At 29.7% G+C, this 72,089-nt stretch overlaps 3 protein-coding genes across 9 annotated transcripts in view; all 3 read left to right on the forward strand.

The window, feature by feature from the left end:
* LOC129312867 (uncharacterized) overlaps positions 1-3,292 on the forward strand; it is a 7,180-nt gene extending 3,888 nt beyond the window's left edge. For 6 of the 7 annotated variants that reach the window (XM_054955637.1, XM_054955633.1, XM_054955634.1 and 3 more), the window contains 5 exons: positions 1-39; positions 155-247; positions 1,301-1,348; positions 1,436-1,878; positions 2,507-3,292. The exon at positions 1-39 is cut by the window's left edge and continues 120 nt beyond it. In XM_054955637.1, the coding sequence (XP_054811612.1) occupies positions 1-39; positions 155-247; positions 1,301-1,348; positions 1,436-1,878; positions 2,507-3,118 (1,235 nt within the window). In that variant the 3' untranslated portion in view covers positions 3,119-3,292. The remainder of the gene's footprint in view (positions 40-154; positions 248-1,300; positions 1,349-1,435; positions 1,879-2,506) is intronic. The other variant, XM_054955638.1, reaches the window with a different exon arrangement.
* Positions 3,293-21,646: 18,354 nt separating this feature from the next.
* On the forward strand, positions 21,647-25,118 carry LOC129313882 (uncharacterized). The gene is made up of 6 exons (XM_054957280.1): positions 21,647-21,931; positions 22,042-22,105; positions 22,234-22,410; positions 23,004-23,096; positions 23,715-24,091; positions 24,531-25,118. Exons 1-6 carry the CDS (start codon positions 21,647-21,649, stop codon positions 25,116-25,118), a joined length of 1,584 nt encoding a protein of 527 aa, XP_054813255.1.
* Positions 25,119-33,135: 8,017 nt separating this feature from the next.
* On the forward strand, positions 33,136-39,363 carry LOC129314628 (uncharacterized). The gene is made up of 8 exons (XM_054958110.1): positions 33,136-33,149; positions 33,996-34,055; positions 34,890-35,675; positions 36,220-36,369; positions 37,253-37,354; positions 37,530-37,577; positions 37,711-38,126; positions 38,612-39,363. The coding sequence occupies exons 2-8, from the start codon at positions 34,019-34,021 to the stop codon at positions 39,221-39,223; spliced, it is 2,151 nt and encodes a 716-aa protein (XP_054814085.1). The 5' UTR covers positions 33,136-33,149; positions 33,996-34,018; the 3' UTR covers positions 39,224-39,363.
* The last annotated feature ends 32,726 nt before the right edge of the window (positions 39,364-72,089 follow it).

Genomic DNA, 72,089 nt, shown 5'->3' on the forward strand with positions numbered 1-72,089 from the left:
AAAGCGAACTCGTGTTCTGGAAACGATTGATCTACAAATGTTAGTACACCGATCACTTCTGCTTAATATATATTTCAAAATCAAGATTGTCCTTTTTTTATATGTATATGTTCTAACTTTTAACAACGATTCATGGATGTGGATATACCTTCAGTAGCTGATATCAATCATGCCACCAGTGAATACATCCAGCAAGAAGATAATAGAGAAAACCGTCGAGCAGAGCCTGCAAAGCCAGGTATTAATGGTAATCACAAAAATGGTGTTAAACAGAACATAAATTAAAGTAATATTAACCTCATACATATGACTATACTCTGCATTTAATTGTTATTTATATTTATAAATCTAAATCATGATATATATTGTTTCCTACAAGAGTAAGAAAAAGGACAACAGAAATAGGGGTAACAGTAACATAAAAGACTGCCTTTAAAGCACTACATTCAATTAGGCCTGTTTGTTTAGGTTTTAAAAAAGCAATTTTCAAATTATTTCAAAAGAAATCATGGCTGTATATCACAACTCATGCAATCTTTAAAAGCGTGATAATTGTTTGTATTTCTTCAAGAAAGTTATTATTTCAAATATCTAATCTAAGTATTTTATCTAAAAAATAAATTAAAAACAATAACTTTTTTATAGTGATTGTTTTGAAAACAAATAAATCCCTCATATTATCTTTGGTAGTGTTTGGATTGTGAATTTAAATTTGAATTTTAGATTTAAAATTTTACATTTAAATTTTATGTATTTAAATTGAAGAGAGATAAACTAAGATTCAAAGCAGAAACAAAGAAATCAGAGCAACGAGCTTATTTTTATTGTTCAATCAATGAGAGATGACAGCAAAAATGATAGACACTAATTATAAAAATGTGAAAAAAAATAAAAAGGTTAAAGTAGCTAAAATTTAAAAAAAAAAACTTAAGATCGGGAGATAATTTGAAATTACAAACAAATTATAACAAAACATGGATTTGGATTTTAAATCCATGGAGTTTTATATTATCCAAGTGTGTAATTTAGTTCATATTCAAATCCAAATCAAAATCCTCATATGTGCATGCTTGCGAATGATATTAAAATCACCTTTTTTGACTTGAACAAGCGGCCCTTAATCTAATATACTTAAACATCAGACTAGCTATTTTATGTCAAAATTCACGATTCCTCACATCAAAAGATACGAAAATTGAAAATGGAGGGGAGATGCAAGATTTTAAACATTGTATATTTGTTCCTTAACTTCTGAATGCCTATAGATGTGGTATGTAGTTAACACTTTCTTCTTGCACAGATGATGCTTTACTAAAAAGGCTCATCTCATGCACCTATGATTTTGAAGGTACGTGGATGCTAACTTACACATTACTTCCAAAAATTCTATACGTTTTCAAATCAAGCTCTCTTAATTATCATAAGCTCAATGTAGGAATCAAGAAAATGCGAGAGCTAAAGTTGCTGCATTCACAAGCAGATCTCATTCTTCGACTAGTTTGCAGTAATGTAAAGAAAATCAAGCCCGCTGATATGAAAATTATCGTATATTCTTCATATGAAGTAAATATTTTAGAAGAGGCTCTACGTCTTGCTGCGGCTGAAGGAAATGTTGAGTTCATTCTACAAATATCAAAAGCAAATCCTCAGCTTCTCCACAGCGCTGGAGCAAACATTTTCCGCACTGCTCTTTTGCATCGACAAGATAGGGTTTTCAACCTTGTCCACGAGCTTCGCTTCAAGGATGCCTTATTTGCAAGTAGAGATAGTGATGGAAATACCATGCTACATGCAGCAGCCAAGCTAGCTCCTCCTTCCGTTCTTAGCCGCATCTACGGACCAGCATTGCGAATGCAAAGAGAATTGCAATGGTTCAAGGTTAGACCATAACAGACATGCTTTAATTTATTTTTTGGATCATCATCATCTTTCATAAAAAATCATATAACTGTGTTTTCCATAAAATAAATAAATTATAGTTATTTAATAAGTATCTATTAGGCTCAACAAGTGTAAATGGATTTAAGTTGATATGAGAGGGCTCATATATAATAGAATTGAAAAATTTATAAACTCAAGTCATGAAGTTTTGAATTAAGATGAGGCATCCTTTTGTTGCTCTTGTTTATTTGTTCATTTCTCCATTTTTGGGCATTCGCTCTCCATTGTCAACAAATCCTATCAAAGCTAGGTTTTGCCTAGAACCTGTCCATATTACACATATGTTTGAGGCTCTAGCCATACCATAGACTCGTGTGCATGACATCTTCCGGTTGCTCTTGCCCATTTATTCTCTACCCAATGGAGCCATAAGTTCAAAGCTTACTAGTGTGATAGTCGCAGAAATCATAATTTCAATTTGATCGGTTTTAATGATGGCTTTCTAATTAGGTAAGTGCCTTGATGACAGACTAGGGTTCAAAGAGGCTAGTATAGTATTTTGGGAAAAATGTGAAATGCAATGATGCTTTTGAAGGCAAATTAACTGTTTAAAATATAAATGCAGGAAGTGGAGAGGTCAGCCCCCCCTGTAATGAGGATAGCTAAAAACTGTAACGGCCTGACTGCTGAGGAATTATTCAAATTAGAACACGAGGAATTGAAGAAGAAAGGAGAGGCTTGGATAAAGAACATAGCAGGTGCTTGTTCTGTTGTTAGTACCCTTATTGTCACCATCATGTTTGCCGCAACTATTACTCTTCCTGGAGGAAATGACCAACAAGTTGGTTACCCTTTGTTTTTTAAAAAACCATTTTTTAAGGTTTTCCTTTCCTCCGCTGTACTATCATTCATCAGCTCTTCCATTTCTCTTCTGATGTTCCTAGCAATCTTTGCCTCTCGCTTCTCCGAAGAAGAATTCCTCAAATCCATATTCACAAAGTTGAGTTTATGTCTTTCGTCACTTTATATCTCTGTTGTATCCATGATAGTAGCCTTTCTCTCTACCATTCGTCTCGTGTTGAAGAATACAAATGACTCGCTGATTCTCCCTCCCATTATTATACTTGCAAGTCTTCCCATTCTCCTCTTTGTTATGTCACAGTTCCCATTTCTTCTCAGAGCTACTTTTTCTTCTCAGCGGAGTTTATTTTATCGGAAAGTGAAGCCATGGTCATGATATATTTGTAATGGATGTTCCATTGTGTCTTTTATTATTTGTTTAATATATATTTCAGTTCTAGCTGCAGACACAGAGTGATGTGGTATGGATCGGAATAAATTACGCATTGTTATTACATGTGTAAAATCAAATCAGTGTCTTCTCACATTAATGGTAGGAGTGTGGAGCTTATCTTCTCCTATAAATTTTTAATATTTAATATTTAATTACCCAAAAAAATTAGGTATTTACTTATATGAAAAAAAAACTTACAATCATATCATCATTGTTAATAACAACACACATAATATTTTTATAATTGTTTGTCATTGTTTTCGGCATTAATAAACAATAATTACGAAATAGTTGGTCAAAATGGTTTGTTAATTTTTTTTAACTTTCATATGTGTAATAAATAATATTAATCTATTGAGATTTATTTCTAATTTAGGAGACTTAATTATTATTAATTTTTTTAGAAGGTATTTTTCTATAATTTTTTGGATCAATTAAATAAAAGGTCAAATAATTAACAAATATTTAATGAAGAAGCCTCATTGCCCTGTTTTTAATACATGAGTGGTAGCATTGTGCCGCCCTTACTTGTGGGTGCCTAGAACGCCTACGAAAAAGTCGGGACATAAATTAACATTTTAATCCTTTAGTAAATAAAGAAAACGCCAGATAAAAATGTAGAACACCTCCAGATCAATACAAAATGCAGGAGGAAATTGATAATCATATCATAAAATATAGTCATAGATACATAAAAGTGATTACTAAAATTCAAAAAATAATTACAAAAAAAAATCTGCAATATTATTTCCAGGATTTGCAATACTGCTAGCAAGAGAGAAGCAGAGAAGCATATATGGGAATATCAGGGCATCCATGAGATTTTGAGACTTTCTTTTTTCATCTCTTGCAGCGAGAGATAATAATAACCAGTGACGAATGCACAAGGGCAAGGGGGGTGCTCCCCCCCCCCCCAAAATTGCAATGCTTCTTTGTATTTTTTTTATTTTTCTTTATAAAAATGTGAAAATTAGTTTTTGTTCCCAATATTCTTGGTTGTTTTAAATTTTGCCCCCATATTGGTAAGTCTAGATTCATAATAACCTTTATCTTTCTACCATTCGTCTCATTCTAAAGCATACAAACTACTCATATATGAGACGGCCTTGTGATTGATGTCTCACTCTGTTCATGTTATCTGAATAATAATTACGACATTTTGGCAGTTATTACATTGTCATGGCATTTAATAGGGAATGAAGCTAGGCTGTGAAGTTTACTTTTTTCTCTTAATTGAATGAGATTAATTGAGTAATTATGATATCCATTTTTCATTGTTTCTTGTCAGTTGCATTGAGTAATTACGTATGGACATGCTTTGCTAAAGTTCTTTTAACACAGCTCTAAAATATAATATCCTGAGCTTTCTTCAAATTCTTTAAAGTCAAATTGAATTAAAGAATGGATTATTTTTCAGGAGTATGCAGATAATGACTTTAAATTGATGCACTTGGAACAAATCACATCTTCATTTTTTATTCACTGAAGTTTTAATTTGCACAAGGAAAGTTTTAATTGTTTGTTCTATTTTAGTTATTGCCAGCAAACAAATAATCATTGCTTAAAGTAGTCACTAATAATATTTACTTCTTTTTTTTTTTTGCACTAGCTAGAGCTATTACTTTTTTATTTATTTTAAACTAGGATATTTTAGTCATTTCATCAAAATTTATTAATGTCAGAAAAGTTCTTAAAGATTGAGAAGAATTATGGCATTTTACAGGACTTCATTATCATTTGTATAATAAAAAAAATCTTAAAACAATAAATTTATGAAAATCAAGTTCTAAAAAAAAAAAACAGAGAGATGAGAACATTGAAAGCATATCCCCTTAGAATCCTTCCGCTCAACGTCCCTCCGCAGTGCCTTTTTTCCCCCCTTCATCCCATCTCCATAGATAAGGAAAGTTAGACTAATCTGAACCTCATATGGGATGTTATTATCAATGGCAGCCTCATTAGTACTAACTCAAGAATGCTTTTGTCAAATTTATTTTAAAAGGACTATATAATTGCATATCTCAATACTTGAACTCAAGATCACATGATAAGTTGATTTAACTTCCTTAACAGTTTAACCAAGTGTCACTCATTAAAATAAACAAGTAATTTTAAATTGTTAAAATTTTAACCTCAACAGTGTACAATTGCAATAAAATAAACAAATAAATAAATTTATTTATGAAAAATTTTAGAATAGTACATAATTGTTAACTGTGTAGGTCAAGCTGTAACGGTTTATATTTATTTATTTTTATATGATAATTATTTTATAAAACAATTAAAATTGTTGGTAAAAAATAATTAAATCCGGATCATTCATTTATTATGTAGGAGTGTAGATGAGAGGAGGAGGAGAAAAGGAAAGTGTGAATTATGAGAAGATCCCGAACGAGAACACCGTAGATAACTGATAAGACTGCTGAATTAACTTGGCAAGTTGGGATGTGATCTTCACTTACTTACGATTTAACAAATTTTGCCAAACTAGGGTTGAAAATTGCAATGGCGGACATGTGCAATGGATAAATACACACACCCAAACATATATGCAGACAAAAATAGCTTGAAATTCAATCCCAAAGCCAAAGCCAAATTGTGGTGTTCGCGGCATCCCTTCACTTCTCTTCTCCGAATCAAAAATTCCGCCACAAAAATTCTAATTCTTCATCGTCGTCATCATTTTGCCTATTTCTTTCTTTTTTATTTAGAATTCTTTCTTCTATTTCAAGTCACCATGTGTATTTGTGGTTGAGGCATTGTATTTGTGCGGGTCCAAATTTAGCGTTCTGGGTTTTCTTTTCTATCCGATGAATTATGTCAATGATGCTGGGCTTTCGAACCCTTATTATTAGCAGATGGAAAGCTGTGACGACCCCAAATCAAAAGTATTACTTTTATTGCAACCCGCTCTGCGATTTCCTTTTCAATTCTGCCTTTTTCTTTGATTGCCCTAATCAGAAAGTGTACTTTAATTTTGATTTTAGTTACTCCTTTTCGCCTCCATTTTGGTGCACTAATTCATTAGTAAAATCAGATATTGTAATGTTTTGTTGAAAGGGAATTGATCTAGTGGAGTAGAATAATTTGCATTTAGCAAATACAAGTCGAGGAAAAAGGATCCTCTAATTTCCTCAATAGATAAATCCCTTCCCACTCTATTAATTCTCTCAATATTCACACGTGTCCCCAATTCTGAGCAGTCTACTGCAGTTGCACTTACAAGAGGTTAATTTTTTGTTGTTCGAAATCTTAAAATACATGTGGTTTATTATCTCCACAGCTTTGAAATTCTCTTCAGTGAGAGAACAAAAGGTGTGTGTTTTTTTTTTTGTTCTCTCTTATCAACAAAAAAAAAAAACAAACAACAAGAAAAGGAGTGTCACCCAAGTGGTGGCCAAGTGACGCCAATTTTACCCCCCTTGTGGGAGATTCCGAGTTTTAGTACCCCCCGCTCTTAAACTATTTAGGAAAAACTGGTCAAAAGGACCAAGAGCAAAAATATTTGGGGAGAGGGATCAAATTAAAATTTTGAAAAAGCAAAAGGTCCTTCAACGAAATTATGTTTGAATGAGAAATTATGAAAGTGTCCTTCAACGAAATTATGTTCGATTAACATCTATTTGACATAAAAAAAAGTACAGTGTGTCCCACATACATTAACAAATCAATTACATTGTGACACATCATTCTTATTTTTTAACAAGGTTAATGAGCATTATAGGCTCTAAATTATTGCATAAATAACATTCTAAATTCTGAACTTTTGAAATGTATAAAATTTTACTCAACTTTTAAATTCTAAGCATATGAAACCCTCCATTAAATTGAAAAACATGACAATTATTTTTCAGGATCAAGATAAGTATCAAAACAGTGCGCAGTTGAGCTCCACAATTACAATTAAAATTGCAATTGGGGGTTTTCAATTGTCATTAATTCCTTTAAAAGATTTGTAATTATTATTTTTTTCTTAATTTTAATTTAATACACACTCCGTCTCAATTTGCAAAAATATTTTTGGTAGAATTACACATATTAAAGAAGTTCATTAAATATGATTTACAATCTTAATTCTTATATAAAATTTTAAAAATAATCTTTATTAATAAGAGAGTGAGAGAAAAAAATTATTTGAGGAGTGAAATAATAAAAGATAATATTGAGATAATTATTATTTATGAGATCTTAATTTTTTTTAAAATGTTTTATATTTTAGAATATTAAATCATCCAAAAAAATGTTTTATAAAATGAGTCAGCACTACGTCATTAGCAATTCTCCGTATCTTGCCTGTAGCCTAGGCTAAAGTTTTTAATTGTAATTTGAAGCACGAGACTACAATTCATCACGCCCTTTGTCAGAAATTAGCGGATCGTCTTTTCAGGAGTTTTTTTTTTTTTTTTAATATAAGGTTATGTACAAAACGATTAAAGTCTGATCATATCATAAGCTATGATGCTTATACAGTTGGGGGTAGATTGATAAAGATAAAAATATCCAAATCTTCATCAGATATATTGTGAACTACAAGAACAATGCATTCGTTGGTTTTTTTTAGACATAATCAAAAGTAACCACTCTACTTTCATGATAAGATCTCTAATGTTTTTGACAATTATGGAAAGAGGATGGGAGTCTGTTATTAATGAGTGATAAAATCTCCATAAAATCAAATTAAACGTTAATTTTAAAAAATTTCTCATTCTAACAAAATTTGAATCCGAAAATTTTGAAGAGCTCAATTGCTGTGGTAGGGTCTTTCGAGAGCTTTATTGGTAATCTGCGAAGTGAAATATTTCCCTCCAAAACTTGACATAACTCATGACAACGCTGAAGATCTCATTTGTATTCCGCTATCTCCTGCCAGCACAAGCTACAATATATTGGGCTTTCTTATTATTGGGCCTGTTTGTTTTATCGGTTTTTTGATTGATTTATCAGTTTTTAACCGCTTTGCAATCTCCGGTTTAGTAGTCCACACCTGATTGGACCACATGTTGATTCCCGATCTAACCAGTTTGATTGGCCCACATGCGGTTTTGTAAACCTTGATCTTGATGTGTGTTTGACCCAAAAAGCGAGTCTTTCTCTTCAAGCCGTCCTTCTTGCATGTATTGCACATTCAAGACGGGGGCCAAACTATGGAGCATGATCATTAAATGCCTCCATTTTACACGTACGCAGCAAAAAATTTTGTAGGTATTATTATCGTACCCCAACTTATATACTTTGAAAAAAAAAAATTATTTAGGGAGAATTTCATACTAAGACCATGGATGCGATTGAATTCAAAAAAAGGATCAAATAAATTTAAAAATACACTGCAAGCTGATGGGATTTAACTGAAAATAATTTTGTTAGGAAAATGACTAGAATGCCCTTAATAGAAATGAAGAAATAAAATATGAATCAGGGTGTAATGTGACTTGTTAAATATGTAACATGACTTGTTAAATTTCTTACATTATTTGTCAAATCTATAATATTATTTGTGAATTTATCAAGTCCCAAGTAACTCTTAACACTATTACAGAAACGATTATTTTAAATTTTTAACATTAGTTATTAAGGAAAAGTGAAAAAAAAGAAAAAAGAAAAGTAGACTTTCAATGTCAATGTCAATTCTTTTGAAAATTACTTTTCATGTCGGTTATATACATAACCCACATGAAAAGTCCACAAAAACAGTTGAATTTTTTTTTAAAAAAAATTAACTTTTTGTTTTCAACCACAGTTATTTTATAATAACTGTTGTTAACAGATTTTTAATTACAGTTTTCCAACAATCGTTGTTAAAAATTTATTTTTTAAAAAAATTGTTTATCTTTCCAACAACTATTTAAAAAATTTTAAATTTATTTTTTAAAAAAATTGTTTATCTTTCCAACAACCATTTAAAAAATTTTGTTTTTAAAAAAACAAAACTAGTATACTACAAACAAGTTTAACACAATTATCAAGCAATTTTAAAATTTAAGTAAATTTAAACAAAATCAAATACATAACAATTTCTTTAAACAAGTATAAATTCCATTATACTATCCAGCAATATTCAAAGCATAAAAATCATCATAACAAATTTAATTTCTCTAAACAAGTACAAATTTCATTTCTTTATCCAACAACGTTTATCATAATAAATTTAATTCCTCTATCCAGAAACATTTTAAAAAAAGAAAAGAATTATATTAATTATAAAAAATAAAAATAGAAAAAAATGATACACACAACCAACCAATAGGAAAAAGCAACCCAAAAACAAATGGAAAATTTTCATAAATCAAAGAACAAATAGAAAAAAATAAAGATACTTAATTGGAATATATGAACACCAAAATGTAACCCAAAAATCCACCTTGAAGTAACACCCAACAATGGAAGAAGAGGAAGAAGCTAGCACCCACTAAAAAGGAAGATTTACTATGGATTAAAATAGAGAAATAATAAAGCAAATGGAGATCCTAAATTAAAGAATAAACTTGAAACACAAAGAAAAATGAAGAAAACGCACCTTAAAAGCTTTAAAACCTCAAAAATGCAAATATGAACAGTGATGGGAACAAAAAACGGTGGCGGACTCAACGGAATATGCTTTGACGGCGTTGGACCTCACCTTCGATGGCGGGAACTTCACGATGGTGACGCACGGCAGCGGGGTATGACAATGTTGGAGCTTGAAATTGGGAGAGAAGATAAGAAGGAAACTAACGCTTTGGCTATTTGAAATCTGCATCAAAAGCTTGCAGATCAAAAAATTTAACAAGGGAAATGACGTTCGTTATTTAAATAGCCATTATCGTTTTCAAGATTCAATGTCAGTTATAAAATAACTAATGTTAAATCTGTGAAATTTTTCTTAAATGCTGTCCATTTTCCACATCGGTTTAATAATGACCGACGTGGAAAACACTCTTTCAATATCGGTTTATAAGGTATAAACCGATGTTGAAACTCTTTTTGACATTGGTTCTTATCAAACCTACATTGATTATGTTTTAATTATTTACAAATAGTGTCACTGCCTCCCTTTTCAACAATGGATTTTTATATAATCAACATTAAAAGGCGTAGTTAAAAGTGTTTTTTCTAATAGTGTAAAATTCTTTTTTTTTTACTGAAAAAAAAATTCTTAAATATGTTCTCTTTAACATGTACTTGTTAAAAACTTTACATTACTTGTTAATTTCTTATGTTACTTTAATAAGTCCATTATATTACTTGTTAATTATCTAGCTTGTATTAAATCTATTACAACTTATTAAATTATTAACTTAACTTATAAAATTCATTGCCCATTTAACAAGTAATATAAGGGATTTAATAAGTCATATCACGCATTTAACAAGTCATTGTTAAATGCAGTAATTCATAAGAGATTTAACCTGACATGTTAAATTATTAACTTAATTTGTCAAATTCATTATTACGCATTTAGCAAATAATGTAAGGTATCTAACAAGTCATGTTGAACATTAATTCACATTCTTTTTCTTCATTTCTATTAAGGGCATTTTAGTTATTTTTCTTGTAGAATTATTTTTATTTCAATCCCAACACCTGTATTTTCAGATTTATTTGGTCCTAATTTTTTAATTAAGTCATGTCTATGGTCCTGATATGAAATTCACCCTTTATTTTATATGGAATACTTTTATAAGATAAAGAAAAAATTATAATTTTTACCATCATTAAATATTGATAAAAAATACATTATTAAAGTACATATATCTAATATAGAAGTAAAAGTTGAAAGCTTATTAATTTTTTATAAAATAAATTAAGATTTTTTTATTTCAAAGAATATAACTTTTTAAGGAATTTTTTTCATACCAGAAGCCTTTTTAGAATTTCAAAGTAATATTCCCTTCTTTGCATTATATTTGTCTTTTAAGGTTACTACTGTACGCTGAGTAAAAAATACAATAAAATATGTAAAATATGACATAATTCCTTCCGATCTTATACAATTACAAGGAGGTGTTACAAAATGGAGACCACTTGAAGGTTAGGAAGTGAGGATAGATGTTATGTGGAGGGATAATTAGAAATTCAAAAGGAGACTGCTTGATGAGATTCCAAGAGAGTCTATAAAACATAATTGCCCCAAAGACTTGACTTGAAGTAGGGAACCAGCTGGAATCGATGCTCCGGGATAAACACATCCAGTGATTCCATAAATGCTGCTGACAAATCGAGGGCAAGATTCTCATCCCGAGGCTTAAATTACATTATTCAACGACTAGGATTTGAAGTTCTCTTAATACAAAGAAAAAAAATAATCCACCACATTATTTGAAATAAATTAATTAACTATAATAATTATATTTGAATGAAAAAAATTGAACTAGAATATCTTTATATTTGATCAAAAAAATCTGCATTAATATTTTGTCTCGTGAATGAAAATAAAAAATTGGATTAAAGTATTCAATTGAAAATGTGTTCATTCAACTCTTTCTCATGCGCTCCCCTCACTTCACTAGAGTTGTCCAAAGTCCTTTTGAGTCACTCATTTATTATACCTTGTATCTTTTTAAGAGTTTTGTTTTAAAAAATAGAGAATTTTTCATTAAAAAAATTTAGACCCAGACAATTCAAAATATATCTATCTAATCAATTTATAAAAATTATAAAAAAATTTAATATTAAATTGAATCATTCATATTAAATTTGTATCATTCAGATTGTTAATCAAGTAAATTTATTAAAATTTTTATTTTAATAAATATAAAATAAAACTAGTAAATCTCGATATTGCAAATTTTTCCTTGTGCTCATTGAGCACAAGAGAACCGAAACCAAATCCCTTTTACAGTGAGACCATGTTTTTATTTATGTCTGCCTAAGTTCTGATGAGCACCGTACGCTTATCACCCTGTGGAGTAATCTGTACCCTTCATTTCTCTTTGAATGATCTTTGTTGTTAATTTAAAATTATTTTTTTAAATATTTTAATATTATATTTATAAGACTAAAATATATAAAAATTATAAAAAATTATAATATTAAATATGAACTATTTTGCATGTTATTAGAGGATAAATGTTACAGTACTCATCACCTTTGATAAGATCTAGATAATCCAAATTTAAGCTTTTTACTTTTATTTTATATTTATTAAAATAAAAAATATGTAAAAAATTATAGAAATATTTAATAAATTTTTTTATCACTGGCCAATACAGATTTAATCTAGATGACCCAATTTAATATTATTTTTTTAATAATTTTTATAAAATAACTATCAAGATGTACTTTAGACAACACAGATATAATTTAAAAATTTTAATGTAATATTAAAAATTTAATAATTTTAGTTAATTAATAATCTAAATATACTTTGTACAATTCATATTTAATACTATAATTTTTTATAATTTTTATTTTGATAAATCTAATATAAAGGCGATGAGCACGGTGCTCTTCAGCATCGAATGCGGTCCCGTCTACCTACGTTATATGAACATGCCTCAGTTATTTTGGTGAACCATGAAGCAAGTTATAGGAATAAGCCGAAGATTAGGCTTATTTGTAAGTCCTTTTTTTTTTTTCTTGGCTTTTCCGTCAAAAGCGATTCTTCCCCTTCCTTCTGATGTATTTTTCTTTCATCTCTTCCATCTCCTGAATAATGCAAGTCGATTTCCTGTAACTTATTTGTGTAGTATAACCGCTCTCTTATCTGTAGTTACGTTGGCCGTCTATTGACCCCAAGACGGTGGCCAATCTGTGAAGTACTCCCTTCGATTCTATTTGTGAGAAAAATTATTATTTTTTATTTATTTTTTATACAAGTAAAATTGTATATTTCAATAAGTACTTACTACACATTTTTTAAATCATCCTTTACAATTTACATTAACGAAAAATAATTAATACATGCTTATATTGATTAATACAGGCTATTGTAGTCTAATTTCTTAATTTTCAGACATAATTATTATAGTTAATCAATTTTTTTAAATTGTGTGATATAGTTTTTTTCTCTTATATATAGAAATTGAGGGAGTATAGTGTGAAGAGGACATTGAGTGCTTTTAATTGTTATTCCCTTCTTCCTATTTGTAGGAGAAAAAAAATATCATATAGCTTAAAAAAATCAATTAACTATATTAATTGTATTTAAAAATAAAAAAATAAGACTACAATACACTTATTAAGTGTATTAATTAAGCCTTCATCAATTATTTTTTATGACTATAAATAATAAAATTATTAGGGGTAATTTAAAATTTTGGTAATGAATGTCTATTTAAAAATGTAATTTTACTCATATAAAAAAATTAAAAATGATAGTTGTTTTTTCAGAAATAAAAACGAAGGGAGCACGTGTCTGGTCAAAAACTAAGCGGCAAAAGAGAGAGCCGCGTGCATGAAGACTGTTTTTTTTTTTTTTTGTTGACCGTACCTATTGACCCAAAAAGAGAGCAAGCCTTTCATTTTTTTCCCCCCTTATTTTAAGAACATGACCGATTGGTTAGACAGCCTATACCATTTATTGGAGTCACAGACAACTCAGTCTGAATAAAAAAAACAGTTTTTTTTAATACAAGGCTACAGTAAAAAACCATGCAAAAGAATTAAATCAGGTCATGTCAAAAGACAAAATGCTTTTACAATTATTAGAAGCGTCATCAAGTAACGTAGTGTCAAAATGGTTGTTAGAGGCCTGGATCGATACAATGATTTGCTTTTCTGTAGACGTAATCTAGGGTGATCTCCCAGTTTCTTATGATGAGATTTTTGATGCTTTTGATGATAGTTAAGAGTGGATGACCCTCAACTAGATTGCCATTAATGAGGGATATGGCCTCCATTGAATTGGTACAAACATTAAGTTTAGGAATTTTAGCATTCCAGCAGATCATTAGGCCTTCTAGAATTCCGATAAGCTCAGCAGTTGTGATGTGTTAGTAACCAAGGTTTTTAGTGAAGCCTTTGATCTAATTACCCTTGTCATCTTGATAAGCCCTCCACAAGCTGTGAAAAAAAAAAAAACAGTTTTTATAGTCAAGTCGGGTTAGACTGAGAGTGAGCTATTATTGAGATAAAAACCAATGTTGATATGAAAATCAAAATGGCTTTCAATAAATCAAACAAGTCTGAACATAATTTTTTTTTTACCAACAAATCTGAACATAATACTAAAAAGGCTAAATTTTTTTCAAAAAATTATAAAAGTTAAAAAAAATTATCTTACTAAAAATTAACTTCAATTTTTAACCTTACACATCTATATAATATGATTTGGGACTGTTTTTCAACAAAAAAGTTAACAATTATATGTGTAAATATAGATACTTTTAATCCTATTTACATGCTTGATTTAATTAAGATCCACACCTATATTTGACAAGTTATAAAATTATAATTTATAATATTTTTTACTTATAATCATATCTTGTTATGTAAATATCCATTATAAATGCAAAAATTAATTATGAACCTAAAATTATAATTTTTTTAAATATCAAAACATTCATATACATGCTAAAGTTAATTTTAAATCAAAAATCAATATTTTTATAAAATAGAGCGACATAATTTTGATTGAGTGGCGGGTCATAATCAAAGTATTAATATTGGACAGAAATGTTGAGGGGTAGAATTGCAATTTAAATAATGAGCAGAAAAGGCTCGATCGAAGCTAAGTCATCCCAATAAACAACACTTGTCCTCATCTTACTAATTCATTTTGAGACTTCTCCACTTCTTTTTTTTTTTTCATTTTCCTCCATTTTCCTCATCTCAATCATTCATTAATATAATAATTTTTTTTCAATAAAAGGTCACAGGATTAATTCGTGCAGACAGTAATCTAAATCTCATCAACATATAAAATATTTGTACAATCAAAGGGTGGATTATAAAAAATTTGAATATTTAAAGTGTCGATGGATGTTATTAATACAATAATTTTAAAAAATTTATTTAATAAAATAATATGTGTGATTGAGATTGGAGAAGTGAAGGAAAAATGGAAAATGAAGAGACCTTGATCCGGTAGGGGCCCGATGTGCAGGTGGCATGGATTTTTTATCTCTCTCTCTCTCTCTCTCTCTCTCTCTCTCTTTAATGGCTGTACAATTAGTTTCAGAGCTATCTGGACTCCTCTGATCTCTCGACCTTTCACTCCCGTGGACCTGGACTCCGTCACTCCCTTCAAGAATCTTTCTTTCAATAATAACCAGGTTGATTTTCCCACCTGCTAAATATCATAGATTAATCCAATACTAACTCAAATGTATTTTTTTACATTGTAATATCAGTTTTATGAGAAATTAGGACTTGGGAGGTTCGAAATTAAATAAAAATTCCAATATAAACGGCTGATTCTTGTTGACAATCTTCTTCCTTTTTGATAGTACATCCAAGAGCTTCGTAGATCAGTGGAAAATATCACATTATTAGTGAATAAAAAGAGACGTGGGAAAGAAAGGATCAAGAGGCACAAGGTTGAAGAAGGAGAAGAAGATCAGGAAGAAGAAGCTTTAGGGGACTTCCAGAGCTGCAACTTGAAGCCACTCAGTGAACCAGATCATGAACCTATTCTTCCCTACAATAGATGCATGATTAGGAATTAATGCCTGGCTTCAGAAGAAATCTGAAGACACAGAGGTTGATGTCCGAATCATTGAGGACGAGGTGACGATCAAGCTTGTTTAGAGAAAGAACATCAACTGCTTGCTGTATGGTTCCAAGGCGCCAAGGTGAAGACCATTTCAGGTGGTTTGACATAATGACTATAGCTTGGGTATGGGTGGCGTGGACGTGGACTACACTCTTAGTTTGATTCACAGCCTCAAACATCGTGATGGTCCAACAGTGAGAGTATAGTTCTGCGTCGGCTGTTGTAGTGGGCCCGCTCAGTGATCACCCTCTTACTACCACCGCGCCACTTCTTCTTCGTGTCGTTGTTGGAATCATTAAGAGCTTGAATTGTTAAGCCATCTCCCATGAGGAATGGTGTTAGCTAAGGCTACTGTAAGAGGATTAAATCATAGAGAAAGAGAGAAGGCAGAAGCACTGGTGTCGTCACTCATCATCATTCTCTCTCACTCTCACACACAAATAAGGTGACGGACGTTTCTTTCAAATTAGCGGCAAGCTGGGTTGTTCTTAAGTTTAATTATTTAAGATTTAAAACGTGTTAAATACGTGTGAGTTCAAGGTTTAAATTATCTCTAAATTTATAGCTTGGGGTTCAAATTATCATTTAACCCTTTAAAATATAGCCAAAACAAATCAGATTTTGCCAACAACCTTTGGTTCTTTTGGCACCCACCCGTTCTTGTAATACTCACATCACAAAGGTTCGAGCTGTGCTTGCAAACATTTCGAAAATTTTCAAATAAAAAGAGGAAAAATGTATTATTTGACCCCTATTGCTGTAATTTAGTCCCTAAAATATCAACTTAATATAACTCAGAACTTATAATTTTGACTCAATTATAACTCAGTCATTAAATTTTGATTTGATACAACCCAGTTCTTATAATTTTAAGTATTAAAAAATTAATCCTTGCATTTTAAAAGTATAAAGATTAAAATTATTTTAAAATTTAGGAACTAATATTTTAAATTACTAAAAATTTCAATGTCTGTAAAGATTATAAAGACCAAAATTTTTAAATAATTACTAAAATTAAAATAATTTCAATCTGTGCAAAATAATTTTATTTTTAAAATATAAAAATATTTTAAATTATTAAAATTATAGAAACTGAGTTGTACCGAGTCAAAATTTAATGATTGAATTATAACGGTACCAAGTCAAAATTTAATGATTGAGTTATAATTAAATTAAAATTATAAAAATTGAGTTACAATAATTTAAATTTTAAGAATTAATTGTTACAACTGACTCAAAATTATAGGGATAAAATTAAATGGTACTTGGATCTACCATTTGTATTCTTCAAAAGTAGAAAGAATTGCAGATCGAGAGCTGCACGCTGCTCCTTCCCCTTCTGCTTCACCATCAAGTTGTTCCTTTGTCTCCAGAGCACGTACGTACGTACTACGTAGCTAGCAAGTGATCACCAAGGTGCGCCTCTAACTCCTCCAACTCTTCACTCTTCAGCTTCTCTACTACTTCCCTCCTTGTCCCCTTTCTTCTTTTGCCACTTTTTTTTCATTTTGTCAGCCTCTTCTTTTACTTTTACATGTTTGCTTCGCTCAATGGCGGAGCTAGGACCCGAGCCTCGTGCTTCTTAGCTTAAATGGCAGTCCATATTCTTCAGAGAGAGAGAGTTGTTGGATCAAATCTCGAGTGATGCAGGAGAGGGGTTCTGTCTTCGGTGCTTATCATGGTGATAAGCACCATGTAGAGTACATCTATATATGGGTCGCCTAAGTCATTTAATATTTGGGTGGTTTAGTTTTGACTTTTTTTTAAAATAATATTTCATTTTATAGTATTTTTAACTATTTATATTAATTGTTAACAGTTTGAATTTCATTATTTTTTATAATTTAATATTTTAATAATAATTTTATAGGAGGGAATATGATAGAAATAGAAGAGGAAAAGATCATATCCTGAGTGAGTGGGAGTATAAATTTGATTTATGTAAAATAACGGGCCCTAAATACATTTAATTTAAAATAATTATTTGATAGCTTACATAGAATAATTATAATGGGAGAATGACATTTAAGGTCCTCTTAAAAGAATTTATCTCAATAAAAGTATACAAGTTTTGCATCAAATATTGTCTTATAAAAATACGTATATGTTGTTGTTAAAAATAAGAACCTTAACTTGAATTTTTTGTTAGAATTTTCTTAGAAATTTAACAAGATAAGATTCAACTTTTAATAATAACATATATGTGTTTTTATAATACAATACCTGATGCAAAACTTATGGGCTTTTATTGCAATTAATTCTCATGTTTCAAAATTATAAAATATTTTTTGAAAGATATTCTATCATGTTTAAAAATATTAGAAATTCTGGTGTTTCCTAGGAACGTTAATTAATGATATTTTTCTAAAAATACATGTTGTGTTTAGATGTAGGAAGATTTGGATCCATAAGAATTTATGAATTTAAATTTGATCCAATCCAAATATAGTTTATACTATTGTATTATAAAATTTTTGTAATTTCAAATCCATCATACATCTCTAGCTACTCTCACATTCTCATCTCTTTTTCATTTTTCGTTTCTCATCTTCCTTTTCATTGTCTTTAAATTTGACTTTTTTATACTATCCAAATAAAAATTTTAAATACATAAATTTTAAATATGAGATTTTAAATTTTAAGTTTAACATATAAAATATAAACTCAAATTTACTAATCCAAACACTCCCTTAATGAATAATTGAAATTAATGAGATTTTCATATTCTTTGGTGATTAAATTGTCCAACTAAATAGGGATAGACACATAAAGAGTGTGTAAATTTTAATGATGTTGGCTATTTTCTCAAAAGTAAAAGTTAGTTAAAAATGCTATACGATCATGAAAAAATTGAGTATTAGGCATGCCTGGTTTCTGTTTTAAAAACAAAAAAATAATTTAAATAAGTGATTTAAATCTAATTGTTATCAAAATTGTTCTATTTTTTTAAAACAAAAGATAAAATTTATTAAAGCTATTTTTATTTTACTTTTTTGAAAGAATACATTACATTTGATTATTAAAAATTATATTTACTTTGAATAATCACTATTAGAGGCCACTACTGTTAACCGTCGGCCATCATCACTGTCGGTTGATTTTTTAATTCTTAAACTGTTTTTGGAATAAATTTTTTTTGTTTTAAAAAATAACTTGAAGATTGTATTAAAAAAATTAAAAATTAAAAATAGAAACAAAATCAAAGCCTTACTCATGTCAGAAATCTTGTGTTCTGGAATTGTAAGCAAATACAATATATATATATATATATATATATATTACACATTGAATTTCCTAATATTAGTAAACATATGATATATTCCCTCTAATTATTAAATTTTTATTATAATTTTTTACTTCACATTAAATGTTAATGGCAGAAAATACGTTATTAAAACCCCCTCTATTTACTAGAGACAAAGTAAACCTTATTATATTTTAAAATTGAATTAATAAGTTTTAATATTTTTCTTGATCTTATAAAATATGTTAAAAAATATTTATAAATAGACACATAAGAGTAATGCATTGCAAAATTACACATGATGCAGATTTGTCCACGTCACAAAATGTCGGCATTGGAAGAGAGAAAACAGTCGGCTGAGTTGGAACAAAACTCATCGATAGACTTCGATCCTTGGGTGGGACTACGCCGTAAACAGCCCAACTTTCCTGCTGGCTGTTCTCATCATTCCGAGGACCCGGCAAGAACAGGTCGCTCAGTACACAGTTGCTCTTCTTTTTCCTTGTAACTTTTTTTCAAATATATATATATATATATATATATAAGGCCATGGGATAACTATGCAAAAGGCTAATATTTAATCATGTCTATAGCCATAAGGCTATTAGAGTCAAGCGGGTGGGTGGGTTGTTAAAGACACAAATATCAAAATGATGATAAGGTGTCTTATAAACTAGAAGATCAATGCATTTGTTGCTTCCCTGTAAACATGGTCAAAAATAACTACTCAATTTCTCATAAAGATATTCTTGATAATCATGGAGAGAGGATGATTATCTAGCAAATGTTATCAATAAGTGATAAAGTTTTCATGGAATCTAAGTAGACATTAATTTTAGATAATTTTTCATTTCAGCAAAGGTTGAGGCCGTTTAAAATTCCCAAGAGCTCATTTACTGTGTTGGGATAGTGTCCAAGGTTTTTGAAAAATCCCTTAATTCAATTTTTCTGATCATATCTAACAATGCCTTCACAGGCAGCAATACTATTAGTATTGACCAAGTCATCAATGTCGAGTCTAGCCTAACTAGGTTTAGGAGGGTTTCATTTAGCTTTAAATATGTTGTCTTGTTTGCTCAGTTGGTTGATCTTGGATTGAAGCTTTAGGTTATTGATTATTTATTGAGTGTAGGAGAAGGAAAATGCTGCTTTCTAGAATATCATCTTCAAAATAGATCTTCCTCCATCTGGCTTTCTATATATTCCAACATGCTTAGGAAAAAAGTCTTTGCCAAGGAATTCTTCTTGTAATCAAATTGCCTGCTTCATTCTTAGAGTTCTAAATCATCCAATCATGCATATCAAGAGAGAAAAATGAATTAAGTTTTGTAGAATTCACTAAACTTCTCCAAACCTCTTTAGCTTACTTGCAATCATGCAAAATATGAATAGAAGAGTCAGGGAAGTTACAACCCATGGGGCAAGAATGTTGCTGTGGAGCATTTCCATTAGTACATGTGTAGTTGGTTTGGAGATGATCTTAAGCAGCTTTAATTTCCAAAGGAAATATTTAATTTTCTCATAGGTGGGCCTCTTCCAAATCTTGGACTAGATATTAGAGTGGTTTTGATCCATTTGGATCTTCAAAGCTTTATAAGCGGATTTAATAGAAAAGTTACCATTAGAGGAAGGCCTCAAAAAGAGAATGTCTTCATCATCCTGTTGGTTTAGAGGTTGCACAAGTGCAATCTTTCTAGTGACATCATAAGAGAGATAGCATTTTAAAAAATTAAAATTCCAACCACTTGTGGTATTGCAAAAATTTGAGACTCTTGTGTGAAGAGTGGAGTTGGCATTATGGAAAGCACATATAACAAGAGGATTAGTGAGGAGGGACCATTTATCATACCAAAATGATATTGATCTCCTCTACCCACTTTCCAACCACCCTAAGACATAAATTTATCCCAAACTTTATATATATTACTCCAAGTATATAAACAAGAGTTAGGTTTAATAACCATTGGAATAGTGGGTTTATCACATTTATATTTGTCATGTAAGACATGCACCCAAGTCAATTAGGTTTGGTGATGAGGCCCCAATAAAGTTTCATGATGAAAGCAATGTTATGATTCTTGAGACTCTTGATGTGAAGACTTCATCTTTTTTCCCCGAAGTAATGCAATCCCAAGAGAGAAGATAAGGTTTTTTTCCCCATCCATTGAATCCCAAAAGTTCTAGATATTTTTTTTCTAATTCAACCAAAATGTTGTCTGATAAGAGCATAGTTTGTATGTTACTTTTTTAGAATGGGTTTCCTCTTTGAATTTATGCTTGTAACATTATATTAGTACTTTTACTGAGAGGCCAATATTCATGGAGGCTCACCCACAACAAGGTTTGATTGACAGAAGGTTAAGTGAAGTGTTGTGATGGAATTGGATGACCCTGCATAAACTTGAGTTCGATGTTTCCTATTGGTCGTTCCCCTTAATACTATCCCACCAAGCAGACTAGCATTTTGGGATGAGTTCTTTTTTCAAAACTTATGATAGTAACCATGCTTGTCTTGTGCATTATATGAAGCTTGAAAAATGTGCCCGAGACTTGCATTAATAACTTTATTTAGCAAAACGCGTTGATGCTTGCATAAATGGTGCGGATTAGAGGCGACCAAAGTGGATGGAAGGAAGATTTGAACGTTGCTCTATGTGATAACAATTGGAGAGGTGTGAAAGCAATCCTAGATCAAAACCCTAATGCTTTAACTGCAAAAATTGCTGCTTCAGGCAGAACAGCACTCCATATGGCTGCAATGTTTGGGCATGTCAACATCGTTGAGGAGTTGCTAAAATTGGTGCCTCCAGAATTCCTTGGAACTGGTGATTCTCATGGCAATACGGCACTTGCATTGGCTACAAACACTGGAAGCATTCAAGTTGCAAAATGCCTCATAGAAAAAAAAAAAAAAAAACAGAGACGTTGTTGGCATTCCAAACGCACGTGATAATCTTCCTGTTATAAGGGCTTTTCATTTTGCTTACCTAGAAATGGGACGTTATCTTTATTCTAAAACTCCACCGGAATACCTCACACACCGTCGGGGTTCTAGGTTTCTGTTTTCTTGTTTACGTGCACAATGTTTTGGTACGTTTTTTTCATCTCTCTCCATGTTTAATTTGTACCGTTTTTGTCAATGTATGCATGCTGTGACGATTATATTTGTGTATATATGTGTAGATATTGCTCTGGATTTGCTTAAACAATGCCCAGAATTGCTTTTTGTGCCTACCGATGATGAACTTTCGGGTAAGGAGTGGATGCCAAGTCATGGGATCGCAACCTTGAACGCTGCTATTCTCAGCCCGAGTGAACTTGTGTTCTGGAAACGATGCATCTATAACTGTCAGTATCACTGTACTTAACTATATATTTCAAATGTTGTCTTTCTTTTTCATTATCGTTTGTAGATTTTGTTTATTCTCTCCATTGTTCAGATTCTAGTATGCTGCAGCATATATTAGGACAGTGATAGGGTCTTTGTTTTGATACCTATTACGAAGGATTATTTTAACTAAAACTTAAAAGTGATAAATTTGTGAATAAGTTACGTTTTCTTGCTAAAAATACCCTTGATGCATTCTCTCTATTTTTCCATCTTGTAATCAACGTGGGAGCATCTCCATTAACCAAAGCTGGGGCAACTAATAGGGGTAATTTTATTTTAAAAAAACAATACATGCTGTAGATAATAAAGATTAGGTTCTTATAAAAAGAAATAAATTGAAGGGAGAATTACATTGAAGTTCCCTATAGTATAATTAAATATTATAAGATCTACTGACAACTGAATATAATAAAATGACAACTAAAAATAACAGTAAGTCATTTTGCTATCTGCAATATAATTATCAATAGGTCTTATAATATGTTTACTTCCTTCTTTTATCCAATTTATTATTTATGTATTATTTTACCTGGGGGAATTAATTTACTTTCATCCATTTAAGGTATCAGTTTACTTCCAACCCCAGCTATTGTTTGCGGGGACATCCAGCGAGAAGACAGAAGTCAGAGAGCAAAAGCAAAATTTAATGAGCCAGGTATGTATATATGTTACAGAAATAAATAGAGGTCAAAGGCTTTTAGCCGGGGTATACAGAACATATATTTATATATATAATTGTTTTTAATAAATTAACTTAATTGGTTTCACCCAATCTTTGGGCAACCCTAGGATTAATATTTTACAGATTAATTCAAAACAACTTTGTTAGCTCTTCAATATATAGGTTGACAAAAAAAGCTCTTCAATAGAATACTTCTATTTGAACATTTGTTCGGAGAGAAAAATACACAAGATTTGGTTTTAATTAAAAAATTTGAGATATTGACAACTAAGAACCTCTCCTAATTAGATTAATATGAATGAAATCAGGATTTTTTTTAAAAAAAATTCAATGCTAGCTGAAACATAGGGGGATGAGTACTGAATTTAAAAACGTAAGTTAGGATGAGATCTTGATTTGGCATTAATTTTTTTATGATATGTTTAATTGTCTTTCTCCCTTAAAACTTCTCATGCACGTTGCAATAGGGCATGGTTTACTACAAAGATTCATCACCTTCGATAATTTTATAAGTATGCATTCTCACTTTCACATCTCTTCAACGAATTGTATACTTTTTCAAGCTCACTCTTAATTCTCATAACAAAAAAGATGCATGTGCGTTACGTATCAATCTGGGAGGAGTTAAGAAAATACAAGAGCTCAAGTTATTGCATGCACAAGCGGATGAACTTCTTGAACTGGTTTGTAAGAAAGCAAGGAAAGCATACGAGAAGAGAGTTTTGGAGGAGGCTTTATGTCTTGCAGCTAAGGAAGGGAATGTTAAGTTCATTTTTCGAGTATCTAAAATAATCCCAGAAATTATGGTCAATCGAACATTGACTTCATGTTTCAGCCATGCTCTTAGTCATCGACAAGCTAGGGTTTTCAATCTTATCCATGGGCATCACTTCAAGCGTGCCTTGTTTCTAGATGTAGATGAAGGAAATACCTTTCTACATAAGGCAGCTACGCAGGCTCCTGATCACGTTCTTAGTCGCATCTATGCACCAACGCTCTAAATGCAAAGAGAATTGCAATGGTTCAAGGTAATTAAGAAAAGAAACGTGCATTAATTTTTGAGTTATGATATTTTATAAGATCCAACCTATTATTAATAAGTACTCCCCCGGTCCTTTATTATGAGGTACTTTTAGGGAAAAAAATTGATATATATATATTAATTTAATCACCTTTTTTAGTTCTGAGGAGATGGTTAGAGATGTCTTGTAGGGACAAAGGGAGTACCTCATAAAGTAATGAATCAATTACAGTTTTGAAGCAAAGTTTCCACCTTCTTTGCTGACCATTTTCTCTCAATTCTAGGAGTTATATATGGGCCAAACCATTGTCCTCTCCTCTGTTGAACTGGCTATGGTATTTTGATGAGAATGTGAAATACTTAAATGCTTGTTGAAATAAATGCAGGAGGTGAAGAGTTTAATGCCTCCAATTTTTTGGGCATTTCGGAACAAGGACGGCATGACAGCAGAAGAATTATTTAGAGAAAGTCACAAAGAATTGATGAAGGAAGGAGAGAAACGGATAAAGAGCACGGCATCTTCATGTTTTGTTGTCGGTGCCCTAAGCGTGACCATTATGTTTGCTGCAGCTTTTAGTGTGCCAGTTGGAAATGATCAAACTTTTGGCTACCCATTATTTATCGCACAGCCATTTTTCAAGGTTTTCATATTCTCAACTATTTTGTCGCTCTTCTCTTCTTCAACTTCGGTTCTAATGTTTCTAGCAATTCTCACCTCTCAATACTCAGAAGAAAAATTCCTGAAATCCTTACCTACCTACAAAATTGATTGTGGGCCTTTGTTTTCTTTTCATCTCCATTGCAAGCATGATGATAGCCTTTCTTTCCACCCTTCGTCTCATACTGGACCGTGCGAACTACTCATGGGGTCTCCCTCCAATTATTATATTCGCAAGCGTTCCAATCTTCCTCTTTGTGCTGTCACAATTCCCTCTTCTTCATACTGCTATTACTACGTACGGAGATATCTTTGACGAGAAAGTGGAGCTGTGGCCTTGAGACGATTTCTCGTAATTGATGTTTTCCTAGCCCTCTTGATCCTATCTGTGGGAAATAGTTTTGGGTAAAAGATGCAGTAAGGAGACACCTCTCCTAATAAGAATTCAAACGTTGATTTGTTTTATTATAAGGACCAACTCCTTTTTAGACTGAGAGGATGTGATTTTCATACTTTTCGTAGGATTACTCTACGTTTATTGGACAGAATCCCTTATTGTGCCACCTTTAATTATGGCCCTAATCCTTTTTGGACCCAAATAACTTTTTTTTAATAACCACTTTATATTAATTGTTGTCACTATGGTCTATGGCTTGTGTGATCCAAAATGCTCGAAGTCGATTGGCATGCATGTTTCATGTTGAAAGAATTAATTTGAGGTCCTCGCAATATAATTAAACACTTTAAGGTTGATTGACAACTTAGCAGAGGGAATTGTCAATGGACCTAACGATAGCGTTGTGTATGATTTGTATGTGATTCTCGCTTTCATATTTTTGTACTCACCTTTTTTTTTTATTAAACGCACTCACCTTATTTTAATGCAATATGTTTATAATTTCATTTTTTATGCAATTAATTTATAGGGACTTTAACTCTTATTAACGTGCTTGTTATTTTTTTTTCCGAGGTACAAGTTATTAATGTATTTTAATTTCTCAAAAATGATTAAACATTAATGCATTGCAAAATAATATATAATGCAGATTGACCAGTGCATCATACAAATCTCTCGTGCTTGTATTAAATGGGGACAGTTTAAAAAAAATAAAAAAATTGGAAATTTATTATTTAAATACAATATGTTTAACTTTAAATTAAGTAACATATAAATTGATTAAATAATTATATTTTCACTTCTATATTCAAAATACAGAAACATATTTAAATTTCAGTACTACATTGAAGCATTATTTTTTTTCAAGTGAGGAAGATTGATTTTTAGTAGGTTCAAGATCCTAAAATTTTTTCGGGGGTAAAGTGTAAAATTTTATTACATTAACATACATTTTTTCCCAAGTGAATGGGGGCATTTGCCCATCTCACCAATATAGCTAGAGCATTAGTAGCCACTCTTCTTAAAAAATATAGTTAAAACCTTAATTTTATATAAAAAAATTATGTGCATCTTTACAAATATATCCTCAGTAAATGGCATATATAAGTACCTTAAAAGCTCTTACCATTACTTTTCATAATTCTTTTTTTTATTTGCTACATTTCATATATTCCATCGTTTAGTTAAAAACTAAATACATTCCATTAGCAAAAGTTGATTTGGTTGGTAAATCTTTCGTTCATATAACTAACAAAATTACAAGTTTAAATCTTCCTACCAATGTGGTGTAAAAGCAGTCCTAATGAATGAGCTTTATCTCATTTAAGGTGTTATTAATTTTGTTACTGTGCATTTTGTTTTGGCACACTGTCTGATTGAGATCCCCGTTGAGTTGGGGAGGCAAAAACGAATTCTTATTTTAGCGAACTTCTATTAGAACATGAAAATTGGGTCATGTTAAATATATAATTTTTTTTGAATCATTTGTTTGTAATTCTTTGATTAAAATGCTGTATCGGTTGCTGGATACTAATATTGTGTATAAAGAAATTATTTTTTTGAAAATTGATTACGGCGTCAATTATATGGATGATAACTGACACCATAATTAAATCGCTCAAACCAATTACGGTGTAAGTTACGCATGGAAACCGACGTCATAATTCCCCTATTTGGTCGTCACTTGCCTGTGGTGACTGACGCCATAATTTTCTTATTATGACAACGGTTTCTTTCAATTATCCTCTAGAATTTCATATTATGTGAGAATATTTTTCTTTGATTTTAATACATTTCAGCACAATTGTATATATTTTAATTTCCATAATTAGGAAAATGTTTATCTTATTTTGGGTCTATACACTTGACATTAATTTGAGACATGCTTTTGGAAGGCTTTTAGATGAAAAAATCAAGTGCAAAGATAATTAGTTTATTAATTGGGAGGAATGTGAAAAAATAGCCCAAGTTGTCATTAAAGTCATGACTTTATTCTTGATGTTCGTTGCTATCAGCAAAATGTTACATTTTTTTAACCTAAAAATAATTCATTAGGATACATGTATGTGGCTTGCTCGACTTAAAACTCATTCTACACACTTGAAAACACTTTGAGAGCTTGGTTGTGCTAGAGTTTTGAGCTTTTGGCTTTGAATGAGTTAAGTACAAGGGCTAAAGCTTGAAGACATTTGAAACTCTATTTCTTCGATTCCTTCATTTCTTCTCCATTGTTCTTGTAATCTATTATGGCTATAAATATTTTATATATTTGTATCTTTTAAATGATTATGAGAAGCTAAACTCTTTGTTCTAGTATTATTTTGAATCATTGTATCGATTAACTCTAATTTTCTCCTCTCCTTTTGTGTTTAATGATATATAAGTGTTTATTTTATTCTTCTCTTAATGCTTTTAAGTGATTGGCTACCATTTAGCTAATTTATTTGTTTAATTTGGGTGATACTTGAGAGAACTAATTTAAGTGTTTGAACTTGGGTAAAATAATGCAAAAACTTGAAATTTGCAAATGGATGGTTGTGTTAATAAGATAGAGAGATATATTTATTAATCTTGTATAGCCACGTTAGGGTTAGAGTTCGAAATTAAATTTTATTAATTGTAATAAGAGATTGGATAGTTGTTTTGACTAAAGATTTGTTCATGATTTGATAGAGCTTGCTCAAGTATTTTTGAAACTCCAGGTTAGCACTTGTTTTCTTTAAAAACATATATGAGAAGAAGCAATTTTAGTGTTATGAATTTCAAGGGGGATAAATAATCATAGATTCCATTTTAATCTTGAAGTCTAAAAATCAATTGCTTTTCTCAATTCCCTAGTTTTAATATAATTTTCAAAATTAACTTTTTCAACTAATTGTATTTTTCTCAACTTGATTGAAATTGCAAAGTCTTTTGTTTAATTGATCACATTTTTTTAAAAATAAATTTTCATGACAACAATATTTTACTCATACTTTATTACTTGTCATGACTCGTACACTTGTAGAATCAACACTTTTTCTACAGTTGTGCAAATTAATTATTATTATTAAACTTATTTTTACTATATTCCATATAGTGACACGAAAATGTAAATTTAACTGACACAAAAGTAGTATTGTGCACTAGTGTTATCTTTGATCAAGAAGCTATTTTGTATTTTTTAAAAATACCAAAATATTATAGATAAGTCTCCTCATGATCGATCAAACAAAATGAGAGTTATGGTCATTACACTGTGGTTTTCATCTTTCTGTTTCTTCTGCTCTTATTGAATGGAAAAAAAATTATCAGTGAAAAGGTGATTGGCTATTTTCAATTTTCTCATATTTTTTGTGCACAAAGTACGTCATAGTTAAATTAAAGTTTGATTCGAACTGTTCTTTGTTTTCTAAAACTCTTTGTCAATAGGCTTTCCAAGTAAGCTTCTTTCCAAAGAAATTTAAGTAGTAGCAAAGCAAAGTATCAAGTCTCTCACAGGGGGGCTATGACTTTTTGCATATATGTCTCACATGAATCATTTCATATTATAAATACGAACATTTTAAATTTCTTAATATAAAGTTATTGAATTAAAATATTAATAAAATATCAACCATCCATTTTTTTTTCTATTGATAGTAGCTAGAAAGCATCGACCTTTAATCTATACAATGTAAATCATATGCAATATACCTTGCAAGGAGAGGTATGGAAATTATATATATTTTCACCATTTACCATATATTACCGAGAAAAGAAAAAGGTTATCCCAAAAAGTTTAAAGATTTAATTTTAAAAAGCTTAAATAATTGAAACATATCATCAACAGATACACGAGAAGAAAATTAAAGCCATTCTCATTAAAATCTGAACTATTGAAAAAGAAATGAAAGGTTGATGATTCGTTGGAAACTAACACAAGGAAGCATATGCTCAATTTATGCACTTGTGGGGGCCAAAGCTTATTAAAGGAACGAACAGTGGGTGCATTTCATGAATTTCTTTTTCCTTTTCCTTTTAGGCTCAATGATCAGACCTAATTAACAAAGTAATCATTATTTAAATTAAAGTAATTACTAATATTTACTTTTTTGAAACCAGAGTTATTAATTCTTTTATTTTAAACTGGGGGCATTTTAGTCATTTAGTAAAAAATTAATGCCAGAAATGTCCATAGAGACTCAAAAAAAAGCTTGGCATTTTTCGGTACCTCATTGTTATTTACATATATTTTAGAGGGATTTTTTTGTTATTGTTTCATTATAATCCCCTTGGAATATGCAAATAATAACGAACCTTTGCTAGTTGTGGATTCACCTACATATGTGCCTGGGGCCTCTTATGGGGAAATAGGTTGTGCTGAATCATCGGGCTATGCTGTCCCCACGTAGCGATTCTCTGTTGTTTTAACTTCGCAGTTTGCACCGCCTTCGTATATGCTATGAGCGAATCTATCCTAGGGGAAAACAACCACGGCGATTGCCTTTTATATTACCAAATAATGTATTTTATTTTATCGGATTAAAAGGACTATTTTACTCTTCAGTTGTAGGCGTAGCGTTTGGGATCCTAATTTTTTGTGTGCGCAACATTATCTTGCATCATTTGAAAACCATACAATATTGTTCTCACAATTTACAAAGGCTAATTTTATTCATTAATTAACTAGAAAATTATAGAAAAGAAATTCACAATAACAAAATGAGACAGCTTGCTCGTAAATCTAAGGCAAGAGCTTTAACAACTCTAGCATGGAATATATTTGGAACTTTTTCTTTTTCTTTTTCATTCTTTCTGTCCTTTAACTAGTAATGATCAAAATTAATATTCATATATACTATAAAATTTACTTCTCCGGTTCCCTTTATAAATCATTTTTACTAACTTTATCAATATCAATGCAAAAAAAAAGTACAAGAAATAAAAGTGTGTGAAATTTCAAATATATCCCTATATAGTAAATTTAAAAAGTGATGTTATGTTATTTTTTCTTTCTCATGAAGGGTAATTTTAAAAATACTTTTTAAATATTACTTAAAAAATTACAGCGTGACTTACAAATAGAACCAAATGAACCTTCTAAAACATGTCTTATAAATGGGACTAGAGGGAGTGTAAGTAGAGTCAGAAAAACGGGCCGAGCCCATTGGGCTAGCCCGTTTAAGCCCTTATAACAGTAGGGCCGGGCTTGTAAATAGGACTCCAAAATGATAAATTGGGCTTAAACAGGCTGGCCCGTTTAATCTAGGGCTAAAAAGGATCGGCCTTGCAGGGTCGAGGGCTAGCCCATTTAAGCCCGCATATGCATTTTTTTTAATTAATTCTCATAATTTTTACTCTTTTTAGATTTGAAAAAAATTAAACTAAATCTTACTCCACATCACATATTAGCCCATATTTACTGAGGATGGAAGGCAAAAAAAATAGTAATGAAGAATCACTGATCAAAAATTATATCAATCAAGGATCACTTGTTGTCAAAATTTGAGTAGATACTTGTGGATTCGAGTTAGCCTTTATCAATAAGTATTCATTTAGGTTTTAATAACAACTCATTTTAAATTAATAATAGTTCATTGTAGTTTGTTTTTCATTCAGATTTTGACAACAATTGATTCTTAATTGATATAAATTTCATACAGAAATCCTTGGCTGCTATTTTCTAAAAAAAAATACAACTTTAAATCCCCTATTTCATCTAGATCCATGATAATGATTCATTCAATTCAACATTTACTCTTCTAATCTTGATTGGGTGTTTGTCAGCTTAGTCGATCCATTGCTTATTGCATTGCTATTATTTTATTTGTGTTTTTAATTCATTTAGATATTATTTAGTTAGTTTTTTTTTTGTACCTTTCTTGATTGAGTATTATATTAGAATGGAGTAATTTTTTGTTTGATTAAAAAATTTTAAAAAAATAAAAATAGTTAAAAGGGCCTAAAGCCCGCAATGTCAAGGATCGGGCTTCGAATATCAGGGTCCTAAAGGAAACTCGGGCTTAAAAAGGCTGGCCCTTTTAAGCCCTAGCCCTTCAAGGGCCGGCCCTTTTTGCCAGCTCTAAGTGTAAGTTATGTTGTTTCAAGCAAAGACAATGTGATTCCTATACAATGTATTGAAAATGTCCCTAACTAAATGCTGGTTTAGTTTTTTTATTGCCCATAGGTACCCTCCATAAGAGGTAGTCATGTTAAAAGCATGATTAGTTACTAAATGTGGGCACATCTCCTAGTCAAGATTTGAATATTGGTTTACCATATTGTAAAGGATTAGTTTTTTTTACTAGACCTCACTCCCTGGTTAGTTGATGTATCATGATAAAGATGAGGTAATGTAAGTGGTTGAGTTTTTACGTGGTGGTTATCAAATTTACGTTATTTTTTTATAGAAAAATTTACATTATTGTAAAGCATGATTTACATCATTTCTTGTAATTTTCTTACATCCAAAATTAGTTTGAAAGATGTTAATAACTAAATCAATGTAATCCCTGTAATTAAAAAAAAACTAAAGTGCTCTTATATTAAATCAATGTAATCCTCGTAATTAAAAAAAAAAAAAAAACTCAAGTGCTCTTATCTTTTGTCCTTCGTCCTCCATTGTCGTCTTGCTGCCACCGAGTTGAAAGCAACATTTAATTATTAAAGAGAATATGCTTTGTGATTAACCTAAAATGGGAAGTTAAAAAAATTGAAAATTAAAGCGACGTACTCCCTCCAGTCCTTATCCGTTTCACGCATGTTAAAAAAATCTAGGTCTTTTATATAATAAAAAAATAAAAAATACTTTTATTTTTACCCTTAATTTTAAATAAGAATATAACTACATTAAATACCTTTACGCTAATCGATAATGGGTAAAATTGAAAAAAAGTGATTTAATTATTACTAGGTATTCTATATTTTGGATTAAATATTATTTTTAAAAAATATCTTATAAATAAGATCGGAAGGAGTATAAGAAAATCCGTACGCATTAATTAAGACATGAATTGTTCGAAAAGAAAGGGATTGATGATTATATTCCTTGGAAACTAACGCAAGAAAACCTATATTCTATAGTATAATCTATCAACCAAAAAAAAAAAGTGGTAATGATATACTTCCTCCGTCCTTATATATAAGATATTTTTAACTGAATCACGCAAATCAATAAAGTTAGTTATCTAATTAAAAACACAATAATATTTTAATTTTGCCAATAATTATTTTAAATAAAAAAATGAATCTCTTTTTCTAAAGTAAATTAATGAGAGTATTTATTTTTTTCTCTTTTCAATTTAATAAGGGTATAATGGTCTATTCATAAAAAAATGCCAACAACCACTTATATTTAGGAATAGAAAAAGTATTGAAAGACTTCTTAAAGACGTAGGGAGTATATATTGTATGCTGGACTACTTTAAAGAAATTAATATTTGGGTATAAGTGGCCATTATATTTGTAACAACTCGAGTATGGTAATGTTTTTTAAACAAAGAAATCTTTAAGTTGGAAAGGTGAGTGTAATAAGAATAAGCAATATTGTGAAAATTGAGATTTTTGTTCGGTTTAATATTATAAATAGATACGATGCATGTATAGTCTGAATCTAGAAGAACTGTTTATGTGTTATGGATAGTGCAGTTTTTTTTTAAATAAATTACACACACAAACACACACACACATTATGTTTCGAATTAGAATTCAATCAAATATATATTGTGCATAGTATTTTGTGAATCTGAGTTGTTCGAAAATATTATTGTATTGTAGAGTGTAATTTTACTTTGAATCTTACTTTATTTATTTTTTATTCTGGTAAAGTCTTACAATTAATTAATCTAGTTTTTTATTAAAAAAGAAAGTGATTGATGATTCCTTGGAAACTAACGCAAGCAAACATTTGTTCTATCTTTTATGCAATATATATTGCTGTTGAGATGTAGTCAATATAGCTTCTGCGGAGGCCGAAGCAAAGAACTAGTGGTAAGTGCATTTCATTCTTGTTATTTGTCCTTTCTTTCTTTTTTTTAATATATACATATATATATTGCATTTTTTGATAATGCTTTGTGATTCGTAATAATATACTTTTTTTATAGCACGTAATAAGGTATATTTGTGAGTACATTGATGAAATAATTAGTCATATATATATATATATATATATATCTCTATATAATAACTTCTCATCAAATCTATAACAAATTGAGTAAGGTAATTGTTCTTAATTATTATTAACATGATATTGGTTATTAATTATTAGGTTATTCAAATGTGAGTGAACTTAAATCAATATGAAAAGTCCCACATTAAATAAATTGAGTGTAATAACTAATATATAATAAAAGACAATGACTCCCAAACTTTAGTTTTAAAGTTTTAATTTAAAATATAATATTCTTTTAATTTTGCCTATTTCTTCTCTCTCCTCGTTTTCAAACGAGAAACGATTACTCCCCATTCCTAGTTCTGCCTAGGACTTAAAAGCCCATTTTGTTGTCAGAACCTGGTTACCTAGCGGTTGTTCCTCATTCCCATCATTAACATATTCTGAAATTATGCCTAATATATAACACGCAACCATTTTTTTTCCGCTAATATGCAATGCAAAGTATCATATATTGGTGCAATACTTTGGATCTTATTTAAGTTTTTATTGTTCTGATGGTATACTCGACAATATATTCAAGATGTACTCCCAATATGTTCATATATATCACTGTATAAGGTAAATAATTAAATAACAACGACATTTATTATTTTAATCATATTTGTTATGTGACTCATTTTTTCCTCTCTTTTTCTTTCATGGTTGCAAAATAATAACAGAGATTAAGTGCATCAAAGCCAAAATGCCTATCTTTAAGTCGGTGAGGTTGCATGAAACAGGTCAGGCCACTCTATAAAACTTAATCTTCATTTTATTGTTATGTGCCTTTATTTATTTTCAATTAATTGTTTCTTCAAAGCTGGATCATGTCAAGAAATCTCAACAATTAGAAATCTTTTTCTTTTTTTTTTCATTTTGTTAGATACCTTAATTTTAGGGATCTCAAAAGGAATTCTTGTTTTTGGATAAGACCTGATATGTTTTTCCATGAGAACTCCTCTTTATATTGTTTTTCCAAGAAATTTACTTCTTTTTTTGGGAAGTGAAACATGCCAGGTTTGTTATAGTGGAGTGTCATGAATAATCTAGTGAGGAATGCATATTTTAGAAATTTACTTGGGTTTATTATTGTAATCCATTTTAACTACCTCTCACACACCCACCAAGTTAGTTGATATTTCAAGTTTTTTTTTCAAATTTACCCTGTTAATGTCTAATGACAATTTTTAATTATTTGCAAGTAATAGTGATACAACCATATGGGCATTTTAAGTGAAAAGTTATCAATTACACCGGCAATTCTTCAAAATGCCTAAGAAATTGAAACATTGGACTTTAAAGAAAATGTCTTATAATATTAATTACATTTTTTGTTTAAGTTTGAATGGGTCGGTGGACTTGGCTGGTTTTTTTTCCTTTTTAATCAGGTTACTTTTTGACCGGTTTGTAATGTTTTGAATCAATTCCAATTATGAAAGAAAGTAAGAAACGCTGTTATAATTTTAAAATAGACCGGAAAAAATCAATTACTTTATGCATATTTTCATGATAATTATTAACATATCCTAATTATATGTTGATGCATGTGCTTACATATGAAGTTGATTTTTCAGAGAAAGATGAAGATCCCTTTCGCTCTGCAGCAGAGCCGGAAATGGATATAAAAGCTTCGGCATTCATTGCAGCCTACCGAAAAAGAGTTACTGAAGAAACACAAGCTAGGGCTGTGAAGGACAAGGAAGAAGGAGAAGCAGAGGAAGAAAGACGAGCTAGGACTGAGAAGGACAGACGAGCAAAGGAAGAAAGAGAAGCAGAGGAAGAAAGACGAGCTAGGGCTGACAAGGACAAACGAGCCAAAGAAGAAAGAGAAGCAGAGGAAGAAAGACAAGCTAGGGCAAATAGAGAAGAATATAAAGTAGTACTAACAAATGAAGACGAGGATATATTATATATGGCTATATGTGCTAATAACTGGAATAGTGCAAAAGCATTCTTGGATGAAAACCCTAGTGCCTTGACTGCAAAAATCACTCCTTCAGGAAAAACAGCACTTCACGTGGCAGTACTGTTTGGGCACGTGACCATAGTTGAGGAGTTACTCAAATTAGTGCCTCCAAAATTCCTTGAAACTGCCGATGACTTTGGCAACACGCCTCTTGTAATTGCTACAATCACTGGAATTACTCAGGTCGCAGAATTCCTAGTGAATAAGAACGACAGCATACTTGGCATTGCAAACTCAACCGATGAACTTCCTCTCACACTAGCTTTTCTGAATGGTCATCAACAAATGGGACGTTATCTTTATTCTGTCACTCCTTTCAAGTTCCTACACCCACAGAATAGCACTTTGCAAGGTCCTATGCTACTTCATTGTTGTTTGCAAACACAATGCTTCGGTACGTGTAACGTTACTCAACAAGAGAACCTTATACAGTAATGTTTGATAGGTAGAAAAACTGTTTTATATGAAAACGGAAATGAGAAATACATCAATCCTTGCAAAAAATATTTTTTCGAGTATTAAATATATAGTTAATTATCAATTGATTATTCCTCTTTTCTTTTCTTTAATTTCTTTCATCTTTGTTTTTGTTATTCTCTCAATGTCCATATGTTTGTTGTTGTTAGATGGTCCCTCTTTTAGTAGTGTTCACATCTAAACGAGTAAACAATTAAACTATATCTAATCTTTGAAATTTTGGTATGGTATTTCTGATTTAAAAGTTGTTGTTAGATATAAGATACTCCATCTGTTTATTATTATAAGGCTTCTTTAACTGATTCAAGCAAACCAATGCAAGTAGTTCACTGAGATTCAACCATAGAGTGTTATTTATTTATGTTATATTATAATATTTGTGATCCCTAATGTGACTAGAAAGACTACTATTATACCTTTTGAATTGTTATCATATATAATGGTATGACTATGATAAACAGATATTGCTTTGCATTTGCTCAAAAAATGCCAAGAATTGCTTTTCGTGTCTGATAAAGAGGGTTGGAAGCCAATTTATGGCATAGCAACCATGAACTCTGCACTCACCAGCCCAAGTGATCTTGTGTTTTGGAAACAATTGGTCTTTCACTGTAAGTAGTCCTACTCAAATTTTTATATATCTTATATATTCTTTCATTTTATTACAATACAATATGTAGATTATTGTTTGTTTATATTAAATTCTCTATTTTTGAACCTAATTTTGTGTGTATATGAAATTTTAACATAACGGTACAGGAAAAAAGGTTAGAATGCGACAAAAGTAGTTATCAACCAGCAAAAAGTATGATTATATTATCATATAAATATATTTAATATATCTTTTTTTATAAAAAAGTATGATTACATCTAATCTATCCATATAATTAGAGTGAGGAGAAATAATTTGATCCTTTTTCGTTTCTCAAACTGAGATATGAATCAAGATCTTGATGCCTATCCATACAAATGATCCAAAGAGACCAGGAATTTGGAGAACATTTGGAACATTTCGTTTTTTTAGTAGAATAGTCGCTTTAAAGTAATGGTCAATTGATTATATATTTAATCCATACTCGCTTGATTGATCTGAAGTCATTGACAAATAAGATTTGTATGGATGAGTCGACTACTTTCTATAAATGAGTAATTAAGTCGTTGAGTATTCTATAAATGAGATAGAAACCCTACAAAAATAAACTAAGCTATGTAAATACAACAATGAAAAATAGAATTGGAGTGTTTAGTCCTTTGACTATGTATCATCATTAATTTTAAATTGAATTTATTAAGTATATGTGAAATAATATATAGATGTATTTTCATTATTATATAGAGAATTAATATATAGATTTCCTAGAGATTTACTTGCATATATTTTCATTATTGTGACTTTCATAGTATATGTGAAATAATGTGAAAAAGATTATAAACTTTTAGTTAAGGTGCATAGATGATATTTTCTCTCTGATTCTTCTCATTTAAATTTTTAAGATATAGATATAAATTCAACTCCAAGTTCAAATCGTGATCGTTTACCTACCCGACAACAAGACACAAGTGGAAGTGCTCATGTAGGAAATCTTACAAGGCCAGGTGTGTGCGTGTGTCTGTCTGTCTGTCTTATAAAAAAAATAATTAAAAGATTAGGTCTTTCGACTTTCACTCTCCTAGAAAATTTGTTTTTCTATTTATTTCATCCTTAATTGATTTATTTCTTTTGCAACTTTTGAGTGAACGAGGCTAAAACTTATATTGCATGTTGCTACAGGACATCGTTTACTACAACAACTCATCTCCTTCACCTATTATCTTATAGGTAGGGGTGTGTGCGCGTGTGTGTGTTTATAAGTTTTTTGTTTTGCTTCCCAAAATTACATGCTTTATTTAAAGCTTATAATTGTTACAAACTCATATAAGAAAAACTTCACTTGTGTGGCATATCAATTTAGGAATTAAGAAACTACAGGAGCTGAAGTCGCTGCATGCACAGGCTGATGAAATTCTTCGCTTAGTTTGTAAGAATGCAAGCAAAAGGGACCAAGTTAGTGTTTTTGCAGATGCTCTGTTCCTTGCAGCTAAAGAAGGGAATGTTAAGTTTGTGGTTCAAATATCACAAGCAAATCCTGATCTTCTACTTATTGGAGACAGCTCATACCAAAATATGTTCTGCTATGCTGTCAAGCATCGACAAGCTGGGGTTTTCAGCCTTATCCATGGTCTTCGCTTTAAGGATGTAATTGTATCAAGCAAAGATAAAAATGGAAATACCTTGTTACATCTGGCAGCTGCTCAAGCTCCTGTTCATGTTCTTAAACGGATCTATGGACCCACATTACAAATGCAAAGAGAATTGCAATGGTTTAAGGTCAGGAGGAGGGGGGAAAACAATATATGAACTCATCATTATGGTTCAATACTGCTGGCATTGGACCGCTGCTGCTTTTTGTTAGGCTCCAACTTTTCAATAGTTTTTCTCTATTTTCTTTTGATCACTAAATTCTACACAAAATAAAAGACATTTTGATATCTTATGATGATGAAATGGTGCAGTAGTTTTGAATTTTTTGTAATTATTCAGAGAAAATAAATAAAAAATAATAAATATTGTTGGGTATTTTTCTTTGAAAAATCATAAAAAATAAAACTGCAAAATTTTACAATTCCATCACTGTATGGCATATCAAAATATCTCCCATGTTACGTAAAATTAAATGATCAAAGGAAAAAAAAATCAATTGGAAGGTTGGGACATTATATTAGAAGCCTAAGCCTGGTTTGTGACAATTTTTATATGTCATGTTGATTGATTAACTATTGGGAATATATATATATATATATATATCAATGCAGGAGGTGGAGGGTTTAATACCTCCTACTATTAGAGGAGCTCGAAACAAGGACGGCATGTCGGCTGAAGAATTATTTAGAAAAAGTCACAAATATTTAATGAAGCATGGAGAGGAGTGGATCAAAGCCACATCATCTTCTTGTTCTGTTGTTGGTGGCCTAATTGTTACAATTATGTTCGCCGTAGCTTTTACAGTGCCAGGAGGAAATGATCAAACTTTTGGGTACCCATTATTCATCAAACAACAGTTCTTTAAGGTTTTTCTATTCTCAACCATATTATCACTCCTCTCTTCCTCCACGTCCGTTCTCATGTTTCTAGCAATCCTTACCTCTCACTACTCGGAAGAAAAATTCCTTAAATCCATACCCACAAAGTTGATGCTTGGTCTTTCTTCACTTTTCATCTCCATCTTAAGCATGATGATAGCCTTTCTTTCTACCATTCGTCTCATGCTCAAGCACACAAATTATTCATGGGGTCTCCTTCCTATTATTATACTGGCAAGTGTTCCTGTTTTTCTCTTTGTTCTTTCACAATTCCCTCTTCTTCTTCACACTGCTTTTTGTACTTATGGGAATATCTTTAATAAGAAAGTGGGAATGTGGCCATGAAATGTATATACATGGAAGTGATCATCGATGGCATAGTGATAAGAATATATTAGCTTTGGGGTAATTTACAATTTATCTTCCATCATCTATTTATATATAATTCAATTGTTCATTATTTATAACTTGCTTTGCATGGTGCTTTCGGACTAGATAATAGGTTTCGTGTTGAACATGCTGGATCTACTCAATTGTATTCTTATAATGCAATTGCCTATTCTGATCCAATTACTATTTTGTTTTTGTATTTCTGATTTATCGACTGGGTTAGCTGATTGGTTCTTGGCACCTAGATTTGGAGTAACACCTATATTTTGATTCATCAACCTCTTTTTTCAAGGATTTCATAATTATTCATTGAACCATTTCATGAATACTAGAGTAATTCAATGAAATTTACAGCCCAGTTTCTCATTATGTATGATAGTTGATTTAATTTGGGCTAATTTATATCTCATCTTCTGTTGTTTAAAGTTTTAACAACATTTCTTATCTTGATTCTTGGGGGCGGGGAATTATTCTCAATACCCTGATTCTCACTATTTGATTCGAAAAATATGGTTCTAAGTTCTAACAACTTGTGCATATTACATCACTGTTAATAAATATTTTTGTTCCTCAAACTGAGTTATATAAATTTTTATGTTATTATTTTTATTAAAATTTGTATAATTTTGATGATTTTTATTTTTATTTTATTTATTTTCTTTTAATTTCGTGAAATTTTAAAAAATTTATAAATTATTAATATTTATATGAAATATAAATTTTGCAATGGAAAACATTTTTTACTCCATCCTCATTTATAATTCATCTTTCAAAATTTATAATCAATTGTTAATTATTTACAAATCATCGCTTAAGATTTCCAGCTAAAAGATTTATATTAATTTCTCACTGCATATATGTATAAAGATATAAAAATGGAAAAAATTAAGTAAATAATAATAACATGAATATAATTATTATTATTTAAACAAAAACACTACCAACAACAATTCAGATTGATCAATGCGGTGGTGCTTAAGTTTGAGGATTTAAATATTAATGTAATGTCAATATGCCTTCATTTTCAAGTAATGGCTTGGCTATCAAGAACCAATTATCATAATATAATATGCTTAAGAAATACAAGAGACACAGCTCAAAAACGTCGTGGAGGGCCAGCTAGTTAATTATATGAAGGAAATGAGCATCATCATATATCTTTAAACCTTTTTACAGAAAAGGGCAAAAGCTCTAATAGGTTGAGAGATGATTTGCAGCCTAAAAAGTAAAGGTTTGCCATCTGCAATCCAAAAACTTTTATTTAATTTTCCTTCATCCTATCTGCCTTATCAACTCGTGCCAGTGTTCTGAAAATATTTCGTTAATTTTTTCTTTGACAGAAATTGCTCTTAACTTCTGATATGTAAACGATGCATAATACTAAGACGTTGTAATTATTTTAAAAATATACTGTGTGGTTAATTTGATAGAGCTCCTTGAGATATTATGTTCGTAAGAATTGTAAAGTTTTTTTTAATATATTCATAAGAAATTATGTGGGTTTTGAATGCCAGGAACATATGGATGACTTTGTATAGTTTTACCGATGTATATGGACCAACTTGCCAAATGCTAATGGAGACATTAGTGGAGGATTGATTTAATCCCTATAAAACTATTGGGACTTAATTGAAAATGATTGGAAGCTAAGTGACAATAATATTAATTTTCACTTTAAATTATTTTTCATTAGAACATTGTTCTTGTTGGAGATAATTGAAACATATCCATCCTTTATATCATATCTACCGTTACAAAGTTTATAATGAGAAGTTTGATGAAAAGATTAGTTTTTTTTTTTTTTTTGCAAGTGATCATATGAAGGCCATTCTTACTTCAAATAAATTGAAGAAAAAAAAAATCTTACTTGAAAAGACAAGTCAATGTCCAAGTCTTATGAGTAATTTGATGAGCTATATGAAAAGACTCTTTTGGTAATTTAACCTTATCTATTTAAGGAAAACCTACAAGGAGTAATTTATATGTGGACCTTGCATATCTCCAAGATGTATGGAAATTATTTTTCACCATTCATTGGGTTATCTAGAAAGGCAAAAAGTTGCCCCCAAACAAATGATGAGATTTAACGTACAGAAACACAAATAATTGAAAATAGAGTGCCATAGTCTACTGTAAGAGCATAGATGAGGAGTGTCAACCACTTGTGGCCTAGTGACTCCAAAATTGCGAGCGTTAATGCCACTCGCTTTTCAACTGCTAAAGAAAAATTGGTTAAAAGGATCAAATGGTAAAAATAAAATAAACCAAAAAATATGAGAAAATGACAAATAAATTCCCTCAAAATAGGAAAATGAAAAATAACCACCACAAAATATGATAATTACTATGAAATCCCTCAGGATTTATCTGACATAATTTCTTTTTTGGAAAATTACTTTTCCACCCCTAAGGAAAATAATAGAAAGCGTAGTTGTTAATGGAATGCCTAAACTGATATTGTTAATATTAAAAGTAAAGTTGTTAATATTGGAAGCGTACTTGTTATTACATAATTAAATATGACTAAATTAAAGTTATAATCAATTGTGTTTTTAATACTTAAACTAAAATTGCTAATCACTAAGTTAAGGTTTTTATGTTAGGAAATGTACTTGTTATTGCATATGAACAAACAATTATGCTTTCTATATTAATAACTTTACTTTTGATATTAATAACATCAATTTAATTAGCTGTTGAATACTACTTAGGAACATCATAGTAATTATCCCCATTTTATGATACTATTTTGTCATTTGTCTATTTGGAAGGGATTTATTTACCATTCTCCCAAATAATATATGGGGACAAGGATAACAAATTTGAAAAAGAAGTCCTTCAAAGAAATTAAGTTTGGATGAGAAATTATCAAAAAATCCTTATGAGTTATTAATCTTTGATAGTATTCAATATTCTTCAATAATCTTTCACATTTTTTCGAAAGCCTTCAACGTATTTTCCAAAAAAACAAAAAGTGTGTCTGGTTTCAAATATATTTCACCTTGCTTCAAAAGTCTTTAGTAATCTTCCAGAATTTTTTATTTTTTAAAATTTTTCATTAATCTTCAAAAAATTTTTTGTCAATTTAGTAATCTTAAAAAGGTTAAATTAAAGGGACGTCTTCGCAATTTTTCATCTAAACTTAATGCAGTTGAAGGACTTTTTGCTTTTTCAAAGTTTTGTTCCTTCTCTCTAGATATTTTTACCATTTGATCAACAACAACAACAAGCTTTTATCCCACTAAGTGAGGTCAACTATATGGATTGCAAGATGCCATTATGCTCTATCATTTACCAAGCTTTTAGAAATATTATTAATTAAGAAATCACGTTCAACAACTTTTAATAGTATTCTTTTAGGCCTTCCTCTACCCCTCTTAACAGGGCTCAAAGATATATGTTCCACTCTTCTCACTGGTGCCTCCTACGGTTTTCTTTGTATATGTCTAAATCATCTCAAATGATTTTCTATCATTTTTTTCTCAATAGATACTACCCCCACTTTTCCGCGTACGTGCTCATTTTGAATTTTATCTTTACGTGTATGTCTACACATCCATCGTAACATTCTCATCTCTGTTACTCCAACTTTATGCTCTTGCCGTCCTGTTAGAGCCTAGAATTTACTACCATTTAACATAGCTGATTTGATAGTATAACATCCTGAGTTTTAATTCCCTGATTAATTAAATTTAATTAGGGTAATTAAGTAAATTGAAGTGGTGTGTGGCCAGAGAGGTCTAATAATCATGTTTGATGCTATTTCAGCCCTAGTTGTGGGTCCGGTATCGAGGCGGGCCACCTGGGCATCGAAAGGAGGAGAAAAAGAAGAGTTGAAATTGCTGTGCCACACGTTACAACAAGTAGATCATCCGCTGCAGCACACAGCCATCTCTGAGCCTCTCTGTGCCATATGCTATGGCACGTTGTGCATCCGCCAAGGCGCATGGCCATTTTTTGCACTTTATCAGATGTGAAATAAGATGAAAATAGAGAGAAGAGAAAAGAGAGAAAGAAGAGGTGTGCCACAGCTCTGCTAGGGTTTACTTAGGGACTACTTTGAGAGTATTTTGAAGGTTATAAACACCCAAGGTAAGTATCATACTCATTAATCTTTCCTTTTCTTTCACATTTATGAGTTTATGGTTAGAGTTTGATAGTAAAAGTAGGATTTCGATCCATATAAGTTATGGATCTGAATTTGTTAACTCAAATGGAGTTAATGGGAGTATATTAGAGTATTTAAACCTAGGTATGATGATTTTTGGTGTCTTGGATTGTTGGCCACCATAAATGTTTCAAAAATCTCATTTATTATGGGTGGTTGGAAGTTTATGATGCCATTAATAAAGATTTAATGGCTCATTAATTTTATTGAGGGCTAAAGGGTAATTATTAAACCCAAGGGTTAGGCTCTACCTCTTGTAAAGTAAAGGTTGGGCAATTTAGAAATAGAGATTGAGGGTTTAAATTGTTTGAGTTTGTTATGTTAATGGAATTCAACTTGATTGATTGTAGTTTTGGCTCTTGGTCACTTATTGAAGTGGAAGTTCAAGTTTGGAAGCTAGTTAATTGAGGGATAAACCTTTGACCTCTCAAAGATTTGAGGTAACTAAGGAAAAACTCTATTTTGGATAGTTATATGTCAATTGATTGTTATTTGGTAGTTGAATGTGAATTGTAAATGTTTACATGCATGGAATGGGTTGTTTAGGTAAAAACTACATGTATATTTCATTGAGTGTATGAAGAAGCTATTTTTGACTTGAAAAATGTAAAATGCAAAGTTAAGAGAATTCTACTATGAAAATGCCTTTTCTTTTAAAAAATGAATGTGATAAGGTGTAGAGATAAATATTTGTCAATGAAAAAAATGAATTTTAAGAAATGATAAGAATACAAACTTGGGTAGCATAAGGTCATGAGTCTAACGTGGTTGTTGTAAAAGTGAGTAAATGGAAGCAAAAAAGTGAAAACAAGTGAGTAATTAATTATGGCATGATCAGTGGCGAGAGTTTGTCTAGGGATTGGAAGTAGAGAAAATTCATATGGTATTTTGGTTGCCCTCCGGTGCACGAGGGCTATAACCTTGTCCTACTATTTATTGAGGGATTGTCCCATAGTTTGTCGAGGGACTAAAACTTAGCTATCTCCACCGGTTCAATGAGGAGAATTGCCTAGTGTATGAGACACCCTAAGGATTCAAGAATAGGGGAAGTCGTGGTCCGAGAGTGAGTTATGTGATCTTTGGCCAGGTCACACCTCACGATTGGTGAGCTTAAGTAGTCCAATCACACGAACGAAGCCCTAATTAGTATTATAGCCCACGATTTTGGTTTGAGAAAATAAGGAAGATATAAGGTTGGTTGATCATTGCCTAAGTAAATACATGACATGTCACATGTGTTAAGTGGTGGCAAGTCCCAAGAGTATGGGTCATGTCACATATTTGAGAATATAGAGAAAATGCACCTAGCTATATGAGTAAAGAAGCTATAGAGTGATAAATGATAAAATGTGATATATGGGGATATGTTTTATAAATTTGATTTCCTTGTGCATATTTTTACTTTATAATTGATATATAACTGCATAGGATAGGTTTAACCTTGGTTACTGAGTGGTTAGACTTACTCCTCTTATTTAATACTTTTTAAGGTCTAGCTCTGGTGTTGAAAGGGAGAAGACAAAAGAGTCAGGGAATTAGTATTCCTACTGTATGCATCTAGTTTAGCTTTAATTGTGTAATAGTATGCGGCTTTCCAATTATAGGATGCATATTACTTCACTTGCACTATTTTGGTTGTTGAAAATGTTAGAATTATATTTTAGACCCTTAGCCTTTGTATATGTTGTCACATATATGTTTGTAGGACCAAAATACTAGTGTACATGTAGAAAAAAAGTTTTGAGCATGTTTTGAACGATTTGAGTTAGATGCAATGCTAATTTACCTCCTCCTTTATTTTTGATAAATTGGGATTGATGAGTGAATTTTAGTTATATTGATGTTTCAAGGCTTGTGTCATGTTGCACTGATAGTTCTAGATCTATTGGACATGGTTTAGATGTTAGAAAAAGCTTTTGACACTTGTTGAGGGTTTTGGACACCCATTTTGTATAAAAGTGTTAAAAAGTGGTTAAAATGTGTTTGGGTGTTCAACTTTCTAGTATTACTTGTTTTGAAAGTAAAACCCATGCCATTAGCTAGTACAAGAAAAGAGCTTTTCATAGACACCTAGATCACATCATTCGGATGTCGGACGGAGAATCGGGGCGAGCCGAAAGTTCCCCGATTTTGCTGTCAAATTGACAACAAAACTAGTGAAAATTTGTGCAACATGCCTCGGTGCATGGCGCTTGAGCCGCGGTGCGTAATACAGAAAGCAACATGCCACAGCGTAGAGTGCACCTACCACAGTGCATTGCTCTGTATTTCAACACATAATTTGTTTTCAACCATTTTCGACTTCTTTCACTCCTCTGAGGTATCTCATGCTTCCAAAACTTATTTTTACTCTGATATGAAAGATTTTATCGATGTTAACTTGTTTCTATTTAGAAAACTTAAGATCTCTTATTTTTGAATTAAAACTTGGTGATCACCCTTCGGAGATAATCCCTCGATTACCATGAACTTTATTTGTTAAGTATGGTTAGTGGAGTGAGGATATTACAAATAGCAGTACGATAAAACTTTCCTTCAAGTTTATTAGGCACCTTACGATTGCAAATAACTCCTTTAGATTTTCTCCAATTAAACTATTCAGCTTGAATTTTATGTGAAATATCTCCATTGATTTCGCCATCATTTTGAATAATGGCTCCTAAATATCTAAATTTTTTCACTTGAGGTATAATTTGATCTCCCTATTTCACTTCTAAATTACTGTCGACTAGTCTCTTACCAAATTTACAATATAAATATTTTGTTTTACTCCTACTCAGACGAAAACCTTTCGACTTCAATATCCTCTTCCATGACTAAAGTTTACAATTAATCTATTCTCTTGTCTCTGCTATAAGAACTATATCATTCATGAAGAGCATATATTTAATAATTTTCCTTGAATATGTTCTGTCAAAACATTTAAGACCAAGTTAAATAGATAAGGACTTAAAGATGATCTCTGATATAGTCTAATATTTATAAGAGTGTTCTTTGTTTGACCACTAGACGTTTTTATACTAGTTTTTACCCCCTCATATATCTTGTATAACTTTAATATAAGCAATCTATACTCCCTTCTTTTCCAAAGCTTTCCAATCACTTCTCTTAGTATACGGTCATAAGTTTTTTCCAAAGCAATAAAAATTATGTGTAAATCTTTATCTTTGCAATGATACTTTTTTATTAATCCCCTTCATAGATAAATCGCCTCTATAATCAATTTATCTGGCATAAAACTAAATTGATTCTCAAAAATACTTGTCTCCAACTCAACTTATGTACAATTACTTTCTCCTATAATTTCATTATGTGGCTCATGAGTTTAATCCCTCTATAGTTAGTACAATTCTGAATATTCTCTTTTTTATAAATAAAAATTATTGTACTTCTCCTCCAGTTGTCAAGCATTTTCTTGGACCCATAAAATCATATTAAATAACTTATTTAACCATCTCACCCTTTCTTTACCTAAACATTTTCACACTTTAATAGATATACAATCAGGTCCGTTGGCTCTATCATTTTTCATTTTCTTACGAGCTTTCTTTACCTCCTTATCACGTATTATTCGATAGAATGACAAATTTTGTTCTCCTTCATGAGTTACTAAATCCTCCAAATTACTAGATGAACTTCTCCACATTGAAAAGTTTGGAAAAGTAAGTTTCCTATATGTTTTTAATTTCATCATTTGTAACTAAAATTCTTCCCCCTTCATCCTTTACACACCTTACCTATTCTTGATTCTCTTTCTTTACTCTTAGAAATCTTATAAATGCTTCGTTCTCTTTCCTTTATCTTAAAGCTTTTATAAAATTCTTCAAAAGCTTTAAAACGAGTTTCACTCACAAATCTCTTAGTTTCCTTCTTAGCCATACAGTAACTTTCTCAATTTTCCTCATTTTATACAAATGTATGGCTTTAAAACAGTTCTTCTTATGTTTGATTTTGTCCTGTACACTATTATTTCACCCTCAAGACTCCTTATCTCTCAGGCCAAAACTTTTTTATTCTCCCAAAACTACTTTTGCAACCTCCCTTATCTTTTTAGCCATATCCTCTCACAAGATATTAGCACTTTTCTAAGATTCCCAAATTCCTTTGTCCAAAAGATCCTGCTTGAAAATATCTTGCTTCTCACTTTTTAATTACTACCACCTAATCCTTAGTTCTATTACTTGTCGACATTTTTTAGTTTTACTCATAATACACATATCAAGGACAAGGACTCTATGTTGTGTTGTTACAGCATCTCCGGAAATCACCTTACAATTTTTACAAAGTCTTATATCTGTGTTCCTAACCAAAAGAAAATCAATATGCGACCTTGAAGCTCTACTTTTGTAAATGATGAGATGCTCATCTCTCTTCTTAAAATAAGTGTTGGAAATTTTAAAATCATACACAACGAGAAATTAAGAATAGTTTATCCTTCATTGCTTAGCTCTCTAAAACCAAAACCACCATGCACCCTCGCATCCTGACCAGCTCCCTCCTGACATGCCTATTAAAGTCTCCTCCAATAAAAATATTTTCACTCTGTGATATGTGTTGAATCAACCTCTCTAAATTCTCTAAAAATAATTTTTTAAGATTGGCTTTTGTCCCAACTTAAGGTGCATAAGCGCTAACAATATTAGCAGTCTCACGTCTAACTATCATTTTTAAAAAAATAATTATGTCTTCAATTCTGCTAACTTCTACAATATTCTTCTTCCACTCCTTATCAATAATGATGCCTACTCCATTGCGTGTGCTTACTTTTTCTGTATACCAAAGTTTGAAACCTTGAATATCCTTAGCTTCTTCTCCATGCCATTTTATTTCTTGTAGGCATAGGATATTAATTTTTATTTGAATCATAACCCCTACAACCTCTATAAATTTATAATTTAATGTCCCAATATTTCAAATACCAAATCTAATCTTGCTCTCATAGACTAACTTCTTTGGTCGTGCACGTTCAGAATGATGCAATAGCTCTTACTCGTTTAACACTATATCCGAACGCCAATGCAGCGGCTCTAACTCACTTATCACTGCACTTGAGCCATGCAGCCCGTTACTTACGGGCAACGACCTAACGTTAGCGTTATAATGTCTATTGTTCATATTCATGATAGATTCAATAAAGTTTTACGTTAACTATTGATGGCCTAAAATAACCCTCCTCTTTTACCTAGACTTGGGACCGACTATAAATATAAGCGAAGTTTACTATTTGATCTTTTTTACCAATTTTCCCAACTATTAAGCTTGCCCTTTCTAATTCAAAAGAAGATAAAGTGTCGGAAGAAAATGGAGTTAATACCAAGTTTAACGTGAAAAGTGAAGTGAGCGATTCTCTGGAATGCAAATGAAGCAAGCAATAAGCATTTTACTTTGGAGTTTAAGCTCTTTTCTTTTTTTTTTCTAATCTTTTTTTCAAAAAGCAATGAACTACCAACGGGATTGAATCCAGTGAAAGTGGTTAGTTTCTCACGATATAACAAACTAATGTTTGAATCTCTGTTAGGAGACATATCCACATTTAGTGTCCAGCTCTGCCTCAAATCAAATAAGATTGCCTACAATAAAAAAATACTTGTAAGCAATAAAAAAATTAATTTATTGATTTCCAAGTGCAAATATATTTTATGATGTGTTTGTAGAGATTTGAATGTGGACCAAATTCTTCATTTGGATACACAAATTTATAAATTTGGATTTGATTCAAACCCAAATCCATTTAAAATATAATTATAAACTCTTTTACAATTTCAAATTCCTTCCATATCTTAGTCATTTGAAACTAAAATACTTCAAACATCTTGTTCACTTCACATTTTCACTGTTACTATATGCGTAGATGACTATTGTGTTTTTTTCTTGTTTTTATCAATTAAAAAATATAAATGAACTCATCATTTTTAATTTTATTTCATTTTGGTTTCAATTCTTTCTTCATGTTTGTTCTTTCTTTGAAATTTTTTAAACTTCCCATGTAAAGAATTCTAAATATATAGATTTCAAATGTAAGATTTGAAATACAAGATTTTAAATATAAAATTCAAATTCATTAATCCAAAGGTGAGTTGACAAGCAACCATATGTTCCATACATGCAATATCATATATTTATTGTTTCTAGAAGGATTTACTTTCATTTTTCTTGTGCTATTAATTACTAAGAAAAATATGTTTGGTTTCCTCAGTTTCCGTTTTTTTTTTTACTATGGTTTCCTCAATTTCTGTTTCTACTATTATTGAATGCAGAAAAAATGAAAGGAAAGGTGGTTGGTATTTTTTTTCCTCACATGTTTTCCCTGAAAGTATCTTAATTATGGTTAAACGGAAGGAAATTTGATTTCAACTATTCTTTTTTATTAGGGTTAAAAAACTAATTTACCTTGAAACCTTTTCTGAAGATCACTGGGACCTGTAGTGAAGGGTAGGAAATTATCCCCTAAACAATATTGCCACTCAGTGAAATATCAATTAATTTGACCAGTTGACCCAAAAACTATAGAGAATAAACTAAAAAATTATACAAAATGACCTAAAAAATTATAGAAGAAAAGGATTCTTTATAAGAAAATTAATATTGATTAATTTTCTTAAATTATAATAAACTAATACTATTTCCTACCCATATAAAAGACAAAAAAAATTATTTTAACCAATCATTGTGACCAACTATTAGGTGATTATCAGATTATCATTGCTAGCAACAACACAAATAAGTAATTTTCTAGGTCCTTTGAAATTTTTTGAATCAACTAATGGTTAAATTAACAAATATTTAATGAAAAAGCAACATTACTGCTTAAAAAAATTATTTAGAGAAATATTGCCCCACCTTTGGCTACAGTGCCCCCTCCTAAAAAATTGGGAATAAATTAGGTTTTTAGCTCTTTTATTATTTTTAAAACTTTAACAATAGGCGGTTTGCAAGTAAGTTTCTTTCCAACTAAGAAATTTAAGAGCAATAAAGCAATCGCTTATGGAAGGGGCGAATTATAAAGTTTGAAGAATTTCACAGCAGGACTCGGACTTTTTGGCATTAGTGTATTTCTCATATGAATCATTATTTCATATTACAAACGAACAATTTAAATTTGAGACAATTATATTAAAGTCTTACATAAAAAAATTAATTACTATAAGGTCCATTGATAACTGAACTAAACTGCATTGACAATTGATTGTGTTGTCAATGCAGTTTAATTTAATTGTCAATAGACCTTACAATAATTAATTTTCTTATATAGGACTTAACTGTAATTCTCCTTTTAAATTTCTCTATGTTAATAATATTGAAATAAAAAGTTATAATTCAAAAATTGAGCCATCCAAATTTTGGTTTGATAGGAGAATGATAGTTTGGTAATTCACAATTGGACAGATATGAAGTTGGGCCACGTGGTCTTTTCACACCCATGCCAAATTATAATTAGACTCCAAGAAATTTGATTTATGTTTATAAATTCCAGACTTATTCATAATTTTCCCAATATTTTTTGAGTGGGAATTGATTCGTTGGAAACACCCGCAAGCAAGCAAGCCATATGATCCATATATGAATGAATGTGTGTGTATGTGTTTTCAATTCCCAATCATAGTCCATGGTTCATCAAGCTCGACTGGTAATTAAGTGCATTTCATTCTTGATTTTTTTAATTTTAATTCAATATCCATACTTTCGTTTTATTTCAATACTATTAATTATTAATAAGAACTTCAACATGTATCGATTATGCCCTGCGTGTTCATAATACATTAACTCAAAATATTTATATGCATATACTTCATAACATATATACAGATTGATCATTGCACCGTACTGTGAATAGTGATGATGAACAGTGTTGTTTGAATATACAATAAGACGACATTCACGTAATTTTGGGGGTTCAAATCTGTTGCATATTCCTTTTCTTGGTCCTTCCTTACCGGGTGGCACCAATGGTCCTACGACGAGGGACAGGAACCTTGGTAAACAAAGACATAATGAATATGAGTAGTAAGAGAATGATAACGATGGCAATTCTAGAGCCAAGAACTCCGTACGTTGTTGGGGAGCGATCAACCAAGTTGTTAATCAATTCATATATTTTTAATTTTATATATTGAAATAATATGATTATATAACTAAAAAAACGAAAAAGTAGTTGGTTGCAACTTTGCATTAAGTGATTGACGAGGTTGAAGTTTATGTCCTCAATTGTGCGGAAATGAAAAGTGAAAAGACGCCGGATCGGACTCTGAAAACATTTGGAGGAACTAAAGGAGTGAAATTGCTTGCAGAAGTTCTATTAGATACAAAGCAGCATGAGCCCAACATTAAATTAAGTCGGGCTTGAGTTAATTTTAATGATAATTGAATAACTCGAAATATTGAAATGTCAAACAAGAACTATGGTCTTTAATTATTTGCAATTAAAAAATATACTTCTAAGGAAAAATTACATAAATATCTTATGGAGCAGATTTATTTATAAATAAGTTCTGTAAAATTTATAAACTACAGTGAATTCCGTTGAGATGTGAATGTAATTTAAAATTAAGGTTAAAAGACAATAATGCCCTTGTTAAAAATACATTGCATTAATTAAATAATTTACAACTATTTCATTAGTAATTTACAACTATCACTTCAACTTTTTAAAATAGTAACTTCACATATTTAATAGTTAAACCGATTATGCATTATTAAAAAGCTTAATAATAATTGTTTACAATTTCTTTATTAGTAATTTATAATTATTATTTTAACTTTTTACATCTGTAATTTCACATATCTAATAGTTAAAATCGATTAAGCATTACTAACAAAGTTTAACACTAATTATTTATAACTACTTTATCACTAATTTACAACTATCATTTTAATTTTTTATAACTTCACATATCCAATATAGTTTAAAAGGTTTGAATATTTGATGTAAAAAATTGAAGTGATGGTTGTAAATTATTGATGAAGTAGTTGTAAATTATTTGTTTGATGTAATATATTTTTAATAGAGACATTATTTATACACTCTAACTTCAGATTACATTAAGGTCTAAGGGATCTAGCTATGGTTTTTAAATTTTATGAGATTTATTTATAAATAAATCTACTTTACAAAACTTATACATAACTTTTTTACTTCTAATTATTTAAATAATCAATAGAAGGTCATTTGAATTTAAGAACAATTGATTGTGAATTTAAAGAACAACGCTTGTAAAGAAAATCAATTGTAAATAAATATATAATTTCATAAATACATACATCATCACTTATGAATTTAATAAGAGATATGTACATGTGAATTTTGAAAAAGTTACTTGTCAAATTATAAAAAGTTAGTTATGAATGGATATTCAAAGACATGAGACGGGCCCTAAATCATTTATTTACAATTAAAAATTTTTATATTTATTTATAATTGACATTTCATATATTCACAAGTAATGTTCTTTGAATTCGTAACTACTTATTCCTAAATTATAAGTGATGCATAAATTTACAATATTATCTATTCATTCACAATTAAAATTTTATAAATTCGCTATCAACATTCCTAAAATTAACAAGTGACTACCCCTAAATTTACAATTGATTATAGATAAATTTATAAAAAGAAAAAACTTATATACTTATTATTATATACTTTAAGTGCTTTTTTTAATTATGTATCATTTATAGATTATTTATTTTATAATAAATTATTATTATTAATATTATTAAACATTAAAATCTACTTGTTTTGATTTGTTTGGATAAAAGTATATTAAGTATATAAAATTAAGTACCTAACTCTTGCCTTTATAAAATTATCTATTTATTCATAGTTGACTTTTCACTCATTCATAATTAATTTTGGGAGAATTTCAATTAAAGACCATAGATGTGACTTAATTACTAATGAATCTCAAAAAAATTTGAAATTTTAATTCATTTTAGAGGAATTAAAGTGAAACCAATTTCAATGGTGAAAAGATTAAAGTATCTTTCACTTGTTATGCAGAATCATTAATTGTTAATTTTCTTATTTCACTTGTTAATTTGCTAATATGAGTTATAAATTATATAAATTAATATGTCAATAATTATACAACACTTGATATCAGTTGTTTAATCACAAATAGTAATATCAATTGTTAAATTATTAATTTTGCTTGTTAATTTACTAGTATCAATTGTAAATTAATGATAGATATTGTAATTTACAAATGATGTTGTTATTTGTTTGACAAACGAACATAATTTATAACTCATGTTGGTAAATTAATAAGTGAATTAAGAAAATTAATAAATAATTATTCTGCATAATAAGTGTATAGTACTTTAGTTTTTTTTACTGTTGAAATTATTTTCATTTCACTCCTCCTAAAATGAACTGAAATTTCTAATTTTTTTAAAACCTATTAATAATTAATTTGCATCCCTACTCCTTTTAAAATTCTCCCATTAATTTATTTAAATTGATAAGTCACATTCCCTCAAATATTTCCATAATTATTGATCTTTTAACTATAAATGAAGATTATAATCCTCTTATGACATTTCAATAATTTGAGATTTTAAATTGTCATTAATATCTTTAAAAGATATGTAATTGTCATTTTTTCTTAATTTTAATCTTATACTCCCTCTGTCTCAATTTATAAAAGTCTTTTTGATGAAATTACATATATTAATGAAATTCATTAAATATGATTTATAATCTTAATCTTTTTATAAATTTTCAAAAATATTTTTCATTCATAAGTCACATTCCCTCAAATATTTTAATAATTATTGATCTTTTAACTATAAATAAAGATTATGATTCTCTTATGATATTTTAATAATTTGATGTTTTCAATTGTCATTAATATCTTTAAAAGATTTGTAATTATCATTTTTCCTTAATTTTAATCTTATACTCTCTCTGTCTTGATTTATAAAAATATTTTTGATGAAATTACATATATTAATGAAATTCATTAAATATGGTTTATAATCTTAATCTTTTTATAAATTTTAAAAAAAAATTTTCATTAATAAGAGGGTGAGAGAAAAAAATTATTTAAAAAAATAAAAATAAAGAATAATATTAAAATAATTATTTTTGAGAAAAAATGATGGAAAAATCCATTTAAATTAGGTAAATGACATATTGGTCTCATAAAATGATATAATTTCCCTGAAACCCCTTGGGATCTTTTTGTCATTAGGGAATCAAATGAAATGACTAAATTGCCTTTAAAGTAAACAAAAATTTCAATCCTCACTGAAAAAATTTGCAAATTTTTCTAATCTGTCTCGGGTTCTTGGGTTCTCCATTCACATCTTAATTTGTGGTATTCTTCTGATCTTTCTCCCTCTCCTTCTTTTTCTCATTCTCGTGTTCCTTTTTTTTTTTAGATTCTCTACATGGGTTATTTGTTTTGTTTGGCTACTGTGTGTGGATACATATAAGCAAACATTCTTTCTCTATTGTATCTGTTGTACGTAGGTAAATTTTTTCTCCTCCTTGAAATTTTTTCCTCTCATATATGATAGTTAAAATTGATGTGAGTTATTATGAGTAAATGATTGAGGTCTTCATTTTCTCTCCATACTTAAAGCTGAAAAATGTGAGTACTAATACTTACTCAGAGGATACTGATAAATTATAATTTCTTGTTGCATAGTTGCGAATTTAGGGACAAAACTTGTTAATATTGAAACCAATGTTGTGAATGGAAACTTGTGAATTTTCAACTTTGATGCATGTCTAAACTTACACATCAGAACTTACAAATGGCTAATAAATTATTGCGAATTTAAGGACAAAAGTTGTTAACCTAAGAAACAAAATTGTGAATAGAGACTTGTAAATTTTAAAGTCTGAAACTTGTTTGAACTGCACAGGACTTGTAAATGACCAATAAATTATTACGAATTTAAAAACAAAACTTGTTAATATTGAAACCAAAGATATAAATAGAGGCTTATGAATTTCTATTTTAATGCATGTTTGGGCAAAAGTATCATTTTCTTTAATTTCCTAAAAATAAAAATTTTTAAGAGACTTTAAAATAATATATTATTTTATAAGATCAATTTATTATTTATCTAATTTAAATAAATTTTCTTGCCATTTGCTTTATTTTTAATGAGATCTTTTTTTAAATTTTTTTATATTTTAAAATACTAAATCATTTAAATATCTCACTATCTTGTCTACAACCTAGAGGCTATAGGTTCTTAAATGTAGCTTGAGAAGCGAGAATACAACTCATCAGGTACTCTCAGCATTCCACCGTCTTGTCAACGCTATTAATTTGAGTGTCTCCAGCTAACCTTTTTTATGACGAAAGTACTAATGCTCAACTTTAAAATAGGGAAAACAATAAGGAGATTGTAAAAACGATCAATATATTTAAATTTATTTTTAAGTGTTAAATTTTAAAAATTTAAAAATTTAATTTTTTATTTTTTATTTTTTTCTTAAAATATAAAATATAAAATATAAATTTATTATAATATAATTAAAAAAATTAATTTTAAAATTTTAAAATTTAACATTTAAAATCTAATTTAAATTAATTAATTTTGATGGAAACCCTGTCATTTTTTTTCGTTGGAATATGTGAGGGGACTACTTTGTCACATGCTCCTCGAGAAGTGAACGACCGTGCTGATTTTTTGTCAAACATGGCATATGAATTTGCCTGACATTTTCACATGCTTATGGAGGCTAGCTCCTAGGGGTTGCGAAGATTTACTGTTGTAGGACAAAAGTCGCCTGTCCACTGCTACTTTCTTCTAGCTGCTAGATAGCCTTTCCAATTACTGAAAAAAAAAAAAAACAAGTGGATCATCTTTGCAGAAGCTTTAATGGTTATAAGTGAAATATTTCCCTCCAAGATTCAACACAACTCATGACAAGGCTGAAGATCTCATTTGTATTCCGCTATCTACCTGTACAAAGCTACTACATATTTTTGGCTTTCTTCTTAGTTAGGGCCTGTTTGTTTTATTGGTTTAAACCCCTGGTTTTCTGGGTCTGTTGATTAATTTATCAGTTTTTAACCGATTTGCAATTCCGGTTTAATAGTCCATACCTTATTAATTGGCCCACATGACGATTCCCAATCTAACCAGTTTGATTGGCCCACATGTTGATTTTGTAAACCTTGATGTGTATTGACCCTAAGAGCAAATCTTTCTCTTCAAAGCCGTGCTTCTTACATGTATTGCACATTCAAGACGGGGGGCCAAATTATGAAGTACTCCCTCCGGTCCCATTTATAAGTCCAATTTTAGAAGGTGTATTTGGTCTCATTTATAAGTCACGGTGCGTCTTTTTAGGTAATATTTGAGAAGTATTTTCAAAATTACCCTTCATGAGAGAGAAAAAGTAACAGGATATTACTTTTTAAATTTGTTATATAGGGGCATGTTTGGAATTTTACTTACTTTTATTCCTTGTACTTTTATTGTATTGGTATTGATGAGGTTGGTAGAAATGACTTATAAATAGGACCGGAGGGAGTATGATTTTAGTTCATTAAATGCTTCCATTTGCACACGTGTACGGTTTTTGGGTACATTATGCTTTGTCTAGTGACATCAAGATATTAAAAAAAAATTATTTTAGGGAAAGTTTTGTACTAGGACCATGGACGTGACTGGATTCAAAACAAGGACTAAATAATTTTAAAAATACACTATAGAATGCTTGGAAAATAAATTTGTTGAACAGATCACTAAAATGCTTTTATTGGAAATGAAGAAATAAAATATGAATCAGTACATAACATGACTTATTAAATTCATTACATTACTTGTCAAATCTGTTAAATTACATTATTTGTTACTTGATGAGTCCATTATGTTAGTTGTAAATTATACAGCTTGTATTAAATCCATTATGATTTGTTAAATTATTAACTTAACTTGTAAAATTCATTACGCATTTAGCAAGTGATGTAAGAGATTTAACAAATCATATTATACATTTAACAATTCATGTTAAACAGTAATTCATGAGTGATTTAACATGATATGTTAAATTACTAACTTCTAAAATTCATTATTATGCATTTAGCAAGTAATGTAAGGAATTTAACATGATATATTAAATCATTAACTTCTAAAGTTCATTATTACACATTTAGCAAATAATGTAAGGGATTTAACATGATATGTTAAATTATTAACTTCTAAAATTTATTATTACGCATTTAACAAGTAATGTAAGGGATTTAATAAGTCATGTCAAGGATTAATTCACATTCTCTTTCTTCATTTTTATTAAGGGCATTTTAATCATTTTCTTTATAGAATTATTTTTATTTCAATCCCAACACCTTGCAGTGTATTTTCATATTCGTTTAGTCTTCATTTTTAATTAAGTCACATCTATAGTCCTAATATGAAATTCTTCCTTTATTTTATATGGAGTACTTTATAAGATAAAGAAATAATAATTTTTTATTTTATTTATAAATCATGTTACTGACTTTTATTAAAAAATTATCATTTTTATCATCATTAAATATTGATAAAAAATTATTAAACTACATATATTTAATATAAGAATAAAATTGAAAACTTATTAATTTTCTATAAAATAAAATAAATTTTTTTATTTCAATAAAATATGTTAAAAGTGACCTATAAATATAACTAATATGACCTTTTAAGGAATTTTTTTCATACCACAAGAATTTCAAAGTAATATTTCCTCCTTTTCATTATATTTGTTTTTTAAGGTTATTACTATACACTTATTAAAAAATATAATAAATGTGTAAAAATATATATAATTTACCCTCTCGTCTCTTTATAATAAATATTTCTTCCAACCTCATTTATAAGCCAGTGTTACAAAATGGACACCCCAAGAGGTGAGGAGAGGTGCAATATGGTGGGATGATTAGAAATTCAAAAGGAGATTGGGGATGAGATTGCAAGAGTTTATAGAAAATAGCTATCACTCCAGGTGAGTTGTTGATTGACATAAAAAATGGACTTGAAGTACCAACAAGAATTAGGTACATTGAAAGGGATTATTTTATAATCAAGGTTTAAATTCTCGTTAAAAGAAATATTCATATTTAGTGTCTATATAACCATACTTTGAACAAAATGGGCTCCAATATTACTCTCTGCAACTGCGGCAACACTCCAGTGCCCATCATTATTGGAAGAGGAAGGGAAAAAACGAAGAATGAGGCAGGAGAGAAGAAAATGTAGCGTCAGGAGTAGCTAATTATGTGTGGGGTAATTTGGTAATTTCAGTGAGTCACATAAATGCAAATGAACCCCTTGGGCTTGCAGACAAATTTTAAAATTTATTGGACCTTCCTTGCAAATATCTTCATTTTGAGGGCTCTGAATGCTTATTCTCCCCTTATCTTTTGAGGTAACTACTGCACATTGCTACTGTACATTGTTTAAAAAATACAATAAACATGTAAAAGTATGACATAATTTACTCTTTTTGATGATAAATATATATTCCTCCCGATCTTATATATTTACAAGGGGGCGTTACAAAACAGAGACCATTTAAATGTTAGGAAGTGAGACCGTGAGGATAAGTGTTAGATGGACGAATGATTAGAAATTCAAAAGGAAACTTCTGGTTGATGAGATTCCAAAAGGGCACTTATGGAATATAGCTGTCACTCTGGCTGAGTTGTTGATTACCATAAGGGAGAATACAATTAGATTCCAAAACATTAAATTAATATCAATTAATTTTTTAATTAATTTTTTTTGAAAAAATAAGTTAAAAAAATCAATTCAAGTTATCATAAATTCATAAGTTTTAATTAAAAATAAATATTTAAATATTATATATAACTATTAGATTGTAACAAAAGAAATTTTTGCTGATAACTGTCGTTTGAATGGATACTTATAATTTATTTTGTAAAAAAATTTGTTGATGATTTAACTGTCATTAAGTCATTTATTTGAAACTTAACTATCATTCTTCCTTACTATAAAGACTTGACTTGAAGTAGGAAAACAGCTAGGATCGATACCCTAACATAAAAACATTCAATGATTCCATAAAATGCTGGTGAGAAACGGAGGGAAGGATTCTCATAATGACTAGGATTTGAAGTTTCAACATACTCCGTTTTATAATATGAGAGAAAAATAATTAACTCATATTATTTAAAAAATTTAATTAATTATAATAATTATATCTGAAAATAAAATATTAAACTAAAATATCCTTGTACTTAATCAAAAAATATGCATTAATGTTTTGTCACATATGAATAAAAACTATGATTTTATAAAGGATAATTTAGGAAACTTGTGATAAATATTTATTGAAATGTATAATTTTACTTATAATATCATGTGACAATTTTTTCTGTATTCAGAAATAAAGGAAATACTATACTCATTGAGAGGCCATTCATCAGTGTGCTCATTATCTGGCAAGAAATGCCCATTGAGTAGGGTTTGACACTTTTCCCCTGTCTGAAATCCACCCTGCATTTCGGACTGCGTTTTTAGAATATTAATTGATAATTGATTGCTATATCAAAGAATATTAAAAAAATAAGAATAAAAATAAAGTAAATTATCTTCCAATTATAACTAAAAAATCATTATTTTGGAATAATAGAGTGACATAATTTTGCGATAAATTTTTAAAAAGTATAATTAAAAATCTTCATTGAAAAGCAGATACCAGTTAGGCGTGGTACTGATTGAGTAACTGGCGGGTCATAATCAATTTTTTTTTTTTTTTTCAGTAGAAAAGGGAATTAAAATTCAATCAGAACTATGATCGAGTATTAATGCTGGACAGAAATGTTGAGGGGTAGTTGAATGTTCGCATCGATTTATTAGAAGTTCTGATGCTTATTCAATCTAAACACAATTCGAATCATCTTTTTAATGACACGATAGAAAAAGATTAGATATCTTATCATAAAAGATTGAGTTATTATCTTTAACCATGCGTTTAGAAAATTCAACAAATATGTGAACTAACTTGCTAGACATACTGCAAATAATCATACTAACATTTTAATTTTTGATATTCCACTCTTAGGGTATTGTCTTTTTATAAAATTTAACTTGACATAATTTCTTTTTTTTACACGGCTCGCTGCAGTCTTGTATTAAAAAAATAATAATAAACAGAAAAAGGTCGAAGCTATCCCAATAACTCTTGCAGTACTTTCGGTCCTTATATGCTCATAGTTACTGTACCTTTCACACATTTTCTTTTAATGCGATTTTAAGCAATATCTTTAATTGAGTGCTATCGATTTTAATATTTACCTCACACGTAATCAAAACATAAGTTAAAAGTTAATTACATCATTAAAATCTAATAGAATATTAACAAATTTCAATAGATTTTAGCATTGCCTTTATTAAGTATATTTCAAGAGTTGATATGTTTCTTAAAAAACAAAACATTGATAAACAGGCTCTCAGGTGACTTGAAAGGAGTTTAATTTCCGCACACTTTTAACTCTCTCGTAATCAAGCTTGTCTTGCCCTTTTAATTAAAAAGAAAGAAAGAAAGAAAGAAAGTGTATCTTGTTCAGTTGCTCTTTTTTTCTTCTTCGGAGATGCTAAAAAGATGATTTGATGAGAAAAGTGGGTGCACAATTGCCCAGTGATCACCAAGACTAGAGAGCAATAATTGAATGCAACAACAAAAGTAATTAAAGCAAATTAAGTCAATATTTTAAGGAAATTTTATCCAATCAAATATAATTAAAATATGTGAACTTTAATATATATGTTAATAATATTAATAATAAATTTTTGTTATAAAATAAATAATCTTTAATATATATTTTTTGATTTAATTAAAAAAAGACTTTAAATATTTTTTTTTCGAAACTAAATTAACTCGAAAGTTAGTCGATGAACGTTGGAACGCTTTCCCGCCGATGTGCGACCTTGTATATCTAAAAGGAAAAATTACTATCACGTCCCACCCAATGAATTTAATTGCACCAGAGTCCCATAAAATACCTAAATAACTACCAAATCCCAAATACTTGTAGAATTACAAAATACCCTTACATTAATTATTTTAAAAATATATATGTAATATATATATATATATATATATAGGGAAGGCATTTGGTGAAATAAAATTTAATAGTCAATAATATATAAAGTACTTGTTAATTTCACTGGATGATTTGTCAATGGAGAATATGTATATTTAATAGTCACTGATGTATAAGAAACTTGTTATTTATACTGGGTGATTTGTTAATGAAAAATATACACATTTAACAATCAATTATGTATAAGATACTTGTTATTTACAATAAGTGACTTGTTAATGAAAAATATGGTTATTTACAATTGATTTAGCATAAATAACAAGTGGCTTACATATCAGTGACTACTAAATGTGCATATTTTGCATTGACAAATCATTCATTGTAATTAATTAACAAGTACCTTATATATCAGTAACTACTACATGTGCATATTTTTCATTAACAAGTCACCCAACGTGAATAACAAGTATTTTATACATCATTGATTATTAAATATACTTAGTCTCCATTAACAAGTCACCCATCCTGAAAAACAACTACCTTATACATCATATATAGGTGGGTTGTCACGCCCTGAAATTAGAGGGTGACCGGCACTGGTGTGAACTACGTCTCGTATTCCCATAAACCTTAAAATGAAAATTCATTCCGTTTTCATAAAAAAATAATCAGATTATATAAAAATTTTAACACTTTTAATATTAATTGTCATAATAAGACTTCAATGTTTTTGTAAAAATTTCAACAAAACCTCTCTTGTAAATAGGATCTCCCAAAAATTCTATAACAAAATTTTCACAGGATACAGTATCAATCAGGAGCTTAGCTCCTTCCAGCCAGTAACAATATATAAATAAAAATAAAGTCTTAACAACAATCTATGTGAAGCAGCTGATTTTTCTGCTAGATTTAAAATATATGAGTACTAAAATATTTATAATAAAAAGGTAACAATACCAAACAAAATTTTCACCTAATATAAATGCATTGCCCTTTTTGAGGTCGATGTTGGGATTAACGTTAGCTAACGAATCTAAGACCAAAATAAATTTTTCAGTAAATATCGTCCCAACAATAAATAATTGATTATGAATAAACAGAAAAGTTCAAATAATTATGTAACTAAAAAGACGACTTCTTCCATAAAAATTTCATAAGCTTTGGAATAAAATGGCTCTATAAAATCTATAAAATTTAAATAAAATCATAAATTATTGAACTATCATAAAGATTGTTATTATCACTTGATTTCAAGGAAGTATATAAATGAAATAAATACTTATAAATAAGTTACTAAGTAAGAACCAATGGAATGTAAAATCACCAAATAATCAGATTATAATTATAGGGACTTATTAGAACAATTAACAAATGTGGACACACAATCCATGAGGATAAATAACCAAACGCGGCTTATGCCGCAAAAACAAATGTGGACACACAGTCCACAAGGGTAAGCAACCAAACGCAGCTGAAACTACGAAACAAATGTGGACACAATCCGCGAGGGTATATAACCAGACACAGCTAAGGCCACGAAACAACGTGAGTACGATGCTCACGAATAACCATCCCTCCGTTCCACGTGCATTGGCTATCGCACGGGGCTAGCACCTCCTATGCACACCCTGCTAGCTAGGTGTACCATGGCGCACCAAGGGCTAACGAAATTGCCGTTAGCAACCAATGTTCTGTATAAAGTTCCTTTAAAATTCATTTTCAAACATGCGAGAAAATCATCACTTTCACAATAAAATTTTTATTTTCAAAGCAAACTCGCATGAATCATTTTCTGTACTAATTCAATGTTTGATAGAATGAAATCTCACAATCAAAGTCCAAACTTATATTTATTAATTAATTAAAATTTCAAAACTGATAAAGGTAATTTCACAAAATAAAGAAGTTTAATAAACAAACTATTCAATAACTATATCGTTGCTTCTAAAACAATTTTGCATAAAAATGTACTATTATAGTAAAGAAAATCTTTATTGAAAAATCAGTTGAGACAGTATCCACTTACTTGAAATTCCCAAAATTTAAAATTCACCTCTCACCATTGATCAAATTTCTCCTCCTCAAAATACCCTATAAATCATATTAAAATTCTATTCAACCCTCAATCAATATAATAATTCCTTTTTAACATTCCCACCACTAATCAATTATAATAAATTTAAAACTTTAAACTGAAGTTTTATACTAAAAAAATATTTCTCATTAGCATTTTGTTAAGGCACCAAATATGTATCCTTTTCAATCCCCTCATAACAACTCTAGCATTTAAATATCAACAAAGTATTGATCTTCAAGAATTTCAATAATTATATATTATTAATTTTATAATCAACTGTCCTTTGCATCTTTCATAATTGCTTCAAAACATCATTCCAACTCTACCATGAGTTACACTCCCATTCTAGCATTTACAAATATACCAAATTCATACCTACATCCTTTGTTTGCATATATCCAAATAAATAGGGTAGCATTGTCACCTCATTACTTTGACCTTGCACTTGTTTCTCTCGAACTTTAAGGTTCTTTTCAATGTCCCAATTGAATTTCTCTTTCTTTCATTCAATCCAATCATGTAATACAGCACATATCTATACACCAAATTTCTAAAAAAAGTGACACTATTAAAACAATTGCATACACCTTTAGTCTCACATTATACTTTTAGAGCCTAAACTTGACTTCCAATTCCACTAGCCCTGAAATTAGGAGATTAGTACTATCCTACATGACTTTGGCCAATAAATTTATTGGTAATGTCAATTTTAGCAAAATCACATTCCTTCCTATAGAAATAAGTTTGGTCAAGAGCATGCCTATCACTTTTTTTTTATTCTTTATGCTAGGGGTTTCAACTTACATTGATTGCCCCTTCATACTAAAACATACACGACAGCACAGAATAAGAAAAATCCCACAGCCACAACCATTACAGCACACACCCACACAGGCGCACAAAACCAAAATGAAAAGCAAATTCAAAGTTCCTTACCTGAACAGCAACGATATGAGTAGAGGATGAGAAAAAGAGGAGGTTTACGAAGCTCGGATCAATGATAGCAGAAACTGGAAGGAGACGCTGCTATTCGAATAAGGAAGAAGAAGGTGAACGTTGACCAGCCATGCGTGCAGCAGAAGACGAAGGAGGAGATCGATGACAGCGACCTCCATAGCAGTACGTCGACAGAGAAGAAGCAAGGGAAATGGTAAGGGCCAGAAGATTGTACCTTCAACTACAATAGAAATCACTTTCACCCCACAGTATCAAGGCACCTGGCATAAAATTAACAGAGGAGAAGGGAGGACAAATGGGCGACTTGACAGAACCCTTATGGCAATGAACGCTGGCAATGTGAGGCAGGGGGAAAATGATGAAGAACTCCAACATTCCCAACATAGTCGCCCGATCAGTCCCAAAGGAAGGATAGAGAATGGAGAAAGATCATATCTCTCTATCTCGATGGGTCTGGAAAAATCGAACCCCTTGGAGAAATATGATACTGTGCATGCTTCTTTTCAAATTTCCTTTGTTTTGTTTTTTTTAAATAAGGGCATAACAGTAATTTTGACTATAGACAGAAGAAAAAAAAATAAAATCCTCCTTTTATGTGCCAAGAGGGTTCGAACACTCAACCTAATAATTAAGGACCCAAGAAAATTCCACCAAGCTATCAACACAACTTGCTGAAATTACCCTAACAATATATAAAATATAATCAGAATGCCTTGTCATATACTTTGACTTTTACTTAAATTTTTTTTTAGGTTATTACATGGGTGATGGTTAAACAATAAATAATTAGTATTTAAAATGCTCATCATTTTTTTAATATAATATATAATGGGTTTCTATGACAAATATTTTAAACAATCATCATATAAAGGCAAAACAACAAGTAACGGGTGTTTGAAACACATGTCATATAATGTTTCAGATTCTGGGTATTAAAAAAAAAAAAATTAAACTTTAAATGACGGAATGTTTCAAATATCCATCATTTAAAGTTTAAACTTTTTTATTTTTATAATAAATGATCGGTGTTTCAAACACCCATCATTTATGAGGGAATAAATGATAGGCATTCAAATGCTCATCATTTATTTTATTTTAAAACTCTATTTCAGTTTCATTTTAATTATCGCTCCCAATAATCTCCCTTCTTCTCTTCTCTTCTTCACTTGCACACAAAATTGACAAAACTCTCATAAAGTGCTTCCATTGCTGTTGTCGACCACCCGTGCTTTGCGTTAACGTGAAGCTGCCGCCGCCTACGTCGTCGTTCTCCATCTTGGGTTTGTTCTCTTTAGGTTTCAATTCTTGTTGGTTCAAGGTGTGTTTTATTTTTGTTTTCTTCCTTTTTTTTCAATATCCTTTGATTTATTGGTTGTGGGAATGATTTATTAATTGTTTTGGATAGTTTTATTGATTGATTTTACTTGTTTAACTTTCTACTCATTTGTTGCTTGATTTTGGTATTACGGGTTGTTGAAAATTGATCATGTTTGATGTGTTCTTGACTTGAGAATGCTAATAGATGATATGGGTAGTCTTAGGATGAGTATGAGGATGAAAATGAGTGATCAAAATGGATATTCATAATTATTTGTATTTTTCTATGAATTTTGAACAAATTTTTTGAATAATTTTAATTTAAATTATATGATTTGTTTGACAGTGTAGTTTTATCGTTAGAAACTAAATATTGAAATGTATTAATATGCCAAATTTCATTACAATTGAAGTTGATTTGAGTGATCAAGATTGATGCGCGATTTCTTTGAAAATCATATATATTTTGTTGAGATTTTGGCATTTGCTAATGAATAGTATTTTCTTAGCTTGGGATTGTTAATGTAGGATATGAGTAATCTTAGAATGATCAATGAGACAAAAAATAATGATTGGAAATTATGTTTAAGGTGTTTTTTTGGGTGATTTTTAATGAATTTTTGAGATAATTTTATAAATTAAATTTCAATTCTTGTTTGACTTGAGTAATTGTATAGTTGAAAACTATATATTAAAATGTACTAGTGAGCCAAATTACATAACAATTAGAGTTGATTTGAGTGACCATAATTTACTCACGATTGCTTTGAAAATGCTATTTTGTAAGGGATTTTATTACTATTGGGATTGTATATGGTTGAAATTATTTTGTGGAGATAAGATGACAAGTTTAAAAAGAAGGTTTGAGCTTAGAGAATACTTTTTCCATGCCATTATGCTATAGAATTTTTTTTAGTGGCCAGCTGAAGGAATATATAAATGCCCATGTATGTGACTTATGATTCATTGATTACTTTATATTATATGTAAAATAGTAAATTTTTTTTTCATCTTTGTATCATTCCTTTCCTCTCCATATTCATGAGTCACTAATCATATTTTCTTGTATGAAATTTTTTCTCAATTAAAGTTATGGATAAGGAATGGTTGTTTATCAATCGATTAAGTAAAGAGTATTTGAATGGTGTAAAAGAGTTTATAAGGTTTGCTCTTGAGCATGTAAAAGACCCTAAAGAATAGTGTGTCCTTGTGTAAGATATGGTTTTTTAAAGTGGATTAGTGCATCTAAGTTGGAAGACCATTTAGTGTGTCATGAAATTGATGAAAATTACAAGTGTTGACATAAGCATAGAAAGATTAAAGATGACAAGTGTACTAGTAGTTGGGAGTATAAAGGAAGTTTTGAATCAAATGATTATAGCATAGATACTTATGAGGTCAATCATCTTGAAGAGACGGACAATGCGATTGAAAGGGAACTTAAAAATTGTCTTAAAATGTTTGAGATGTTAAAAAGTGACATAGAGAAGCCCTTGTATGCTGGTTGCACAGAATACATAATGTTGTCAACAATGTTGAAATTGTACAACTTGAAAGTGTGCAATGGATGGAGTGATAACAGCTTTACAGAAAATCTTACACTTATAAAACAACTTCTACCAGTGAACAATAAGCTTCCAAGGACTATGTATGAAGTAAAACAAATGTTACGCTCATTTGGTATGAGTTATGATGGGTTACATGCTTGTCCTAATAATTACATATTATTTAGAAATGAATATGCATTATTAATAGAGTGTCCTAAATGTAATGTCTCACATTGCAAAGAGAAGGGGAAGAGTCCAGAGAAGGCGTTATAATACTTTTCTATTGTACCTAGATTTAGACACCTATATTGTAGTGTATAAGATGCAAAAAATTTAACATGACATGTGCATGAATGGATCAAAGATGGGAAGCTTCGACATCCATCTGACTCTTTTTAATGGAAAAAAATTGATCTCAATCTCCTTGACTTTGGAGCAAAAGATAGAAATATTTGTCTTGTATTATTTAATGATAGAATGAATCCACATGGCTTTCAAAGTAGTATTCACAGTACATGGCCAATTATTTTGGTAATTTACAACTTATCTCCATGGTGATACATAAAGTGAAAATATATGATGTTTTCCATGCTAATTTCAAGGCTAAAACAACTGAAATGATATATATATATATATATATATGGCTCCTTTAATTGAGGATTTAAAATTATTGTGGGAGAACGGTGTTGAGATATATGATGGGTATAGAAAAGAAAGATTCAATTTGAGAGCAATGTTGTTTGTTAAAATCAATGATTTTCTGGTGTATGATAATTTGTCAGGATACAACATCAAAGGAAAACTCGGATGTCCTATTTGTGAAGAGGAAAACATTCAGTGAGATTAGAACATGGGATGAAAAATGTCCATCTTGGACATCACAGATGGTTGTATCTTGATCATTATTATCGACACCTAAAAAAAAAACCTTTCAATGGGAATTTAGAAGAAAGTAAGGCACTTTTTGCCATTGATAGGTGAGCAACATTTTAATAAGGTAAATAATTTAAATATTGAGTTTGGAAAACCTTTCGCGAAACATCTTGGGAGATATGGGTGGAAGAAAAGGTCTTTTTTCTTTAACTTACCATGAATCACTATGGAATTTAAATATAATATTTATAACTTTTTAATATATTAATACATATTCATTAATTTTCTTTAATTTGTAATGCTCGAGATAAATGAAAAATAGCTTGGATTGTGGCTTTTGCGTGATGACATTCGTGAAGGACATCATTATGCATATTGAGAGTATAATTCCTGAGACGATATGTCAACAATATTTACTTTGTAATTGCTAATGAATTTAATGTATTAAAATTAATTTATTATGGATAATTCACATATTGTAGTACTATAAGGATTCTTACATTGAAGAATTCAAAAATGCACAAATAAATAAGGTAATTGAAGAGTGGTGCTAATACATGTTCCAAATATGGTCCTCGCATACAGAACAAAATCAATAGAGTTAGAGGAAGTAGTTAGGATTATTGTTTATAGTTTTACTGGCTACTTTACTTTAGAAATTAGTTTACTTTAGAAAATCCTATATATTTGTTTACTTAATATATTAGAATAAGAGATGCATTTTTTTATTTTTTTTACAATGGATTACAATACGATTCTATTGATATTCACATCTGTAAATGTTGGAATGGTTGCTTGCTAGGATTATTTTGAGTAGTTGTTGCAAGGGGTTGCTATAACTAACAACCCTCTATTTTTTTCTCCAGTGTCCATTTTAGTCAAATTAGAGAAATGTTTGTGATTATTTCTTCATGAAATTCATGAAAGACATCATCACCCATGCTCCTATCACATTACCTAACAAAATATATATTAAATTTAATTATACTTAAATTATAAATTTTAACCAAATTTAGTTAGCTAGCTTTATTAACTTAAATTTATTATGACTCTTTGTATACTATACTTGGACGATATTTATTGCTTTTGATATGCAACTACACATATAGATGAATTCCTTGAAGAAGTTGGCCAAGTCGTGTTCAGCATGTGACCTGCGTAGTGACATTGCTTAGGCTTAATAATTAGTTTATGCATATACATTTTGGCCAATTTTTATATCTTAGGCCACTTATTTTTAAAATTTAATTTACAAATTAGCTATTATTATAAATTTTTTAGGGTTTAGGGTGTAGGGACTTTAATATATTTAGATAATAATTTTAATAGAAATATTGATTATATTATTTCTAATTGCTGACTAGGTAAATTGTCTGTTTAAATTTCCAAAAGGTTGCTTTTTTAATTAAAAAATTATTATAAATATTTAACAGTTATTTTGTGATAAACATTAAATATTCATAAATTAAGTATTTGAGATAACTATCAAATATATGCTTTTAAAATTAGCCAAAAGCGTGAAAGCCAATATTTGATTGTTAATTATTATCAAATAATTATTAAATATAATTTTCAATATTAGACGATTAAAAATTATTAAATATTGATAAAATTAACTGTTAAGTTAGGGAATCTTTTGTAGGAGTGAGGGTTGTCTTCCTTTCTTTTTTTCTCCTCTTCTTCTCCATTTCCTTCGTCCTCACCAATCAATTTGCGCGCCTCTGATGTGACCCTTCAAAGTGCCAACTGTAACCCACTATCACTGCCTTGACCAAGGGAAAAAAAGCGGTTTTAAATTTTTTTTATTAAAATAAACAGTGTTATTTTTTAAAAAATAAATGCTATTATATTTCTTAAAACTATTTAAATTAAAATTTTAATCTTTTATTTCAAATTAAAATTATTAACAAAAGTATACTTTTAGTATTTTATTTTTATAAAATATTTTTATTTAATTTTTTAATTTTATAAAGTATTTTTTTAATCTTTTAACCGTAACATTATTAGTTTTAAATAATTATTTTTTTATCAATTATTTTTATTTTTAAAAATTAAATTTAATATTTTAACATTTAAATTTTTTTGGTAATATCTAAAAGTTTAATATGAGATTTTTTTTATGGATTAAACTAACAATACCATAATTAAATCACTGAAAAAATATTTTATAAAATTAAAAAATTAAAATATAATATAATATAAAGTTAAAAAAACTAAAAGTTCCTTCCAGCTAAATCATTATGAATTTAATCATTGAATAACAGTATTTATCTTTATTGTACTATTTATAAATAAAAAATGTTAAAATTCGGGAAGATATTAATGTGTATATATAAAAAATATTACTTATAAATATAAAAAACTGCTTCTACAAAAAAAAAATTTGTTTAAAACTGCTTCAGTAAGTAAAACTAATTTTTTACGTTTTTCATTCAAATTATAAATTTTAGAAACTGTTTCAGTGGGAAAAAATATTATTGCATATATAAATATATTATTTATAATTTTAATTCAATATTAAACATAAAATCAAAGTGAATTTTATAATTAGAGTACGTGAAAGATGCAGGTCTATATGTTACGTGAAGAAAATCGCATCACAAAAACGTAAAAAGAAAATCGCATCAGGAAAACGTAAAAATTGATTTTACTCACTGAAACAGTTTTTAAATTTTTTTGGTAGGGGCTTTTTTTCAAAAGAAAAAAAAAGACAAGAAAATACATTTAAATTATACAAATGATATTATCTCTCGAAATGTCATAATACTAATGAAATTTTTAAAAACTTTTTTCTCATTAAAAAATTAATATAAATAATTAAATTATCCTTAGTTCAAATATCAATTGCCATTTACAAGTTTTGTTTCAAGATTTACAATTTTTTTAAATTACAAGAATTCAATAGCAATTAATAAGTTTGTATTTGCAATCCTGATATTACTTAAGTGTTGCAAATATTAATTGTTATTCACAAGTTTTGTTTTAACATTCACAACTTTTTTTCTTAAAGTCATAAGAATTCAACAGCAATTCGCAAGTTCACATTTGAAATCTTGATATTCCTCAACTATTACAAATATCAATTATCATTCATAAGTTTTATTTTAAGATTCACAATTTTCATTCTTAAAATCGTAAGAATGTAACAGTAATTTACAAGTTCACATTTGAAATCCTAAACTAAAGACAATTTGGTTCTTTATATTAATTCTTTAATGATAGAAAGTTCATAAGGACTTCAAGAGAATTACCGTATTTCAATGAACCAAAATATCATTTACATAATTTAAAAAAAAATTATTGTCATTTTTCCTTTTTCCAATTTATAAATAATATATTTATTTTTTTGATCTAATATAAATAATATATTTACATATGTACATTAATATCTTCCCTTTAATATTTTTTATTTATAAATAATATAATAAAGAAAAACATAGTTATTCAATGATTAAATTTATAATAATTTTAATTTGAAATAAAAGACTAAAATTTTAATTTAAATAGTATTAAAAAATGTAATAGCATTCATTTTTTCAAAATAACACTGTTTATTTTAATAAAAAAATCCGAAACTTTTTTTTTGTGGTCAAGGCCGTGATATTGGATTACAGTTGGCACTTTGAAGGGTCAGATAAGAGGTGCGCAAATTGAAAGGCGAGGATGAAGGAAATGGAGAGAAAAAGGAAAAAAGAAAAAAGAAAGACACCGCTTGCCCCTTCTGTAGTAGCCTGATGCTATTGGGGGAAGAAAAGATTAATTCTAACAACCTCAAAATGATCGACAATAACTGATATAAATTTAAATTAATTCCACATTCATCTGGCCGTGATAGTCCAACTGAAGACACCGGAAAAAAAGGAGAGTAGAT

The sequence above is a fragment of the Prosopis cineraria genome, unplaced genomic scaffold (assembly GCF_029017545.1).
Source record: "Prosopis cineraria cultivar Desert tree isolate PC_DT_omini unplaced genomic scaffold, ASM2901754v1 PC6, whole genome shotgun sequence".
NCBI classification, from domain to species: Eukaryota; Viridiplantae; Streptophyta; class Magnoliopsida; order Fabales; family Fabaceae; genus Prosopis; species Prosopis cineraria.

Bases quoted from the DNA above. Each gene is read 5' to 3' on its own strand.
- LOC129313882 (XM_054957280.1), top strand. From the start codon at position 21,647: ATGGTGCGGATTAGAGGCGACCAAAGTGGATGGAAGGAAGATTTGAAC. The intron at 22,411-23,003 runs GTACTTAACTAT...CATCCATTTAAG, and splicing joins CTATAACTGTCAGTATCACT to GTATCAGTTTACTTCCAACC. The intron at 24,092-24,530 runs GTTCTTAGTCGC...AAATAAATGCAG, and splicing joins CTACGCAGGCTCCTGATCAC to GAGGTGAAGAGTTTAATGCC.
- LOC129314628 (XM_054958110.1), top strand. From the start codon at position 34,019: ATGCCTATCTTTAAGTCGGTGAGGTTGCATGAAACAG. The intron at 35,676-36,219 runs GTACGTGTAACG...TATGATAAACAG, and splicing joins TTTGCAAACACAATGCTTCG to ATATTGCTTTGCATTTGCTC. The intron at 37,578-37,710 runs GTAGGGGTGTGT...ATATCAATTTAG, and splicing joins CTTCACCTATTATCTTATAG to GAATTAAGAAACTACAGGAG.